The sequence below is a fragment of the Protomyctophum bolini genome (genome assembly GCF_963924005.1).
Source record: "Protomyctophum bolini genome assembly, chromosome: 6".
Taxonomy (NCBI): Eukaryota; Metazoa; Chordata; class Actinopteri; order Myctophiformes; family Myctophidae; genus Protomyctophum; species Protomyctophum bolini.
Genome location: NC_137867.1, coordinates 47084980 through 47157068, shown reverse-complemented (window position 1 = coordinate 47157068; position 72089 = coordinate 47084980). Strand labels below are relative to the sequence as shown.

Sequence of the window (72089 nt, the reverse complement as noted above, 5' to 3'; positions counted from 1 at the left end):
ATACTCTAAGGGTGAAACACATCTGTAGGCAGCGGTGGCCGAACGGTTTGCTTAGTGGTCTTGATATCGGAAGGTCGCTGGTTCCTATCCCCAGACCGGCATGTTAAAATTACCACCGCTGAAGACTAAGTGCCCTTGGACAAGGCATTGAACCCCTACCATGAAATGTTCTATGAGCAGGGCCTGGCTGTAAACAAGTTATTGAGCTTAGTCCCAGTTACCCTGGGTAAACATGGTACCTTCTTACCTTGTCATCAGGATGTGTTTCACCAATAGCATAGTAGTATATATGTATAGTTTATATGTATAGTTTCATTATATAGATATTCCACTGTTACTTTCTTAGCCTACGCATGTTTCATGATAAATGCTTTTATGTGATGTATTCCCATGCTTTTGTTCTTGCTTAATGTAAATCGCTCTGGATTAAGAGCGTCTGCTAAATGCCTAAATTGTAAATTGTACCAAAAATAGGCTAAATGTAGGGACCCCGAGTAACAGTAATGGAAGATCTGTCCATCTGAGATTGCAGCGAGGGTCAAAACAGGTCAGATATGTAGGCTATGGGCAGGTTCAAGGCCATTCAGTGAAAAACAAATAATAAAACTACTATTTAAATCAGCAGTAGAAAGGGCAGTGAGGCCAGACACCGTCCGGGGGGGATGTGGTCATTATCTGTTCCTTGTGAGAACCCATATATAGCTGCAGTATTTTAAGTGTCACAGTGGTAGTAGATAAGATAAGACCTTTTATTGGTCCCACAAGAGGAATTCCGTCGCCAAAGACGGCACAGCAGTTAAAGGGATAGTTCAGATTTATTTTTAACTTATATGCTGTATGAAATACTTGCCATTAATATAGTGGTTGCAACTGTTTTAATTGATTGATTGCCCGAGTCCTGTGGTGGGAGTTCTGCTCTGGTTTTGGTCAATATTAAGTAGTTCCGGTCATTTTGTGGGGGGCACAGGGGCCATGTAGTAAAAGTAAATTAATTTTGTATTGTTGACCTATTTCTAAATTATTAGCGCAACTTTTAGTCAACTTTGACCCCTCTATCACATGGAACTATTGTTTGGGCGTAGTGATATGGACACAAAAAGCATAGTTCTGTGTGATAGAGGGGTCAAAAATGAATGACCGGAACTACTTAATATTGACCAAAACCAGAGCAGAACTCCCACCACGGGACTCAGGCAATCTGTATCCCTTTACTTTAAGATACAGATTACAGGCAAAGAAAAATGTAGGCTATACCGATACAGCAAAGACATCACATTCAAAGCAACGCCATCAATAATTGGCTAACATAATAAATACAATAATATACAACATGCAATATACAGTAACCAGTAAGGACGGATCAACATGGAATGTCAGAACAGGTCAGCTCCATATATGGAAAATTGTAGATCTAAGGGTTTCAGGTCAGATGTATAGAGTTGCTGGTCGGCTCCATATATGGCAGATCTAGGTGATGATCCAGTCTTCTCTGTGTGTTTATCCAGGGTTTGATGAGGTCAGTGTCGTGATCTTCATATATGGAGATGGCCATGATATGGTGGTGTGACGTGTCACGAGGCGTAACCATATATGGAGGCGTGATGTCACGAGGCGTGACCATATATGGAGGCGTGATGTCACAAGGCGTGACCATTATATGGAGCCATGATGTCACAAGGCGTGACCATTATATGGAGGCGTGATGTCACGAGGCGTGACCATATATGGAGGCGTGATGTCACGAGGCGTGACCATATATGGAGGCGTGATGTCACGAGGCATGACCATATATGGAGGCGTGATGTCACGAGGAAATGAATACACCCTCCTGGCATTGCGTGTATTGTGCAAGGCAAAGAACAATACAAGAGAACACACATTAAGCGTGGTTCACGTTCATGTTCACATTCATGTTCACGCTCTACAGACCTGTTGTTTATGCCAACAAGGGGGTATAGCTCAGTGGTAGAGCATTTGACTGCAGATCAAGAGGTCCCTGGTTCAAATCCGGGTGCCCCCTCAGTTATATTATTTAAATATGCCATTTAAATAAAAAGACAGACCCTCGCTATAGGCTATATATAGATCACTGGTTCTCAACGCATTTTGTGACCTTGTAGATTGGCTATTTATGAATATGCAACGTCTATAATAGGGATAAAGTGGTCAAACAGATTGTGATAACCACAGTAGTACCAGAGCCATATAGAAGAGTTAGGACATTGAGGGGGCAGAAAACCGAGCACTGTTCTAATGCAGCCTGAACTGAGACAAGCTGGAGTTGGAAATACATTGTTTTCAACGAGGGTGGCATGTGCCCAACATGTGTGCAACATTATGTTGCTGTACAATGCTGTTTTAAAGTATTGTACAGTAACAACTAATGTCTCTGTACTGTTTATGTTGTACTATTACTACAAAACAATCTAAAATAAAGGGATTTAAGATCATTAAAGCCTTGAGCTTGTAGATCGGCTATCTTTTCCCCAATGCGCGACGCCGTCGTGCGACGAAGTACAGTATAACCTAACAACCACCAGTCCCACCCATATAGGTCCCACCACCCCTCCACCCCCACCACCCCCACAAACATTGTGAAAACATTTTTTCACTGTGTCTTACTGTCTGCACTCTGCAGACCCATCCTGCACCTGGCGATTAAAAAAACCCCACACAACAACGACAGACTCTAAATCTGAATAATATCAATCAATCATGTGGATATTCAAGAGGAAGAAAAGAAAGCGCAAAGAAAATTCCATTTGGGACAAGTCGATGTCCGTGTCTCAGCCCAACCTCCTCCTCTCCTCCAATGCATTTCTGCCTACGTCCGGTCCAGGACTTGACCCAGTTGGTTGTGCCCATTCTCAATAGAAGTGTATGTAGGAGAGCCTCCATTGGACTGAAAGCCCCATGACGTGAACGCAGTTTGCGTAACTCTGTCTATAGACCGATTCACAGAGGGGTGCCCTGGGCGCGGCCATTACTGAGGTGTTAATTCATGGAGCAGGTGCTCCGTAGGCCAGGTGTGGCTAATCAGTGCTGTTGCGCTTATAATGGTACACCTCAGTAATGGCCGCACCCAGGAGGAAACCCTCTGTGAATCGGTCTCTATATCTAAGACTCTGCGCAGTATACCACAGTCAATGACGTAATGTAAACACCTGTCCAATCAGCTGTGACAGTAAAGGGCTCATATATATAAACCTGTCCGGGCGCTCGTCTGAACCCATAAATCAGTGTCGGAACCAGAGTGACACACAGGACACAAGACGTGGGAATTATTAACAACAGCGTAATGTTTAACTTCATCAGCATCTACATCTACATAGACGCTGTGGCGTTGGCGGCGCTGGTCACCCTGGCCACCTACCTGTGCTCCAAGAACGCCGACTGGTGGTGGCAGCAGCACGTGCGCGTCTCCGGCTGCTCCACCTACATCTCCACGTGCATCACGGAGCGCGTGGGCTGGGCTGGCACCACCTCCTCCGGCCCGCATGCTGTCGCGGCGAAGGAAGACAGAGGAAGAGGAGGAGGAGGACGGATGGCCATGAAGGACCTGCAGAGAGGAGGAGAGGGGGGCATGAAGACCAGGAGCCCCAGCCCCTTCTACACGGAGAAGATGATCATGCAGCAGCAGCAGCATGTGGTGATGGCGGCGGCGGGCGCGGCGACCCCCGAGAGGTCGTCCACGCCCCGGGACACCTTCAAGGCGCTGTTCGCCAAGCCCATGACGCCCGAGAGCCGGCCCATGACGCCCCGGGCCATCACGCCCAGGCCCACCACGCCGGGCGGCAGCAACGTCCTGTCCATGGTCAAGAGGATGGAGGGGAAACCCTGAGGAAGAAGACAGGATATTTATTATATTATATTGTCCTTTTTTTCATGACAATAATAATAATATACTGTAGGCAGGAGGAAGTAATAGCGCATAAAGCATGCAGTGATTCTCAAGGACCCCCAGTATTAGCCACAGGGGGGACGGCGCGCATTAGTCCCACATTCCGTTAGTCCGAGTTATGGTTTGGGATAGGGGTTAGTATTGGGTCGGAACAATGACAACATTACCTATAGCCACAGAACCCCAATCTTCACCGTTAAGATCTTGTGTTAAGTTAACTCTTGTGAGTTACAGACCGGTCCGGTATGGGTCCACTTTGGTTCCTTTCTGTCAATCCTTTTTAGCTGGGGACCCCCTTCAATTAAGGACCCCTTGGGGGTTCGCGCTGAGAACCGGTGAGGTGGAGACACACGGAATGAGGAGACATTGATTACAGTCAGATATGGAGAAGATGTGATCTGCAGAGCATGTACTGTAAGAATGGAGACACATGAACAACGACAGTCAGATATGGAGAAGATGTGATCTGCAGAGCATGTACTGTAAGAATGGAGACACATGAACAACGACAGTCACAAGACAGTCACAGACTTGATCTTCGTCTTCTCGGAAGAAGAGCTGCAGCTTGACATGCACTCCAAAACCTGAATCCACTGAAGTGATCTTCTGCCTCTATTGACAGGTTGAAAGTAGACTTGACAGGGAATGGGGAGAGAGAGATGGGGGAAAGGCCGTCGTGGATCGGGAGTCGCACCCACGGCACGCCGTCAGGCTGGCTTAGAAGCCTAGATGCCCAGACAGTTGAGCTAACTGTCCAGGCTGACACATCCCTCCTTTTGAGGGCCACTAGCCCCTCCTATGCCCAGCTTTCCAGGTTTGTGTAAATCAGCTTCAAATGAGCTTGATCAGATTGGATGATCAAGATAAAAGTGAGGCCATACAAATGAGGACGCAAATTGTGATTGGCCAGAATGAGATGATGATGTATGATGATAAGAGCGCTCCTCACTTCACACGGGTGTGATTATTTTTTGTTTTCACAGTGAAGTGACCTTCCGCCCCAAAATTGGACACAGGAGTGTATGTCCATTTGGCGAAACAATATATTTTTTGGCAGCAATGCAAAATTGCAAATGCATCAATTTGGTCGCTCGACACACCCTACAGTGTATAAATAGAATGTCAGCAAAGTGATCTTATTTTTTGCCAGCAAAGCCCCGTGTGGGTAGAAGAGAATCAAGAGATCCCCTTTTTTGTCAGCAAAGCAGACCCTATAGCCACATCGACAGCGGAGTGCCTTGACACATTTCGGGGAACCCCTTTTTTTGTAAAGTGCTCAAGCACACTGTACTGTAGGCTAACCCCACATGTACTGTAGGCTAACCACTGTACTGTAGGCTATAACCCCACGTACTGTAGGCCACTGTTACGAAGGCTCTCCATATATAGGGACCGACCTTCGAGACTACATTACCTGAATAGTACCATATATGGGCAAACCAACACTGACATCATCACTTGGATCTTCAGATAGTAATGACGACACGTCACTCAGTCTCTGACATGATGACATCACTCTGACATCAGCAGACTTACACCGTATAAAATGACAGCTCTCAGCTTCCAAACCTCAGATGCCAAGCCAACGCACGCGGTATCACCGACCATCCTAAATATCCAGTCTACTGAACTCAAGCAAGACACAAGGTACAGAACACAAGATTATTATATTCTATTCTATCACAGCGAACGTTTTTAACTCAAATCTTAACATATTTTCAGATGGGGGGTCGGCGGCCAATTACATATAATTTTTGGGGTCCTTGACATGAAATATTGAGCACCACTGATATAGAAACATAGTTATTTCACTGTCAGGATTTAGAAGACCTTTTTTAATTTCGACGTCGGGCCTAAATGGGTTAAAGAGAGTAAAGAAGGTAAAAACATATTGTACACTGTAGCCCCAAAAAAGCACAGTCAATATTTGCAAACAACTTCACAGAAAAACAAGTCCAAACTAAGTCGCCGTAATTCATAAATGTAGGCATAATGTGGCTCACAACTAAAAGTCTAACATCTTCCCCCAAATGAGAGGGAGTTCCCTGTGGCTTAGTGGTTAAGATGTTGGCTCTCCACGCGGGAGACCCGGGTTCAAGTCCCATGGGTTAAATGAGAAAATGATGCAGATCCCCGTGTGAGGTCAAAAGGGTGGGTGAGTGTAGCAGAGTGCCTCACAACCTCATCCTGATGGCCTGAGAGTCCAACATCTCCCCCGAGTCACAGGGAATTCCCTTTGGCTTACTGTTTAAAAGGGTTAGTTCAGATATCGTGAAAATGTGGCCAAAAGGTTTGAGTATATTCTTTCACAGCGAACGTTTTTAACTCAAATCTTTGCTTCTGAGGGGTTCCTGAAACAACACATTTTCAGATGGGGCTCCGCAGCCAATTACATATATTTTTGGGAGTCCTTGACATGAAATTGTTTGAGAACAACTGACTTAGAAACATTAGGGTTTTTCAGAAAACGTTATCAGGATTTAGAAGACATTTATAGAATGGAACTTATGTCTAAATGGGTTAATATATGTATTATAGAGTCTGGTCACCGTCACCGGCCCCCTAGTGGCGAAAAATAAGACTTCTGGGAACTCAGAATAACTCAGGGACCACACAAGTTAGGAACAATGCAAACTGGTAATGCACGGCCCACTCGTGTATACTATACAATACTGGTGCTACTTGTTAAATATCTGAGTACCCAGTGTGGTATCTCAGTACCAACTAGAAGAAATGCACTCTGTCGTGGTGCCAACTTGCGCCTTGCACACAAGTAGGCCATACATGGGCCTACTTGTGTTTAAGACGCAAGTTGGCACTTGGTTCCATGCAGTTCCAGGGCAGGGAACCCCATTATAATGATTTATAGAGTTAACCAAAGGGACACTTTAATGTTTGCAACTCTGACAGTGTACATTTTCTGAATTATTTTTAAACAGACGAAAGTAAAACAGGGCTTAATAAGTGTTGTTAATTAAGCTGTTCCTTCTTCATTTTGATGGTGACCCCCTTCCAGGACCCCACTTTTAGAACCAACGCTAGTAGCCATTGCCAAACAACCAAAATAAAAACAACTTTTTAAAAGTACTTACAAGTATGGTTACACCTAGCTGTTTCTTCTAATACTTTAGTCGATTTGTTGTATTCTTTCTTCCACACCATCACTCCAGTCCAATTGGTGGCGGCAAAGAACCTCTACAAAAATAAGAGATAGGTTAAAATAGCCGATCTACAGGATTTAGAAGACATTTTTTTAATTTCGACGTCGGGCCCAAACGGGTTAAAGAGAGTAAAAAAGGTAAAAACATATTGTACACTTTAGCCCCAAAAAAGCACAGTCAATATTTGCAAGCAACTTTGACACAGAAAAACAAGTCCAAACTAAGTCGCCATAATTCATAAATGTAGCAGTGTGTGGCTCACAACTAAAAGTCTAACATCTTCCCCCAAATGAGAGGGAGTTCCCTTTGGCTTAGTGGTTAAGATGTTGGCTCTCCACACGGGAGACCTGGGTTCAAGTCCCATGGGTTAAATGACAAAATGAGGAGGATCCCCGTGTGAGGTCAAAAGGGTGAGTGATTGTAGCAGAGTGCCTCACAACCTCATCCTGATGACCTGAGAGTCCAACATCTCCCCCGAGTCACAGGGAATTCCCTTTAGCTTACTGTTTAAAAGGGTTAGTTCAGATATCGTGAAAATGTGGCCAAAATGTTTGAGTATATTCTTTCACAGCGAACGTTTTTAACTCAAATCTTTGCTTCTGAGGGGTTCCTGACACAACAAATGTTCAGATGGGGCTCCGCAGCCAATTACATATATTTTTGGGAGTCCTTGACATGAAATTGTTTGAGAACAACTGACTTAGAAACATTAGGGTTTTTCAGAAAACGTTATCAGGATTAAGAAGACATTTATAGAATGGAACTTATGTCTAAATGGGTTAATAGATGTATTATAGAGTCTGGTCACTGTCACCGGCCCCTTAGTGGCGAAAAAATTAAACTTCTGGGAACTCAGAATAACTCAGGGACCACACAAGTTAGGAACAATGCAAACTGGTAATGCACGGCCCACTCGTGTATACAATACTGGTGCTACTTGTTAAATATCTGAGTACCCAGTGTGGTATCTCAGTACCAACTAGAAGAAATGCACTCTGTCGTGGTGCCAACTTGCGCCTTGCACACAAGTAGGCCATACATGGGCCTACTTTTGTGCAAGGCGCAAGTTGGCACTTGGGTTCCATGCAGTTCCAGGGCAGGGAACCCCATTATAATGATTTATAGAGTTAACCAAATGGACACTTTAATGTTTGCAACTCTGACAGTGTACATTTTCTGAATTATTTTTAAACAGACGAAAGTAAAACAGGGCTTAAGTTAAGTGTTGTTAATTAAGCTGTTCCTTCTTCATTTTGATGGTGACCCCCCCCTTCCAGGACCCCACTTTTAGAACCAATGCTAGTAGCCATTGCCAAACAACCAAAATAAAAACAACTTTTTAAAAGTACTTACAAGTATGGTTACACCTAGCTGTTTCTTCTAATACTTTAGTCGATTTGTTGTATTCTTTCTTCCACACCATCACTCCAGTCCAATTGGTGGCGGCAAAGAACCCCTACAAAAATAAGAGATAGGTTAAAATAGCCGATCTACAGGATTTAGAAGACATTTTTTTAATTCCGACGTCGGGCCTAAATGGGTTAAAGAGAGTAAAGAAGGTAAAAACATATTGTACACTTTAGCCCCCAAAAAGCAGTCAATATTTGCAAGCAACTTTGACACAGAAAAACAAGTCCAAACTAAGTCGCCATAATTCATAAATGTAGCAGTGTGTGGCTCACAACTAAAAGTCTAACATCTTCCCCCAAATGAGAGGGAGTTCCCTTTGGCTTAGTGGTTAAGATGTTGGCTCTCCACGCGGGAGACCCGGGTTCAAGTCCCATGGGTTAAATGAGAAAATGATGCAGATCCCCGTGTGAGGTCAAAAGGGTGAGTGAGTGTAGCAGAGTGCCTCACAACCTCATCCTGATGACCTGAGAGTCCAACATCTCCCCCGAGTCACAGGGAATTCCCTTTAGCTTACTGTTTAAAAGGGTTAGTTCAGATATCGTGAAAATGTGGCCAAAATGTTTGAGTATATTCTTTCACAGCGAACGTTTTTAACTCAAATCTTTGCTTCTGAGGGGTTCCTGACACAACAAATGTTCAGATGGGGCTCCGCAGCCAATTACATATATTTTTGGGAGTCCTTGACATGAAATAGTTTGAGAACGACTGACTTAGAATTGAAACATAGGGTTTTTCAGAAAACGTCGTCAGGATTTAGAATACATTTATAGAATGGAGCTTATGTCTAAATGGGTTAATATATGTATTATAGAGTCTGGTCACCGTCACCGGCCCCCTAGTGGCGAAAGATAAAACTTCTGGGAACTCAGATTAACTCAGGGACCACACAAGTTAGGAACAATGCAAGCTGGTAATGCACGGCCCACTCGTGTATACAATACTGGTGCTACTTGTTAAATATCTGAGTACCCAGTGTGGTATCTCAGTACCAACTAGAAGAAATGCACTCTGTCGTGGTGCCAACTTGCGCCTTGCACACAAGTAGGCCATACATGGGCCTACTTTGTGTGCAAGGCGCAAGTTGGCACTTGGGTTCCATGCAGTTCCAGGGCAGGGAACCCCATTATAATGATTTATAGGGTTAACCAAATGGACACTTTAATGTTTGCAACTCTGACAGTGTACATTTTCTGAATTATTTTTAAACAGACGAAAGTAAAACAGGGCTTAAGTTAAGTGTTGTTAATGAAGCTGTTCCTTCTTCATTTTGATGGTGACCCCCCCCCCCTTCCAGGACCCCACTTTTAGAACCAACGCTAGTAGCCATTGCCAAACAACCAAAATAAAAACAACTTTTTAAAAGTACTTACAAGTATGGTTACACCTAGCTGTTTCTTCTAATACTTTAGTCGATTTGTTGTATTCTTTCTTCCACACCATCACTCCAGTCCAATTGGTGGCGGCAAAGAACCTCTACAAAAATAAGAGATAGGTTAAAATAGCCGATCTACAGGATTTAGAAGACATTTTTTTAATTCCGACGTCAGGCCTAAACGGGTTAAAGAGAGTAAAGAAGGTAAAAACATATTGTACACTTTAGCCCCCAAAAAGCACAGTCAATATTTGCAAGCAACTTTGACACAGAAAAACAAGTCCAAACTAAGTCGCCATAATTCATAAATGTAGCAGTGTGTGGCTCACAACTAAAAGTCTAACATCTTCCCCCAAATGAGAGGGAGTTCCCTTTGGCTTAGTGGTTAAGATGTTGGCTCTCCACGCGGGAGACCCGGGTTCAAGTCCCATGGGTTAAATGTGGTTGGGGATGATACCCTGTGTGAGGTCAAAAGGGTGAGTGAGTGTAGCAAGAGTGCCTCACAACCTCATCCTGATGACCTGAGAGTCCAACATCTCCCCCGAGTCACAGGGAATTCCCTTTGGCTTACTGTTTAAAAGGGTTAGTTCAGATATCGTGAAAATGTGGCCAAAATGTTTGAGTATATTCTTTCACAGCGAACGTTTTTAACTCAAATCTTTGCTTCTGAGGGGTTCCTGACACAACAAATGTTCAGATGGGGCTCCGCAGCCAATTACATATATTTTTGGGAGTCCTTGACATGAAATTGTTTGAGAACGACTGACTTAGAAACATGTCTAAATGGTTTAATATATGTATTATACAGTCTGGTCACCGTCACCGGCCCCCTAGTGGCGAAAAATAGAACTTCTGGGAACTCAGGGACCACACAAGTTAGGAACAATGCAAACTGGTAAATTGTAACGCACGGCCCACTCGTGTATACAATACTGGTGCTACGTGTTAAATATCTGAGTACCCAGTGTGGTATCTCAGTACCAACTAGAAGAAATGCACTCTGTCGTGGTGCCAACTTGCGCCTTGCACACAAGTAGGCCATACATGGGCCTACTTGTGTTTAAGACGCAAGTTGGCACTTGGTTCCATGCAGTTCCAGGGCAGGGAACCCCATTATAATGATTTATAGAGTTAACCAAATGGACACTTTAATGTTTGCAACTCTGACAGTGTACATTTTCTGAATTATTTTTAAACAGACGAAAGTAAAACAGGGCTTAATAAGTGTTGTTAATTAAGCTGTTCCTTCTTCATTTTGATGGTGACCCCCTTCCAGGACCCCACTTTTAGAACCAATGCTAGTAGCCATTGCCAAACAACCAAAATAAAAACAACTTTTTAAAAGTACTTACAAGTATGGTTACACCTAGCTGTTTCTTCTAATACTTTAGTCGATTTGTTGTATTCTTTCTTCCACACCATCACTCCAGTCCAATTGGTGGCGGCAAAGAACCTCTACAAAAATAAGAGATAGGTTAAAATAGCCGATCTACAGGATTTAGAAGAATTTTTTTTAATTTCGACGTCGGGCCTAAATGGGTTAAAGAGAGTAAAAAAGGTAAAAACATATTGTACACTTTAGCCCCCAAAAAGCACAGTCAATATTTGTAAGCAACTTCACAGAAAAACAAGTCCAAACTAAGTCGCCATAATTCATAAATGTAGCAGTGTGTGGCTCACAACTAAAAGTCTAACATCTCCCCCCAAATCAGAGGGAGTTCCCTGTGGCTTAGTGGTTAAGATGTTGGCTCTCCATGCGGGAGACCCGGGTTCAAGTCCCATGGGTTAAAAGACAAAATGAGCCAGAGAGAAAAATGAGAGATCCCCGTGTGAGGTCAAAAGGATGGGTGAGTGTAGCAGTGTGCCTCACAACCTCATCCTGATGACCTGAGAGTCCAACATCTCCCCCGAGTCACAGGGAATTCCCTTTGGCTTACTGTTTAAAAGGGTTAGTTCAGATATCGTGAAAATGTGGCCAAAATGTTTGAGTATATTCTTTCACAGCGAACGTTTTTAACTCAAATCTTTGCTTCTGAGGGGTTCCTGACACAACAAATGTTCAGATGGGGCTCCGCAGCCAATTACATATATTTTTGGGAGTCCTTGACATGAAATTGTTTGAGAACGACTGACTTAGAAACATTAGGGTTTTTCAGAAAACGTTATCAGGATTTAGAAGACATTTATAGAATGGAGCTTATGTCTAAATGGGTTAATACTAGATGTATTATACAGTCTGGTCACCGTCACCGGCCCCCTAGTGGCGAAAGATAAAACTTCTGGGAACTCAGATTAACTCAGGGACCACACAAGTTAGGAACAATGCAAGCTGGTAATGCACGGCCCACTCGTGTATACAATACTGGTGCTACTTGTTAAATATCTGAGTACCCAGTGTGGTATCTCAGTACCAACTAGAAGAAATGCACTCTGTCGTGGTGCCAACTTGCGCCTTGCACACAAGTAGGCCATACATGGGCCTACTTTGTGTGCAAGGCGCAAGTTGGCACTTGGGTTCCATGCAGTTCCAGGGTAGGGAACCCCATTATAATGATTTATAGAGTTAACCAAATGGACACTTTAATGTTTGCAACTCTGACAGTGTACATTTTCTGAATTATTTTTAAACAGACGAAAGTAAAACAGGGCTTAAGTTAAGTGCTGTTAATGAAGCTGTTCCTTCTTCATTTTGATGGTGACCCCCCCCTTCCAGGACCCCACTTTTAGAACCAATGCTAGTAGCCATTGCCAAACAACCAAAATAAAAACAACTTTTTAAAAGTACTTACAAGTATGGTTACACCTAGCTGTTTCTTCTAATACTTTAGTCGATTTGTTGTATTCTTTCTTCCACACCATCACTCCAGTCCAATTGGTGGCGGCAAAGAACCCCTACAAAAATAAGAGATAGGTTAAAATAGCCGATCTACAGGATTTAGAAGACATTTTTTTAATTTCGACGTCGGGCCCAAACGGGTTAAAGAGAGTAAAGAAGGTAAAAACATATTGTACACTTTAGCCCCCAAAAAGCACAGTCAATATTTGTAAGCAACTTTGACACAGAAAAACAAGTCCAAACTAAGTCGCCATAATTCATAAATGTAGCAGTGTGTGGCTCACAACTAAAAGTCTAACATCTTCCCCCAAATGAGAGGGAGTTCCCTTTGGCTTAGTGGTTAAGATGTTGGCTCTCCACGCGGGAGACCCGGGTTCAAGTCCCATGGGTTAAATGAGAAAATGATGCAGATCCCTGTGTGAGGTCAAATGGGTGGGTGAGTGTAGCAGAGTGCCTCACAACCTCATCCTGATGACCTGAGAGTCCAACATCTCCCCCGAGTCACAGGGAATTCCCTTTGGCTTACTGTTTAAAAGGGTTAGTTCAGATATCGTGAAAATGTGGCCAAAAGGTTTGAGTATATTCTTTCACAGCGAACGTTTTTAACTCAAATCTTTGCTTCTGAGGGGTTCCTGACACAACACATTTTCAGAAGGGGCTCCGCAGCCAATTACATATATTTTTGGGAGTCCTTGACATGAAATAGTTTGAGAACGACTGACTTAGAATTGAAACATAGGGTTTTTCAGAAAACGTCGTCAGGATTTAGAATACATTTATAGAATGGAGCTTATGTCTAAATGGGTTAATATATGTATTATAGAGTCTGGTCACCGTCACCGGCCCCCTAGTGGCGAAAAATAAGACTTCTGGGAACTCAGAATAACTCAGGGACCACACAAGTTAGGAACAATGCAAACTGGTAATGCACGGCCCACTCGTGTATACAATACTGGTGCTACTTGTTAAATATCTAAGTACCCAGTGTGGTATCTCAGTACCAACTAGAAGAAATGCACTCTGTCGTGGTGCCAACTTGCGCCTTGCACACAAGTAGGCCATACATGGGCCTACTTGTGTTTAAGACGCAAGTTGGCACTTGGTTCCATGCAGTTCCAGGGCAGGGAACCCCATTATAATGATTTATAGAGTTAACCAAATGGACACTTTAATGTTTGCAACTCTGACAGTGTACATTTTCTGAATTATTTTTAAACAGACGAAAGTAAGACAGGGCTTAAGTTAAGTGTTGTTAATTAAGCTGTTCCTTCTTCATTTTGATGGTGACCCCCTTCCAGGACCCCACTTTTAGAACCAATGCTAGTAGTAGCCATTGCCAAACAACCAAAATAAAAACAACTTTTTAAAAGTACTTACAAGTATGGTTACACCGTGACCTAGCTGTTTCTTCTAATACTTATAGTACTACTTCTAATACTAATAGTCGATTTGTATTCTTTCTTCCGCACCATCGCGCCTCCACTCCAGTCCAATTGGTGGCGGCAAAGAACCTCTACAAAAATAAGAGATAGGTTAAACTAGCCGATCTACAAGCTCACAGCACGTCGGCACCGCGGCCCAACCTGAGCTTGAAGATCTGCTATTGCCGTCGCGAGACCGTCCCCCCGGAACACTCGCGAGAGCCGCGGCGGAAAACAATATCATGTCCCGGCATGCACTTGCGCTTCCTCTTTCTTTCCGCGGCCTGGAGAATTAGGTGAGCCTCTGCTTCCCGACGTGCAGAAATAAACATTTAAATCTGTTAAATATCTATCGCATCTCACCGCATTAATGTCTCCGTGATGTACGTTATCTTAACACACGACGAGACGTTTCGAACAATGTGATTATTAAAGGATTTTCACTGGAATGGTTACGTTTAATTTGTTTTTGAAAAAAGCCAGGCTGGCTGTCACTGTGTCTGTGCCTGAGGAGGCTTCCATCTTTGAACAGAATTTTCCTGAAATTGTCTCGTGTGTCGCTAACTAACCACATGATTATGGTTTAGTTTGACTTGTTTAGATGCCTTTTATTAGCTTTATTATCCACGTATTTTAACGCTTTAAACCTGCGTTGTGTCGCTGTTTAATGAGAGAGCCTGCGCGGTTGTACTAAACTTAAACTAAACGCGTCCCGTGTTTTGTGTTTCATTGCTGCTGTAGGTCTCAACATGGTCCGCTACTCGCTCGACCCCGAGAACCCGACCAAATGTAAGTAATATCAATCATTTTCCCTGTTTTATAAGGCTTTGGTTTTTAAATCTGCTGTTTTACGACACTGTCGTACAGCGATGCACGATGTACTGCAGTCAGTGGTTCTCAAACTCGGGTCCGGCGACCCCCGTGGTGTACTTTAGGGCGTTTCAGGTTGGGCCCCCAGCTAAATAAATTATAGTTGGTGGTACTAAATGAACCCTGCACAAGTCTGTAACCAATGTGGGTCCATTTGGTTCAATTTAGACCTCAAATGGACCCCTTATCATGGGTCCATTTGTGTGCTCTGTTATGGGGGGTCTAATTGATACCAAACCTGGTAATTGACATTCTAGAAGGGTTTGAGAACCACTGATGTGCTTACTGACTGTATGAGTCAATGTACTCTGCATGGTTTCAATGATGACATCTTAGGACACCTTTCGATTACCCATGAAAACAAACACTAAACAAACTGAGCTACCATGTATTGTATTTAATATTTTGTCATGGTGTTGCCGGTGCTGCCTTTTTGTTCAAATGTGTGTTTTTTTTCTACCCCCTCCTTAGCATGCAAGTCCAGGGGCTCCAACCTGCGTGTTCACTTCAAGGTACAGTGGAAATACTTGTTTTTTTCTTTTTGTATGCATTCCAACTCTCAGAGTCATCTTACTCATTTGCATAGATATTGTAGCATTATTTTCCTCAGCAGAATTCTCAAAATGTGTGTTATGTATGTATGTATGTGTAAGATTCTTTGTTAACCCATTCTGACCGGGCACCCATTTTGGTGTTGGCATCATGTTATGCTTTAGCTATTGAAAAATAGCAGATCTACAAGCTCATATCGCGCCACCGAGTGGCGCGCTACGAGCTTGTAGGTCTGCTATTTTTTGAAAAATCGAAGAACGACTGACATTTTCAGAATCTGCTCTCAGGTCAGAATGGATTAATCAGACCAGTGTGTGTCCTAGTGGAAACCTCGTATGAATCTGATCTCAGGTCTGGGTTAATGAAAATGTTACTGATTTCATTTCGGTAGGGATGTAAATGTAGTCAGATTTATAATTTGACTTTACTTCCGTGAATACCTTTAGCAGCAGCATTATTTTTTTCCTGCAGGTTTGATCAATTGCGATGATGACAATTTAGGACACCTTTGTAGTTTGTAACAATGAAAACAAATCACGTCTGAGCAATTTGTTAGACTGTAGCCTTATTTGACTATGGCCAAGAAAACAACCACTTTTACTATTGTTTGTAGGTATTGAGGCTTAACGGTTGCCTGTGCAGAAACCCTGCCTTCAGTCAAGCGTTGACATGCATTATATTGCATTATTATACATGCATTATAATAAAAGTATTTGTATTTCTTTCTCTACGAACAGAACACCCGTGAGACAGCCCAGGCCATCAAGGGCATGCACATCCGCAAGGCCAACAAGTACCTGAGGGACGTCTGTGTCAAGAAGCAGTGTGTCCCATTCCGTCGCTACAACGGTGGCGTCGGACGCTGTGCCCAGGTCAGTGCTTAAACAGTGTGTCCCATTCCGTCGCTACAACGGTGGCGTCGGACGCTGTGCCCAGGTCAGTGCTTAAACAGTGTGTCCCCTTCCGTCGCTACAACGGTGGTGTTGGACGCTGTGCCCAGGTCAGTGCTTAAACAGTGTGTTCCGTTCCGTCGCTACAACGGTGGCGTCGGACACTGTGCCCAGGTCAGTGCTTAAACAGTGTGTCCCGTTCCGTCGCTACGACGGTGGCGTTGGACGCTGTGCCCAGGTCAGTGCTTAAACAGTGCGTCCCGTTCCGTCGCTACAACGGTGGCGTTGGACGCTGTGCCCAGGTCAGTGCTTAAACAGTGTGTCCCGTTCCGTCGCTACAACGGTGGCGTTGGACGCTGTGCCCAGGTCAGTGCTTGTGCCACCGACCTGATGGAACAATGTTCCCAACCTGATATCAGATTGCCACTCGGTGCCGCGCTATGAGCTTGTCGATCTGCTATCTTTCAATAGCTAAAGTATAACATAATGCTTGAAACACCAAAAGGGTCTCAATTTGACGATTTTGTTCCTGTAATTCGCCTTTAATTTTTTTTTTAAACACTTTAACCCCATTTTGAACTTAGTCGAATGACTGTAAATGGTGAAAAGAAATGTCTGATCTACAAGTTGACGCATTACTGCGTTGGCTTTGAGAGAGCTGCTGTGTTTTTGAAGGTTTGCCTTTAATATGCCCCAAATAGGCTTGCCAGGTTGAAAGAAGTTAACATTGGGTGGAGAAATCAACATTGTACAATATTCTTGATTTGATTTTGCAATCTCTGAAGTGAGAGCTGGTACTGGGCAATACTCATTTCAAATGAAGTTTCACTACATGTGGCACACAAACGCTTAAAGGACCACTTCACCACTTTTCAACCTATCTTCATATAATAGGTCCTCACTAATAATCATGATAACATGGCACGATTTTTTTCTACTCAGTCTGTGTCTCATAGGAGGGCTGTGGGCAGTTTAGAAACCGTCCTCCAGTGACATCATCATTAGGCAGATTATTTTTAAACAAGCTTTTTTTTACAAAAATGTTTAGATTTTCATTATCGTGAGAACGATGGCTTCCATGTTCGCATTGCAACTTTTCAGGACTAGAAAGCCTGCAGTTTTTATTAGCTTGTATTCCCCATCGATGATGTCACTGGAAGACGGTTTCTGATCTGCCCACGGCCCTCCTATGAGACACAGACAGAGTAGAACACAATTGCGCCATTTTTTCATGATTATTAGTGAGGACCTTCAAGATAGGTTGAAAAGTGGTGAAGTGGTCCTTTAAATTAAATGTAGTGCTAGATGGTTTCTGCTGTTGCAATTGGTCAGCAATGTTTATGCTGAAAATGAGATCCAAGGAGGTGTGCTAGGTTTCATGTGGGTAACGGATGCTCTCATGGAACAAGTTACCTGTGGTGCTGAAAGTCTGTTGGTCATATTTTCTTAAAGTGTTTTGAATATTCTAACCTGTCTTGTGTAGCCATTCCATTTTAGCAGCATGGACTAGTGACTAACATAATACAGGTTGATTGCGATGATGACAATTTAGGACACCTTTGTATTAACTATGAAAACAAATCATGTCTGAGCAATTTTATTATTTGGCTAAAGTCAAAACAAGTTCAATGTACTTATTAGTCCACTGTCGTGGACTGTAGTTTAACACCGGTTACACAGTAGAGCTTTGATTGTGGTTTTGTGACTTTTCATTTAATTCCCATTTGTACCTTTTTCTCCAGGCCAAGCAGTTTGACTGGACACAGGGACGTTGGCCCAAGAAGAGTGCGGAGTTCCTCCTTCACATGCTCAAGAACGCCGAGAGCAACGCTGAGCTGAAGGTACGAGGACAAACCGCCAAACATTTATATTTTTGCTCGACAGCCATCAGCTTATTGGGAATATGTTTTGCATTATTATTATTACTAAACACCGATTCTGAATACCAGAGTTGACTAGTAATGCTACATAATATACGTGAATGAAATTGCGATGATTACAATTTAGGACACCTTTGTATAAACCATGAAAACAAATCGATGTCTGAGCAATTTCTAAGCTTTATTTGACTTTACTATTATGGTCAAAACAACCAGCTTTTCAATAAACTGCTGTACCATTTTGGTGTTAGCATTATGATATGCTAAATAGCAGATCTACAAGCTCATAGCGCGTGCTATTTTTGAAGAACCACTGACATAGAAACATAGCTTATTCAGAAAACTGTCAGGATGTAGAAGACATTTTTTAGAATCTGATCTCCGGGTCAGAATGGGTTCAGTACCATTTCATTCACTCGTGGTTTTAATGTTTCCCTGCAGGGCTTGGATGTGGACTCCTTGGTGATCGAGCACATCCAGGTGAACAAGGCCCCCAAGATGCGCCGACGCACGTACCGTGCTCACGGCCGCATCAACCCCTACATGAGCTCTCCCTGCCACATCGAGATGATCCTGACCGAGAAGGAGCAGATCGTCCCCAAGCCAGAGGAGGAGGTCACCCAGAAGAAAAAGGTAACCTATATTATGTTGTCCGGTTAAAGTTTTAAGGCTTGTCTTTTATAGAGCTTCGCATTCCCGCCACCCTCCCGAGGACCAGAAGTGAATTCCCTGTTCATTTTCCTCATAGACTTTTCAAAAAGTATTTATATAAAGGCGTTTACACCGTGGACAAAGCCAACGACAAATGACAGTAAACTCAATGTTTTGGGCCGATCAAATAATTTCTAAGAAGAGAAATTATCAGCACAATAAACATTGTGTTTATTGTCATGTCACAACTCAAGTTGGCTTTGTCCGCGGCGTAATCATCTTTAAATTAATACTATTTGAATAGTCTGAGGAAAATGAATGAGGAATTCACTTCTGGTTCTAGCGTCGTCATGAAAGGGGGTGAGACTGCAACGCTCTATAGCCACACATAACTTACCTTCTGAATGCCATTTTTAAGCATCATTGGCTCTAGTGGTCCTACGTAATACAGGTTGATTTAAATTGCGATGATGACAATTTAGGACACCTTTGTATTAACCATGAAAACAAATCATGTCTGAGCAATTTATTATCCTTATTTGATTATGGGCAAAACTATACTTGTACTACTATTGTAGACTTTAAGTGTACCAGTAGTTTAACTTTAACATCAGGTTGATGGCACTGGCTACCTATAGAACAGTAGAGCTTTAATCGCTAAGAAAATAGTTGATGGTTCCAGCCCAAATGGATGACACAAATACTAATGTAATGATAGGGCTGTTGCGGTGCTGTGAATCTATTCTAACCCGTGTTCATTCTGTTTTTTGCAGGTTTCACAGAAGAAGCTCAAGAAGCAGAAACTCATGTCAAGGGAGTAAAATCAATAAACCAGACCTTTTGCTTGTACATACTCTGTGTTGTACTTTAAATGTTGTTGACAAAAAAATAAATGCCGGTTCTGCTTCAAGCACTAGATGTTAATCAACACTACCCCTAGTGACGGTGTTAGTTTGGGGCTCAGGTTCATGTGGATACAGGTGTGCTGTAGTTTTATATATTACAACAGCAAAGGGATTGTCACCAGAGTAATGGTTGAAAACTTTTTGAAATCTCAATAATGCCCGTGACCTTTTCTCTCTTACCACTGAACTTGATTAGAATTGGGATAGCATAAAGGGGTACCCAGGGTGTAATGCCCCACAAAAGGTAGTGCAGTCAGCTGTGACTTGAAAGTTATGGCTTTGCTGAAATGGTGCTACAAAGTCTTTCATGTTCTTAAAAAAATGTGTGCGCCCATTCTCAAATTGTATAAATTTGAGTTTATCGTGAAGACATGATTTGAGGGTTTATGCATGTGAAACTGTTCCTGGACAACAGTTACGATATTTACTAAGCTGGGTCGAAGGTTTATGGTACATTGTGTTACTTTGTCCCTGGATTATATCTTTAAGGAATCAAATCGACTATAATCGCATCACACCCCAACAGCCTACGATGGTTTTGCAGCACACACACACACACACGAGTCAAGTGTAAATTGTGTGGTGGTTTTGTCTACACTGGCTATTTCAGATCATGATCGCCAGTTCGGCATGTCTCAATGGTGTATTCTATACAACAGTATAATAGATTCCTGACTTGATTAGTGTTTTATGTGACTGAAATGTTGAAACAACGTTCTGAAGATGGGACTTGGCTACTAAGAAACGCAGCAATCCAAACCCCACTCGGGATGAAGACAGTTGGGACTGCAGAGTTCATGGGACAGCCTGCGAGGGGACCAAGACAACGGCCACAGTTTCCTCATAAAAACAAGTTTACACCCAAGTTTATACAGTGTAGGTTTACTCTGTGTTTATAGTATAGCAGAGATTCTCGTGTGCTTTCCCATTTAAGCTAATTCATCAGTTACGATTGGAAAATGCAACACTTAAATGTTATGCAGCAAGCAACTAGTTGGCCTGCAGTATAGATTTGTCCACTTGATGGAGACCATAGACTTAAAATGGTCGTGTTATATTATAGTTCATTTGCAGAACATGGCCTTGATTCCATCAGCGTTTGGAAGCACTCGTTTTCCGTAAAGCAATGTCCTGCCTCCTGCATTATGTGCTAATTCAAAACAGGTGGTACACAGGGAAGGTGACTTGAGTATCTAACCTTCCAAACTCCAGCACTCACCTGCAAGGACACAAAGTAGCTCATAGCATTGTCTACAGTGGATTTTTATGGAACAAACACTGAGGATAGAAAGAGAATATTTCAAGCTTTTCGCACAGCTGCAATGTTGGTGAGTTTGTCGTTTAAGACTTTTCTGTTTGGATGAATGGGCTGGCATTGGAAGTTGCACCTAGGTAGCACTACCTTGCCATTAATTTATGTGGTAAAATGGCAGATGGTCTGCATATGGAGAATACCATTAATTTTCGAAAGGGTAGCATGAGATAATTTAAACTAATTCTTCCTCGACTCATGCTTGTATGAAAAATCTTGAAGTCGTTTCAGTAACGAGCTCTTCTGCTCTTTTCCCCAATAGGACTAAAAGTTGTAGGCCTGATATTACTTATGCATTGTTGCACGCAGCACATAGCCAATCACCACGGCGGGCGGACAGAAAAAGGAAAAAAATAGTTTAAATTGTTTATATATTGTAGAAACTAGTTCCATTATGCGCCATTTATTTAATGTATTTATTGACTACTTCCACTTGTATGTATTAAGTTTGTCCACATGAGGGCGACAGACCGTTGAATACAAACAGTCAGCAGTGTCGCAAGGACTTGATGGAAATTCTGGTGACGCGAGGTTATTACAAGACAGACAGTGTATTGTAGGCTTTACCGTTTACAATTACATAATCTATCATTTAAACTATCAGTTCAATGGATTTAGATTTAGATGAATGTTAACTGTGTTTTTGCCCCATGCTGTTAGTAGATTAGTGGCAGAACGCATAATGGGATATCTTTATGCAAATGTTTGTAGCATTCATTAGCCTGAAGGCTGAGGCTGAGCTAAAAAGTGTTCACATAGATCCCGGTGCTCATTTTTCTTGGCAGAAAAAAAGGCTTGATTTTCTGGACATTCAGAGTAGACAGTTGTTGAAGTTGCATGAACTGGCATCACTTAAAAGTTGCATGTGTTGCATTCTTGCATGCTGTGTTTTATGAATCTATGGACAGTTGGTAAATTGGATTATGGAGCTGCAAACGACTGCAAAACGCATCTGCTAAAACGTAGTTGTAGTAGCTTGTAGGCTAGTCTACACTGAATGCGGGGGATGACGAGTGACCATGCAAACGTAAACGGAGAATGCAGCCCAACAGAATCTCCTGCAGAAATGAAATCTCCCCCTCAAAAACCTAGTTGGCTTCCAGTCAGTTCTTCTCAACTATAATGTACTAGTTCACGGAGTTCCCTGGCAGCACGCAGTGGCAGGTTGCCCTTTAAACACCGCTATGTTTAAACGCAGTCAGCGTGCACGTTTTTTATGCGCAATCCTCTGATAGGAAGGAAGGAAACGTCTCTGGTGGGAGGAGGCGTGTTGGTTTGGTTGGTGGTAGTCGTAGAGAGAGAGAGAGAGAGAGATACTCACTGATAGTGATATGGCTGTAAAAGTTTGTCAGAAGAAGTTTTAAAAACCAAGCCAAACCCGTTACCCGACTGACTGACTTCTAAATTTAATCCAACCCCAAAACCAGGACCTCTTCGCTCAGGACAATGCTTGACAAGTCGATTTACAGGTGAGGTAGTTTTCCTTCCACAGCTGTTGCGTTTGTTTTGTTGTGGCATATTGATCCTGAACTGAACTATAGAGGCTATACTTAGCGGATACAGGATAGCTAGCCAGCCATAGACATTTAATGGTTCTGATATACATTTCGTGTAGCCTATACATGAAATGTATCTATGTGTAATATGACAGCCAATATAGGGCTAGCACTTACGTTTGCCTACTCGGAAGGAAGGAACTACAGTGTGCAGTCACTCTCTCACATCATGTACGTTTATAGTTAATGATTGAAACAAAAAATATGAAGATGTTCTCTCATGCCTTATTTCTTGTCTTTCCCCCCTTAATGTCCTTGTTGTTGTGTAGATAATGCTATGATCGCAGTTCTCCACAGTAGTAGCCTGGTGCTAGTAGCGGTGGATGTCTGACACTAGAGCCGACATGGACGGGTGGTGGGAGGTGGCTGTGCTGCTGCTCCAGCTGTGGATGTCGGGGGTGTTTTGTCTCATCATGCTGCCCGCGATGTTCGGCTGCTCCCTGGGCGTCACCGGCGTGTACATCAAATTCCTGGTCAAAATATTAAAGGTACAACAGACAGTCACACTGTATACTCGTTTCATACTTTGTGTTTGTTAGCTTTATAGGGTGCAAACCTTTTGTTGATGTCATGATAGGAACCTCCAAAAGTCTGAGAGTTACAGACCTGTATGTGCATGTCCATTTCCAACCACCCCAAAGAGTCCATGCAGTCTCCCTGGTCTACCTGCTGTTTTGAGTACCACTGTTTATTTATTTATTTGACAGGGACAAAGCTCATTAATCAACATGTCAGTTTTCACATCAATGTAAATGGGCCAGAGTTAGCCAAAGCTAAATTTCATCTGTAGTCCCTGGGCAGGCTCTTAAAAAATGAATGATAAAAGAAAGACAGAGTGTAGTGTGCCTGCACACAACACCATGCGTTGATGCCATGTGTGCATATGTGCAGGCACCCATCAATGTATGTTAGAGCACAATCAACTGATTGTGAACCAGGGACCACCACTCTGATTAAGAATCAATCTGGGGACCACTGTTGTGTTGGGTGGGGATGTATAGGCTAAGATTAGTTCATTCTTTTGGGGAGGGCGGGTGGTAACGCATTATGCATCCCACTGTTTCTCAACCAATAGTCCACACCACGTACTTGCACCAGACAGTGGCCTTGTGGTTGGAGTGTCCGCCCTGAAACTGGGAGGTCGGGGGTTCGATCCCCGCCCCAGGTCATACCAAAGAGACTGTAAAAATGGGACCCAGTGAGTGCCTCCCTGCTTGGCACTCAGCATCAAAGGGTCGGATTGGGGGGGTCAAATCAACTAATCAAATGATTCCCGAGCGCGGCACGGCTGCAGCTCACCGCTCCTTGGCTGCGGCTCACCGCTCCAAGAGATGGGTCAAATGCGGAGAACAAATTTCACTGCGGTGACGTGTGTGACGAATCGTACGACTTTGACTACTCCATCGTATAATTGTATAAAATCCATGTTATAATTACGTCTGCAGTTGGTCTGTGGGGGAAATGTTTCAAAATACCTTTTGTTAAATGTGTTTAAATACGTTTAAATAAGCTTGAAAACGAGTAATTTGTGTACTACTACTACGCGCAACAAATGATATCAACTCCTTATCGGTCATTAGAAATATGTCAGTGGTCCCGAGCTCCAAAAAGATAAGAGCGAACTCCCCTTTTCTGTGGAATGTCTTCCCCTCCAACTCCCAGTGAATCTGAACGTTGATGCGTCATCATAGGTCACCACCAGGCTGGTTAGTTTCTCAACAACTATTCACTTTTCTATGTTTCTAAATACAGTGGTTTCAACCCGTTTCATTTTAAGGCCCACTATTCATTCAGCTTTTGAGCCACAGACCACCATTTGATGCACGTTTGGCCTCTCAGACACACAACTAAATATTTTGTTTTTGTTCTTCTACAGTTCCGTTTTTCTAACGTTGCTCAAAATAACAATTCTTCTACATTCTCTTAAGTGTATAGACTTCTTGAAGTAATGCAGATGTTTAACAGTAATTTAACTGTAATGTAACTCGGTAATGTAACGCAAGAGTTAACCGAGTTATCAGCTGGTGGTCCCCGGACCACCAGTTGAAAACCTCCAGTTCTAGAGCATAGCCTTCAGCAGTGCAGGTTCTCAGACGTTTTATTTTCAATGAACCCCCATTACTATGAGCGCGTACAAATACAGGTCCATTTGGTTCCATGTGTACGCTCTCAGGCACCCGTTTTCCTCCATGTCATAACCATGTTTATTGAAATGATAGCTGTCATACATTTACACCGATCGCCCCATCAGCTCTCTTATGCTGTGTGATGTGTTGGCATGCTCTGAATGAAGAAATAACACTAATACCATATGTCATATTATTGCGAACACAGTGAGCACTTACTATGAGACCTAGCAGATCATGTCTGTGTGTGTGTCCGTGTGTCCGTCCCCCCTTTGTGCCCATATATGGAGCTGAGTGATTTGTTTGTCATTGATGCAACACACTCCATATTTGGACGTATAGCTGCTTTGGGGACTCCTTATATGGTTATGGCTGAGTCATGGTGAATTGTTATTGCAATTTACGATCTGCGTTCGCTTCCCGCGTTTGCGCGTCTTACTCGTTAAGCATGTTTATTAAAACGGTTTTAGAATAACACAGATTGCTCCAGCACACCTTCCTCTTTCCACTGCTGATCATGTCCAGTGCATGTCTAAAGAATTAAGCAATATCGGCAAGTTAGCTGACATGCGACGGGGTGTTTAAAAAAGTGTTTCTGTTTGACACGCTGCTGCATAGACATGTTACCATGGGAACCAATGTCGCCGACGGCTGTTTGCTTAACGATTTTGACAGCTACGGCGATTGCGTCATAGCAGCCGCCGTATACTTCCGCGTAGCGGAGCTGTCCTGAGAACAGTCGTTGCTTAAAGTCCCTATTGAACCAGTGTCAGAGTGTTTAAAGTCCCTATTGAACCAGTGTCAGAGTGAAAGCGCCAAAGGTTCCAAGAATCCCGAATGGAACCATTTCTAGATCTAGAACCAAATGTTCTTTTGTTGGAAAAGGAAAAGGGGCCTCAGAGTGAAGGCCTATTCATAGTCTGGATTTCCGGTGGTGAGGTGACCACCGCTCCGGTGGTGAGGTGACCACCGCTCTGGTGGTGAGGTGACCACCGCTCCGGTGGTCACTGAAATAACGTTGAGCGGTGGTGAGTAAAAACAGAGAAGGGCTGGAGCGGTGGCGGTGGTTTGCTCTTCACCGCGGCTCGTGACGCCATGTTGTAGTTCGGTGGTCACCTAACCACCGAAAATCCAGACTATGTATGAGCCTTTACCCTTTACACACCCGTAAGGGTCCCTGGACCCCACTTTGAGAACCAATGGCCGAGTTGTCTTGCGTTGCCAGACTGTTGTTGCCTCTCGCAATTTCCAAATGCTTCCGTCATACAACAGAAACAGAGCAACAGAACTTCAGATTTCAGATTTTTATTGAAGGGACATGCCCCTTGAGATGCAGCATCTCATTTACAAGAGGGACCCATAAACAAACAAAATACAGAAAAGCATACTGTACAGTACACAAATACACAAAACGTGCAGTACACAGATACATGCATATATACACAAATGGCTTGCTCACCCTCTGTTCCACCTACACCACCACCAACCACCACATAATACACAGTAGAGATAAGGTCACAGTGCAAATATTTCAGGGTCATAAATGGTTACAGTCAGGTTAGAAGCAAAGACAAGTTGAGTCTAGATGTGAATGTAAGGAAGGTCCTGAAGCTACTATGTGATGAGATATAGAGGGAGGTTGTTCCAATCGAATGGGGCTTTGTAGCAGAAAGACCTCCGCCCAACCACATTGGAGATTCTGGGGATTTTAACTTTAATCTCTGATCATGAGTAAAATTAATATAAAGCAGAAGTTGAGACTCCTCGCCCACTTCCGTTTCGTCTTTACAGTCACGCACATTCATCCTAATGTAAATAAAAAATCATCTAAACATAATATATAGCTTGCTGCTTAGCAGAATTGGCAATGGAAAAAATAAGCTCTAAAGATATTATATTTTTGTGAACGGGAAATGGCAGCTTCCTTACTTCGGGATTTCGGGAGGTGTAGTTTCAGACTCTATAATAATAGCATTTGGAGATTGTGGAATATAGTTGTCTGACTATACGGATACGCAAGACCCCCATAAAATCTGAATCCCCCCCACCGGCCCCCAAAACAAACAAAAAACCAAAAACCTTAAAGATTATCTAGTACACAGCAAGCTAAAATAAATCAACACACCAGCACGCCAGGGACCAGAATACTTCAAACCCAAACAATTAGTCAAAAATAGAATTACAAAACGCGTCTTAGAGATTAAACAACAAATAACAGCCGGAACCAGCAACTGCATTTATTTAATCACATGTGAAAAATGTGGTTTACAATATGTCGGAGAAACGGGTAAAACAATAGGTACAAGGCTGGGACAACACAGATGCAATATTAACAATGCTAAAAAGACAACCACAAGATTTGTGCAACATTTCATGGCCCACGGCATTGAAGCCCTAAAATGCGCTTCCCTTTTTTACCTCCTTTATGATGTTCTGTTCTTTAACTATATATAGAAGTGTCTATTTGTACGTCTCTAAATGTTTTGATGAATTGAACATGGTGGACCCTCTTGTAAACAAGTGTAATGCTTAATTGGGTCGTCCATCCACTCACAGTTAACAGTCTTTGTATTGAGTTTGTGCTGGAAATGTACTGTAATTCTGCGAACTGTTAATACATACTGGCCTAGTAGCATGCCATGTACTGTAAAAACAGAATCCTGGCAAGTGAGAGTGATTTCAGCACACTGTCCTGTCCGTGCTCTTACAACATGGTAAAGGTCAGAGGTTATCTGAACATAAGTTGTTGTCTTTGACAGTGGGCCACGCTCCGGATCCAGAGAGGCACGGCCCGCCCCCTCCCCCGCCCCAACGGTGAGCAAATCATGATTTAAGTTGTTTTTGGCGGCACATTTTGATTTTAGTTTTAGTCCATATACTTGAATAGCTTTCATTTAGTTTTTTGTCACATTTTAGTCACCTGGAATGTTTTAGTGTTTTAGTCTAGTTTTAGTCGACTAAATCTACAGTTGATTTGACTGATCATGACTGAAATGTATTTTGGCGGGCCTTGATGCCGTCGTAATGACTGATTTTACACTTGCTGAAATTAGCCGATCTACAAGCTACAAGCAAGTGAAAAAAGGTAGTTGACGAACATTTTTGTCTTAGTTTTAGTGGACGAAAACAACACTGTGTGTGTGTGTGTGTGTGTGTGTGTGTGCACAAACAGATGTCATTGACAATGAATGGACAATTTTTTGAGTGCTTGTGTAAAAACGCAAACATTGCGTAACACAAACATTGAAGACAAAAGTGAGGATGCAACTTGTGATTGGCCGGTATGAGATGCCATATGATGACGGGTGTGATGTTTTTTCTTATCTTTGATTAATAAAATGGTGCAGTTATATAGCGCCTTTATCCAAGGCGCTTTACATATATTGTGCATTACATTCACACATTCACACACCGATGGCGGCGGAAACCATGCCTGCACATCAGGAGCAATTAGGGGTTCAGTGTCTTGCTCAAGGACACTTCAACCCCAACTCTGGGGGAGCCCACAGGGTTCGAACTGGCAACCTTACGGTTACCATCCAGTCACTCTACCCCTGAGCCACCGCCGCCCCTATAACAACACGTTTAGCTGAATATAACTTAAGACTATATACAGTATGCAGTATGTGTTAAATTCAATGCTCAATTTAACACCTCCTCCTCCACCACCTTTTACATTGTAATCTGAAGCCCTGTACTGACTGATATGTTCCTCTCTGTCGGGTGGGAAACCTCATCATACGTCCAAAACGGTTACACTTTTCACTTCAGGATTCAAGTTTTAAAACGGTGAAAGTACTGCAGCAGATCCACATGTTTTCAAGTTAAAAAAACAACAGCAAAAGTAGCTCAAAATGTTCAAAAAGCTCAAAATGCATAGTTGCTTCTTTCGCACAACCGCAACACAGCTGGAGATGAGAGGTTTCCTCCCCGACAGCAACGATATTAAAGACATTAGATCCTTTAAGGGAAATAAATACGACTATATGGATATTTGGTTACAGAAAGAGGCCAGACCACATTCTTGCTTTTCCTGCACGGCAGAACATTGTGTCCCGTCGTACGAAGGAGTTTGAATCAGCTGTTAAAGAACTGACTCCACTCATGTGACTGTGTGTGTGTGTGTGTGTGTGTGTGTGTGTGCGCACGTGCGTGCGCAGCCAGATGGACACACACACACACACAGTCACACACACAACTGTCTCAGGGTGATGCAACAACAGATTACATAACTTAAGGCAAGCAGCAACTTGTGCTGCTTCTGCTGTGTGAAATATTCTGCTTGCTGCTGTGAGCAGTGGTGCAGCAACGCTACTTAGTTATACAAGTAGCATAGATACTCCTTTAACCAGTAGTTAGGCCTACTATTATAACTACAATGCCCAGTAGTTAGTCCTACTATTTTTAACTACAATGTCCAGTAGTTATAGGCCTACTATTTTCAAATAATTAGTTGAGTTATTTGTCTTTGTCGAATATTTGCGTACGTTGGACCAAAGTCAAACCTAAACTCTCTAAAGCAGTGGTTTTTTTCAACCAGTGGTCCTTGAGGGGACCACCAGTGGTCCTTGAGGGGGTCCCAGGTGGTCCCCCAGCTAATCATGAGGTCATATCTTCCCTTCTTCTCTGGAGTCCTGCCTCAAAGCAGACCAGAGCAGACACCTCAGTAGGCTAGGATCTACTGTATTTTCATTTGTGTACGTTTTTGTTTTTTGTGTGTATTATTTTAAATTATTTCCTTTGAATGGGGGGGTGGGGAGGGTTTGTGTGTATATATATGTGTATGTGATGTGAATGTTTGTACAGTCGGCTATGTCTTGTCTTTAAACCTGAAAATGTATAAATCAAATTGTAAAAAGAAAAAAAAGGACAGGGAAGTCTGACGTGGCATTGTGAAATCCATGATCTCGACCGTGGTCCAGAAAATTATGATTGACTACTACTTACTGCTAATACTACTATACTATTGTGTGTGTGTGTGTGTGTGTGTGTGTGTGTGTGTGTGTGTGTCCTCAGCACGTCATGGGCATGTCTCATGTTAGGCTGACACCACTCAATAACATGCAATACAGATTTCAAAGAAATAACAACATAATGTACCTGGTAAATACACAGACGTATCTGGTCAGTTTCTGTCTGTGTAACACACCCAATCCTCAGCACGTCATAATAGAATTAACAGTGTGACCAAGAGCATGTTTTTATAAAGAGTTTACAGTTTAGTATGTCAAAATAATGAATTGAAAACATGTACAAAACATCGCCACTTCCATGTTGGTACATTTAGCATGTTTAGAACAACTAATATTCATCACAGTAAACATACAGACTCTTGTTTAAAATATAGTGTGCTGAGGAACACATCTTACCATGGGGCATGTCTCATGTTAGACTGACACCACTCTAAACGTGGACGCCAGTGTTATTCAATGGGTGCCGCCCACTAACCAATAAGAAATGTCCTTACTGATGGAGCAAGTGGAACCCACTAAACTCTGTTCCTTTTGCTGTCCAGGAATCATCGCCAGGGAGGGCGGCTCCATGGAGCAGGAGGTGGTGGCCATCCGGCGCTCTCGGACCCGGACCATCGAGGGGAGGCAGTTCGCCGTCAGCGACGCCTTCTACTTCTACAAGAAGGGCCTGGAGAGCATCGTGGACGACCAGGTGACCCAGCGCTTCTCCTCCGAGGAGCTGGCCTCCTGGAACCTGCTGACGCGCACCAACCAGAACTTCTACTACGTCAGCCTGCGCCTCACCGTCATCTGGGGCCTCGGGGTGTTCGTGCGCTACGGCCTCCTCGCCCCTTTCAGGTCAGTCAGTAACAGCTTCTATCCCACAGCGGTATAGTTGCACTCAATGCTGCTAAAAAATGATCTGTTGCTGCGACACATTTTAGTATCTTAAGTGCAATAAGGGTTTGTTGTGCGATAACAGCTAAAATTACATGTTTGTGCATTAGTGCTGCTGGGGTTGTGCAATAACAAGAAGTCATGTGTGTTTTGTTTTAGCTTGTGTGTTGTTTTGTGATATGACGCACTGATTGGTTGGCACTTTTAATTTCGTTGTACACGTTGCAATGACAAATAAAGATCTATCTATCTATCTATCTATCTATCTGGTCTGGCGTCTTGTCGAGCAAAACGGGGATAATTGTTTTGTCATATACGTAACTGTCTTCCAAATGCTACATAGCAGTGGTTCTGAAATAGTGGGGACCAGGGACCCCCACAAAGGGATCCTTGTATTGAGGTGGTTCCAGTTGGGGTTCTGCTGCAAAATTAGTTGATATAGCCTCAACATCAGTTTAAATATTATATAATATAGCCTCAACATCAGTTTAAAGACTATGGGCTCCATTTTCGTCACCGCTTCTTTGCCTTTTTTTACTATTTTTCTTTTACTATAGTTAAATTGGCATAGTTTGTAGACTGGCCATTTTAACTGTTCGTCAGTTCTGTTGAATCCGTTCATGAAAATAGTTTGTATGTTGTATTTGAAAATGTATATATTTTTTTAAATTTCCAACAAGCTAGCTGGGGTTTCGCCTAATTTGATTTAACAGTAATATTTATTTACGTGACTGCGAGAACAGAGGAAGGAAGTGAGGGGGAGGCGGGTGGACTCCGGCACACTTTCAGGCCTTTGTTGCAAACTGTGTTTTCTGTCTGTCTGTGTCTGTCTGTCTGTCTGTGAGCCAACAGTCTGTCTCTCCAGAGACTAGTAGTCAGTCTGACAATGAAACTCTTCACCCCCTCACCCCCCCCTCACCCCAGGGGCATGCTGGATTGGACAATGACCATTAATGGCTACTGGCCAGCAGCGTGTTTTGCAAGAGGAATAGTACAACAGTATGTACAACTAAAGATGTTTATCAACCCCTTGCATGTGTTCTAGGATCACCCTGGCAATCATTGGCTTGGTTTGGCTGGTGTTTGGAACGGCGCTGGTTGGATTCCTGCCCAATAGCAGGTAGGTAGATTATTGTCACAACTGATCTGTCTAATACTTCCAAATGAGGGGGGGCTTTTGATACGTTTTCCTTTAAACCGGTGGTGATGATGATGTAGACTTCTTGTATTAAAATTAACAATAATGTAACTCTTGAGAACATAAAATGCAAATTGCATAAAATGCTTATTTGGTTTCATTTTGTTAAGATCTAACAAGGGTCGGTTTGGTTACCAACTCTCCATCATTTTGCTGGAGACCACCTGGAACCCCCTCAGGGACCACTGGTTGAAAACCTCAGCTTTAAACTGCTGCTGTGTTTAAGTTAAGCAATATTACACGAGAGGGTGTTGTTTAACGTGATTATTGCCACGACAGTGATGTGGTCAGGAACGAGACGTAGTCGAGTTCCACAAGCATCACTGAAGCCACCGAGTTTGCTAGCGCACTGGGAAAACAAAGCGGCTGAATTCTTTGTTTTGATTAGGTGGTGAACGGTGCTGGTTTGATCCACGGCTAGAAACCGTTTTAACCAATCAGATTGCTTCCTCGAAACGACCTGTTGTAGAATTTAAGTTTGATGATATTATAATTATTTTCTGATAATGGTCCATATTATTATTATTACTTCTATGTATACATGTATGTAACCATCAAAAGCCAGTTATATCCCGTTATTGATGCATATCTTCATTACGTCACACTCTAAATCAATACCACTCACTGTTTTACAGACAGGCTGAGATTTTAAAGTTCGTAGCGGTCGACAGTAGGGTTGGGATTCGGAACCGGGTCCATTTCAGACCCGGTTCCGACATTGTGGATCCGGAGCCGGTTCCATCGTTTTCGTATTAACGGTTCCCCAAACGGTTCTCATCAGTCGTCATTTAGCTCCGCTGTGTCTGTGCATGCATGCAAGCAGAGCCTGTGGTGACGTCACCCCACCTACATGAGAGAGTGGGGTCGGGGAGGATACGCCCACTGTTCTGTGCATTCAGCGACCGCTCACCGCCGCGGAGCGAGTGGAGTGGGACAGTATGTCGAAGAGATCTCCATAGTGTGGTTAACAGAGAGGGAAATGACTGAGGCTGAGCACGCAACGTGCAATAAATGCTATATGCTATAGTTCGCTGCAAAGGTTGTTGCAACTTGTAGGCTACCAGTTGCACCACGTCCACGAGTTCTCAAAATCAATATGTCTACACGAGTCCACAACTCACGAGAATAATCTACAGTAGGCTGCAGGCACATCGCGTTTGAGAGCCATGCGGAAAGCCGTGCCTGCACTCCCCGCAGCTCCACCACAGCCGGCGGGGGACGAGGATGATGCAAGGCTCGTTCACTTTCCCCAGGCTAGTAACGTAATAGAAAATAAAAACTACTAAACTTCTACAGAGCTTTTCATTAGGCGTGTTGTAGCCTACAACTGTTGTTAATGGTGTTAATTTAGACCGCCAATGACTCGACGTCCTTCTGTCTGATATTATATGAATCACGTTAAATATCACTATCAATGCTTTTGATTTGTCTCTAAATTAATCGCGTGACTGTTGAGCCCAGCGTTTAGGTGCATATACCTCCATAGATTGATTACTTTATAAAGAGTTTGCAGAAAAAAGCACAGGAACGTAGCCTACAGTTCAATTTTTATAATCCAAGAAAGCACTATTTTTTTCCATTAGGGTAAGGGCCCAGGGGTCCTTCATATTAAATGAATCTGAACATTAAAGACAACATTTGTCACCACAACAATATCATTATTGCAATGTGTATGTACTGTATATTTACTATACAGTACAAATTGCAATATACAGTACAAATTGCAACAATGATATTGTTGTGGTGGCTAGCTGGTGGTGGTGAAATTAAAATAATAGTGCCACCTCATAATTGTAAAGAGCATTTTCAATAATTGAATTAATGAATTTGTGTTTATTATGTAGCCTACTTGGTTAGGTTAGTTATAATATAAGCATAATCTATGTCAGAAAAAAAGGGGAAAAAATAATATTGGGATCCGTTAAGGGAACCGTTAGGAACCGGAACCGTTAAGAGGGATCCGGGAAGGATTCGGAACCGTTAAAATCCTAACGAATCCCAACCCTAGTCGACAGTACTTGCGCGCTCTGCTTGTGTGCAAAGCGCAAGTAGGCACTCGACAGAGTGCAGTTATAGTTTTTTTCTTTCTGTGTGTCGTAGTGCAAAGAGCTGGTTGAGTGAGCTGGTCCATATTATAATGTTCTGTGTGTTCTGTTCTTAGTGCAAAGAGCTGGTTGAGTGAGCTGGTCCATATTATAATTATGTTCTGTGTGTCTCTGTAGTGCAAAGAGCTGGTTGAGTGAGCTGGTCCATATTATAATTATTTTCTGTGTGTCTCTGTAGTGCAAAGAGCTGGTTGAGTGAGCTGGTCCATATTATAATTATGTTCTGTGTGTCTCTGTAGTGCAAAGAGCTGGTTGAGTGAGCTGGTCCATATTATAATTATTTTCTGTGTGTCTCTGTAGTGCAAAGAGCTGGTTGAGTGAGCTGGTCCATATTATAATTATTTTCTGTGTGTCTCTGTAGTGCAAAGAGCTGGCTGAGTGAGCTGGTCCATATTATAATTATTTTCTGTGTGTCTCTGTAGTGCAAAGAGCTGGCTGAGTGAGCTGGTCCATGTTATAATGTTCTGTGTTTTTCTGTTCGTAGTGCAAAGAGCTGGCTGAGTGAGCTGGTCCATATTATAATGTTCTGTGTGTTCTGTTCGTAGTGCAAAGAGCTGGCTGAGTGAGCTGGTCCATATTATAATAATGTTCTGTGTTTTTCTGTTCGTAGTGCAAAGAGCTGGCTGAGTGAGCTGGTCCATATTATAATGTTCTGTGTTTTTCTGTTCTTAGTGCAAAGAGCTGGTTGAGTGAGCGGGTCCATATTATAATGTTCTGTGTTTTTCTGTTCTTAGTGCAAAGAGCTGGCTGAGTGAGCTGGTCCATATTATAATGTTCTGTGTGTTCTGTTCTTAGTGCAAAGAGCTGGCTGAGTGAGCTGGTCCATATTATAATGTTCTGTGTGTCTCTGTAGTGCAAAGAGCTGGCTGAGTGAGCTGGTCCATATTATAATAATGTTCTGTGTTTTTCTGTTCGTAGTGCAAAGAGCTGGTTGAGTGAGCGGGTCCATATTATAATGTTCTGTGTTTTTCTGTTCTTAGTGCAAAGAGCTGGCTGAGTGAGCGGGTCCATATTATAATGTTCTGTGTTTTTCTGTTCGTAGTGCAAAGAGCTGGTTGAGTGAGCTGGTCCATGTGACGTGCTGGAGGATCTGTGCCAGAGGTCTCTCTGCCACCGTCCGTTACCACAACAAGTCAGTAGGGGGCAGTGTTTTCATCAGTGTTGCTGTGTGCTGCTAGATTTGCCTAAAAAAATCAAGTTGTAGTGAGTGAGAAAGATTTGCTAAACCGCATCATGCACATGTTGCTTCTTACTGTTGTAAACCATGCACATGTTGCTTCTTACTGTTGTAAACCATGCACATGTTGCTTCTTACTGTTGTAAACCATGCACATGTTGCTTCTTACTGTCGTAAACCATGCACATGTTGCTTCTTATTTGTAGGGAGAACCGTCCGAAGAAAGGAGGGATATGTGTAGCGAACCACACCTCACCTATTGACGTCGTCATCTTGTCTAGCGATCGATGTTATGCAATGGTGGGTATGATGGAAAACACATCACTGAGATTTGATGGGTAGTGTGAGGGATATGTCTTGGTTAACCCATTTAGTCCTGTGGCCGATTCTTTAAAAAAATCAGTTTTAAATAACCGTTTTCTGAAAAACGTATGTTATATTATATCTGCCCTTCTTCTCTGGAGTCCTGCCTCAAAGCAGACCAGAGGTAGAAAACTGTCGTTCCCTGATGTCATCGCTAGGGACACATGCAGTACATCAGTAAGCAGGAACTGGGGGTGGCAATGAAGGACCGGGAAGTCTGGCGTGGCGTTGTGAAATCCACGAAAAATGACGATGATGATGATGAGTGTTGTTCAGAACCCTAAATGTTCTCCCCAGGTGGGCCAGGTCCACGGGGGTCTGATGGGGGTCCTCCAGAGGTCCATGGTCAAGTCCTGTCCCCACGTGTGGTTCGAGAGGTCCGAGATGAAGGACCGCCTGGCCGTGCTCAACCGGTGAGACTACAGTAGCAGTACAGTAACACACATTTACTGAGGTTTATTACACGGCTTGGTTGAATGCTCGATTCTGATTGGTCATTCGCCAAATTCAGTGGGGTCTTGATAATGACCGCTCCGCTCTATTACGGACCCGATTGGCTAATCAACGCCAGCTTTGATCAAAGCCTGCCTCAGAGCACTCGGCTCGTATTAATCCACACTTTTATTTCCCCTTAGCTGCTGCTCTGTGGCTTTGTAGGGCAGTATAAACATCAGTGCTTTGTCTCTGCCAAGGCCGGGGACAAGAGGGAGATGATGTGTCTGTGTGTGTCTGTATGTGTCTGTTTGTGCCTGTGTCTGTGACTCTGTGTCTGTATGTCTATGTGCCTGTGTCTGTATTTGCATGTGTCTTGTGTGTCATTAAAATGTTTCCGTCTCATTCACAGACTGACAAATCATGTTGCGGCGAAGAACAAACTGCCCATCCTGATCTTCCCTGAAGGTAATCTGAAATTAACTCGCCTCTCACTTCTCTTCCACCTAATAGGCCAGAGTCAAGCTAAGCTAAAAAGTAATAGTGATGCACCGAATATTCGGCCGCAGAAAATGGCTAAAAAAGCATTTTCGGCTTATTCGGTTTCGTCCCAGAATAGGCAGAAAATATATCACCGAATAGTGTATGCAATCAATGCATTTAAAAGAGCTGAATAAATGTTTTATGGACCCATAATAGTGATGACCTTGTGAGCCTGTAGATCGGCTATTTTCAGCATGCAACCAAGTGTAAAATGACTTATACTGGATCTCTTGTCCACTATAGTCCCTTCCTAACATTTTAGTCTAGTTTTTATTTGTCGACAAAATTGTCAGTATATTTAGTCTTAGTCCTAGTCATCATAGCTTAGTTTTCATTTAGTTTCCATTTAGTTTTCGTCAGTGGAAACTGGAAACAGGTAGTCGATGAACATTTTTCGTCATAGTTTTAGTCGACGAAATCAACACTGATTATTTTGATGGATGTTGCTTAAAATAAGTGTTTGATGATGCCTACATTGTATAATCTCTCTCTCTCTCTCTCTCACACACACACACACACACACACACACACACACACACACACACACACACACACACACACACACACACACACACACACACACACACACACACACACACACACACACACACAGGGACGTGCATCAACAACACATCCGTCATGATGTTTAAGAAGGGGTGTTTTGAAATCGAAGGAACAATATATCCAGTTGCTATCAAGGTATGATCGTCTTAATTACTTTATGATACATTTGTGTCATTATTGTGATAATGTTGTTCTGGTTTCAATATGAATACATTGGATATAGGTGTTACTATGTTTTAAAGCTGCAAAGATAAAAAAAAACATGCAGTAATCCTGGTCACTAAACTGCCTCCCCCTGGCCAGCCGGGGTGCCTGATGGAGGGGAAAGGAACTGGTTGGAATAACGTGTTCCTTCCACACGCTGTTGGGTGAAAAGAAGCAGCTTGGAATCCTCATGCATTGAAGGAAGCATGAGGTCATATTTTTATGAGGGGGGCAAGATATTTCACTTTGGAATGTCATGCAATACCTCTTGTCAACCAGTAGGTGGTCCTCCCTGACCACAATATGTAGATACCAGAGTAGGCAGACGGTCTCCAACCAAACATATTGGTAGTTTTATTGTAACTGTCCAAAAATATGTGACAAGGAAAATAAAACCTTTTCAGAGGTGTGTTAGCTTTTCTTTGACTAACACAAATGTGCTTTCTCTCTCTCTCCCCCCCCCCCCCCCCCCCCCCAGTATGATGCCCGTTTTGGAGATGCCTTCTGGAACAGTGCCAAATACAACATGGTCAGCTATCTGCTCCGGATGATGACCAGCTGGGCTATCGTGGTCAACGTGTGGTACCTCCCACCAATGAGGAGACAGGTTAGTAGTCCCACCAATGAGGAGACAGGTTAGTAGTCAGTGTGGTACCTCCCACCAATGAGGAGACAGGTTAGTAGTCCCACCAATGAGGAGACAGGTTAGTAGTCAGTGTGGTACCTCCCACCAATGAGGAGACAGGTTAGTAGTCAGTGTGGTACCTCCCACCAATGAGGAGACAGGTTAGTAGTCAGTGTGGTACCTCCCACCAATGAGGAGACAGGTTAGTAGTCAGTGTGGTACCTCCCACCAATGAGGAGACAGGTTAGTAGTCAGTGTGGTACCTCCCACCAATGAGGAGACAGGTTAGTAGTCAGTGTGGTACCTCCCACCAATGAGGAGACAGGTTAGTAGTCAGTGTGGTACCTCCCACCAATGAGGAGACAGGTTAGTAGTCCCACCAATGAGGAGACAGGTTAGTAGTCAGTGTGGTACCTCCCACCAATGAGGAGACAGGTTAGTAGTCAGTGTGGTACCTCCCACCAATGAGGAGACAGGTTAGTAGTCAGTGTGGTACCTCCCACCAATGAGGAGACAGGTTAGTAGTCAGTGTGGTACCTCCCACCAATGAGGAGACAGGTTAGTAGTCAGTGTGGTACCTCCCACCAATGAGGAGACAGGTTAGTAGTCAGTGTGGTACCTCCCACCAATGAGGAGACAGGTTAGTGGTCAGTGTGGTACCTCCCACCAATGAGGAGACAGGTTAGTAGTCAGTGTGGTACCTCCCTCCAATGAGGAGACAGGTTAGTAGTCAGTGTGGTACCTCCCACCAATGAGGTGACAGGTTAGTGGTCAGTGTGGTACCTCCCACCAATGAGGAGACAGGTTAGTAGTCAGTGTGGTACCTCCCTCCAATGAGGAGACAGGTTAGTGGTCAGTGTGGTACCTCCCACCAATGAGGAGACAGGTTAGTAGTCAGTGTGGTACCTCCCTCCAATGAGGAGACCGGTACTGAGTCAATGGCCCTTTCTGAAACCAGTCCCTTGACTTGAAGTGCTCTTGGGAGGTTCCCTCCCCCCTTTCTGAAACCAGCTCCTCGACACTCGCCCTACACACTTGCCCTCGATATGCGCGTTCACGCGAGGCTGCGCCATATTAAGTGTCGTCCGAAACCAAGCAGCCTTGAGTGGAAGTGGCATATGAAGCCCTCAAGAGCGAGTCTGTGCCGATCTAGACTCCATTGCCTTGTGCAGCCCTGCTCTCTGTCCGCATGGAAACCGTGACCTACAAATGTAAGTACCACCACAAATAAATGATAAATAAACTGCTCCTAAACAATCTTCATCTGATGCAGAATAGACAACGCTCCAACTGATGTTCACAAGGGCTCTTTATTTACCCCACCGTGAAAAACTATAAATGAAATCACACAAACAAAAAAACTTTTAACAATGATTTATGAACACCATGGATGTATATGACATGTCATTTTTGACAGTCACGCTGTATTTCCTTTTTCCATATTAATGAAATCCACATGTCACACAAACATACACGATGCAACGCAATATAACTACAAACTAAATAACAGGTAACGCAATTGCATGATGGTAACCATGCCAACGAATGGTGTCTGTTTCCTGTTTCTGCAGGGCGAGTGTATTTCCAAACAGTTTTTTATACCCAGCACCCTAATCAAGGGAACTTGATTCAGCTGAAGGGGCACTTCCTGACGAGGGAACCTCCCGAGAGCACTTCAAGTCAAGGGACTGGTTTCAGGAAGGGCCCTTGTCAGGAAGTGCCCCTCCAGCTGAATCAAGTTCAAGTTGAAACATGCTACCTTTGAGTAATTATTTCTTATTGTTGTGTCCATAGGATGGAGAGGATGCAGTAATTCTGTCTCATTGTGTTCATAGGATGGAGAGGATGCAGTAATTCTGTCTCATTGTGTCCATAGGATGGAGAGGATGCAGTAATTCTGTCTCATTGTGTTCATAGGATGGAGAGGATGCAGTAATTCTGTCTCATTGTGTTCATAGGATGGAGAGGATGCAGTAATTCTGTCTCATTGTGTCCATAGGATGGGGAGGATGCAGTCATTCTGTCTCATTGTGTCCATAGGATGGAGAGGATGCAGTAATTCTGTCTCATTGTGTTCATAGGATGGAGAGGATGCAGTAATTCTGTCTCATTGTGTCCATAGGATGGAGAGGATGCAGTAATTCTGTCTCATTGTGTTCATAGGATGGAGAGGATGCAGTAATTCTGTCTCATTGTGTCCATAGGATGGAGAGGATGCAGTAATTCTGTCTCATTGTGTCCTATAGGATGGAGAGGATGCAGTAATTCTGTCTCATTGTGTCCTTAGGATGGAGAGGATGCAGTAATTCTGTCTCATTGTGTCCATAGGATGGAGAGGATGCAGTAATTCTGTCTCATTGTGTCCATAGGATGGAGAGGATGCAGTAATCCTGTCTCATTGTGTTCATAGGATGGAGAGGATGCAGTAATTCTGTCTCATTGTGTTCATAGGATGGAGAGGATGCAGTAATTCTGTCTCATTGTGTCCATAGGATGGAGAGGATGCAGTAATTCTGTCTCATTGTGTCCATAGGATGGAGAGGATGCAGTAATCCTGTCTCATTGTGTTCATAGGATGGAGAGGATGCAGTAATTCTGTCTCATTGTGTTCATAGGATGGAGAGGATGCAGCCCATTTTGCCAACAGAGTGAAGTCTGTCATCGCTCGACGGGGTGGACTGCTGGACCTGGCTTGGTAATGAACCATTAAATAGTACAATATAATATTTGATATAATCTTTCACTGGTATATTTTAATAACAATACTCCAATAACCAGACAACGTACCTAAACACTATTAAATACTATGTTTATGTGCGAGTGTATGCCTCGACACTCGCACAAAATGATGCAGGAACCGGAAACATATGTATTTTTTGAGTGTTGCTGCAGCGCTTCCCACACTCTTTTGACTTGAGAGCTACTTTCTAATCTAAATGACAACAAGATCTATCCACCCCGGAAATATTATCCCATTGCTGAGAATAGCAGCACTGGCATTACATAATATGAGACAAATGTATACTTGTATACTAGCCTAGATACAACTTTGTAAATGCTACTGATTGAAACGAATGAGTGCATTACTGCATTGTGTTTGAGCTGACAGTACCTTTTTTTTTAATGTCAATCAATCTAACTTTTAATTTAATTCAAGCTAAAATAGTTTTCTATAATGATATATTTATTATATATATTATAGGGGCATGTCATGTGGTCTACCTTGAAAGCCTTTGTGATCTACTGTTGGATCGCGATCTACCTTTTGGCCACCCCTGCCTCTCCTATATAATCAGCTATTAGTGTAGATTTCCGTCCTACACAAACCTCCCATTGACAATGACATTGTATGTCATACTGTGTCTGAGCAAATAGGCATAGTGTCTATTCTTAGTCATGATGTTGTACGATGATAAGAACACCCCTCAGCCTTCACTTCACACGGGTGTGAAGTGAAGATATTCTTTAGCGCTCGGATCTACACGTATAAAGTATCAAACCGGGCATTACAACGCCATCACAGCGTGCCAAAATAAATTTTAATCAACTAAATCAACATTTCAGATGACTAAAATATGACAAAAACTAAAATGGAATTGTACACAAAAGACTAAGGATGAAAAGAGTGTTTGAAGTGATCAAACTAGCAGTAGAATACAAGTTTAGAAGCATCTTCCAGAAACGTGAATGGTCTCAGAAATGTCATGATTTCTTCAGCTGCTCGGTCTACTCTAAAGCCCAAACCACACCAAAGGGCCGCGTTGCGAGGAGTTGCATGGCGACCCGTTGGTGTGGTTCTGGGCCATTAGAATTGATCCAGTTGAATCACGTGGGTCGACGTCGTCCAACAGGACACACGTATCACAGCACTGGAACGAACGCTAAAAGTGGTTTGGGCTTAAAACATCACCTTTCCAGTCTTATTTTAGCTTCATTCCATGTGGTTGGTTCTGTGCAGCGGTGGCCGAACGGTTTGCGGAGCGGTCTTGATATCGGAAGCTCGCTAGTTCGTATCCCCGGACCGGCACGTTAAAATTACCACCGCTGAAGTGCCCTTGAGCAAGGGCATTGAACCTCTACCATGAAATGTTCTATGAGCAGGGCCTGGCTGTAAACAAGTTCTTGAGCTTAGTCCAGTTACCCTGGGTAAACATAGTACCTTTCCTTTCCTTAGTCCAGTTACCCTGGGTAAACATAGTACCTTTCCTTTCCTTAGTCCAGTTACCCTGGGTAAACATGGTACCTTTCCTTTCCTTAGTCCAGTTACCCTGGGTAAACATAGTACCTTTCCTTTCCTTAGTCCAGTTACCCTGGGTAAACATAGTACCTTTCCTTTCCTTAGTCCAGTTACCCTGGGTAAACATAGTACCTTTCCTTTCCTTAGTCCAGTTACCCTGGGTAAACATAGTACCTTTCCTTTCCTTAGTCCAGTTACCCTGGGTAAACATAGTACCTTTCCTTTCCTTAGTCCAGTTACCCTGGGTAAACATAGTACCTTTCCTTTCCTTAGTCCAGTTACCCTGGGTAAACATAGTACCTTTCCTTTCCTTAGTCCAGTTACCCTGGGTAAACATAGTACCTTTCCTTTCCTTAGTCCAGTTACCCTGGGTAAACATAGTACCTTTTCTTTCCTTTGCAGGGACGGAGGGCTGAAGAGAGAGAAGGTGAAGGAGTCGATGAAACAGGAGCAGCAGAAACTCTACAGCAACATGGTGGGAGCTCCCAGGCACAACGGCACCCTATGACAGCAGTCCTTACCCAGGCACAACGGTACCCTATGACACCAGTCCTTTATCCAGGCACAACGGTACCCTATGACACCAGTCCTTTATCCAGGCACAACGGTACCCTATGACACCAGTCCTTTATCCAGGCACAACGGTACCCTATGACACCAGTCCTTATCCAGCCCACCACAAACCTTATCAAGCCGGGTTCTTATCGAGCGAGTGTAGGCATACTTTAGGAATACCTGGTGGATCCGAGGTTGTCGGATCAGACCTGGGGCGATCGGAGTGTTCTGGGGTCCAGGGGACGAGCGTGTTTTGGGGCCAGGGGGGGGGGGGGGGGGGGCGAGTGTTCTTGTACTCCTTCGTCATGCTACTGGAAACATGTACATTTTCTAGAGCAAAAGGTGAATGCTGTGCCCACCAACGTTCTCTCGTTGGTGAAGGACAATTTATTCGGTTACAAAAATCAAAAGGTAAAAAAATGCGTGCTGGTCCAACAACTTTATGAAAAGTCTGACTGATTGTTGTGCAGGTCTTTTCTCTCTGATGTCATACATTTTCTATTTATTTATTTGTTTGAACTGGTATTCAAGGTGTTCTAGTCTAGACTATGACTAAAAACAACAGCAGTCATGGTGTGATCAATGTCTAGAGCCCACAGGCAGAGCCCTACGTTCCATAGGTTACGTTCAGTTTGTAGGCAGAGCTCTACGTTCCATATGTCACGTTCAGTTTGTAGGCAGAGCCCTACGTTCCATATGTCACGTTCAGTTTGTAGGCAGAGCCCTACGTCTCATAGGTTACGTTCAGCCCTCAGGCAGAGCCCTACGTCTCATATGTCACGTTCAGTTTGTAGGCAGAGCCCTACGTTCCATAGGTTACCTTCAGTTTGTAGGCAGAGCCCTACGTCTCATAGGTTACGTTCAGCCCTCAGGCAGAGCCCTACGTCTCATATGTCACGTTCAGTTTGTAGGCAGAGCCCTACGTTCCATAGGTTACCTTCAGTTTGTAGGCAGAGCCCTACGTCTCATAGGTTACGTTCAGTTTGTAGGCAGAGCCCTACGTCTCATAGTCACGTTCAGTTTGTAGGCAGAGCCCTACGTTCCATAGGTTACCTTCAGTTTGTAGGCAGAGCCCTACGTCTCATAGTCACGTTCAGTTTGTAGGCAGAGCCCTACGTCTCATAGGTCACGTTCAGTTTGTAGGCAGAGCCCTACGTCTCATAGGTCACGTTCAGTTTGTGCCTTTCTTTTTTCCCCCTTTTTCTGAAATGTTATTTGTCATTCCAGTGTTCTTCTGTTGGCGTAGGGACCTATTTTGAACACTGGGAGGCAGTGTTTGATAACATTCTAACAAGACCATAGTAGTATTGTAGCAGTATTATTATTAATAATAGTAATAGAAAGTAATAATAATTATAATTAATAAATAATAATAATAACGATACACTCACATCCACCAAATCCATTAAACAAATATATGTGTTATGAACAGTGTCAATGTACAGCCGTACAATGTATGAAATGTGTTTGACTGACAATGATGATGTTTGACTGACTATATCATACGTACGTGCTTAATGTATGTGCTTAATAACACAGATATTTGCTATTTTATAATTATCGTATATCGGTGATATGACACCAATTAAAGTTTATAAATATGCAATAATTGTGATCCAAATTTATATATTGAACTGCTTTTTATACGTATGAATCTGTAATTGTAGTGAAAATGTCGTGACCGCTACAATCTTGACCTCACTGTATATAGTCGTTTTAACCCATTCTGACCTGAGATCAGATTCATACGAGGTTTCCACTGGACAACACACTGGTCTGATTAACCCATTCTGACCTGAGATCAGATTCATACGAGGTTTCCACGGGACACACACTGGTCTGATTAACCCATTCTGACCTGAGATCAGATTCTAAAAAATGTCAGTCGTTCTTCGATTTTTCTAAAATAGCAGACCTACAAGCTCGTAGCGCGCCACTCGGTGGCGCGCTACGAGCTTGTAGATCTGCTATTTTTCAATAGCTAAAGCATAACATGATGCTGACACCAAAATGGGTTCCCGTTCAGAATGGGTTAATATATCTTCAAACTCGGATAATAATTATGCATCACATGGTCTTATTTATACTGCACAATATACAGTATTAATGCTTAAATACAGCAGTTGGTTTTCAACCCTTTTCATATCAAGGTCCATTATTCTTTCGTCATTTGAGCCACGGAACCACCGTTTGATGACATTTAGCCTCTCGGAACCAAATCTAAAGAATATATTTACTTTTGTCGTTGGATAAGATTTTGTCCAACAGTTCCATGCTGTATTGATGTTGGTACCATTTAGGAGAGATAACAGGCCAACAGTTCTTCCACATTCTCTAATTGTGTAGACTTCTTGTAAATTAACGAATTGAGTAATGCAGATGTTTAAACAATAATGTAACTCTTGACAGTGGTCCATTTGGTTTAATGTTACACTCAATTCAATTCAATTCAATTCAAAGGGCTTTATTGGCATGAGAAAACATACGTTTACATTGCCAAAGCAGAAAGAACAATACAACAATACAGCAATACAATCAAAACAAAAATTATGTACTTTGAAGGTCAGAATCTTCAATAGATCAACTTCTGTGTACCACTGTGTACACTCAAGAGTTAAAGAGCTATCGGGGTCCATTTGGTTACCAACTCTCCATCATTTAGCTATAGAGGGACCCCCTGGAACACCCTCTCTCAAGGACCACTGGTGGGTGGGTGGGTGGTCCCCAGACCTCTGGTTGAAAACCACTGCTGTATCACTTTGATTAACAGACCAACTTAACTGTGCCCGCAACACACAGGGCATATCTATTCCATAATATGCCACCATTATATTAATGCTGTATTATGCCTTTTACATTATTGTATGTAGGATGTAGGATGAATCTGTTACTGTTACGTTTTGATTATAATAACTGATGGAATTGTCGTGACATTATATTATTAACCCATTTCGACCTGAGAACAGTTTTATGAAAAAAAAAACGTATTTCTGTCAGTGGTTCTCTAAGTTTTTCATGTCAAGGACCCCCAGAATTATACGTATTTGGCCGCAGACCCCCATCTCAAAATATGTTGTTCCATGGACCCCCCCCCCCCCCCCACCTCCCCCCACCCCAGAAGCAAAGATTTGAGTTAAAACATGTTCGCTGTGAAAGAATATTTAATCAAAGATTTTCAATTTTTCCAACAAGTAGCACAGATCTACAAGCTCATAGCGCGGCTCCGAGTGCCGCGCTATGAGCTTGTAGATCTGCTATTTTTCAACAACTTATAAGGTTTAAAATAATGGTTTTCATCGAGTGGTTTAAAAGCTATAAGCGCGACCTCAGGTCTAAATGGGTTATAATAAAATATAAACTAAATGGTTACAGTTTGAGGAGGGCAGTCATGTCCCCCACCTCGACTCTTTAAGATTCCTGTTTTGTTTTTTGTTGTTGTAAAAAGCAGAAAGATGCACGCATGGGCCTAGTGGAGGAGAGAGAGAGAGAGAGAGAGAGATGTTGAAGTGAGAGAAATAGTGAGGCATGCGGTGGTGTGTCAAATATAAATCCCTCCACATGTTTACTGTGACGAGCGCTTTAATAAAGAAAAGCAGAAGACTGTGAAATAGCCTTTGAGTTATTCTTACGCACACAGCCCAGCTTAAGCCATTCTGACCCGAGATCAGATTCTAAAAAAATGTCTTCTACACATCCTGACAGTTTTCTGAAAAAAGCTACGTTTCTATGTCAGTCGTTCTTCGATTCTTTTCAAAAATAGCAGATCTACAAGCTCGTAGCGCGCCACCGAGTGGCGCGCTACGAGCTTGTAGGTCTGCTATTTTCCAATAGCTAAAGCATAACGTAATGCCAACACTAAAAAAGGGGTTCCCGCCAACAATGGGTTAAGCCCGGGCTTAAGACTCTTCTATAGTAGTCTTATACGGCCGACGCGTATATATAGCTGATCTGCAAGCCCACGACGCGCTGCGACCGCGCCACGTTGTGAGCTTGTAGATCGGCTATTTTCCGTAAGGCTTGGCGGTGGCGCGAGAAAAAGCATCAACAATTTGCAGCCCCCCCCCCCCCTCTCTCTGTCTGTCTGTGTCTCTCACACACACACACACACACACACACACACGAGCGCGAGCGAGCAGAGATCCCAGACCAATTCAAGTGCCCCCTCCCTTTAATAACACAAGCAACAAATCCTTGCAAACTGGAATCGCTCGAACGAGAGAAATGTTTGTTCTTTCCTTAACAAGATTATGAATTATTAATGGGATCCCAAAGCCGATTTTATAACCTTATTTCTGGGGAGGTGGGATTGTGGGGTGGGGGGGGTTGTGGTGGGTGGGTGGACCGCCCCACCCCACACCACACCACCGGCCCGTGTGTGATGTATGTGTCCCCACATCTTTGAGATCCAATTTAACCCGTCTAGGACTGACTGGAGACTCAGATTCTATACACAAAATGTTTTCTGAAAAACCTTATTTTTATGTTCCAGAATTATATGTATTTTGCCGCGGAACCTCCCCCCCCCCCCCCCCCCCCATCTGAAAAGATATTGTTCCAGAAACCCCCTCCCCCCCAGAAGCAAAGATACAACTTAAAAAAACGTTCACCGTGAAAGAATATATATTCAAAGATTTGCGTCAACATTATTCACGATTTTTTTTCAAAAATAAATAGCAGATCTATACAAGCTGCCGCGCTACGAGCTTGTAGATCTTGCTATTTATTTTCCCCCAACAGCTATATACAGTTTAAAATAACTGGTTAAAGTGGTTAATAAACGTTATAAAATCGCGCCACACAGATGCGTTTCCCGGTCCTGAGTGGGTTAAAGTGATTCAGATAGATTTCGAAGGGACATCATAAAAGGCATGCCGTTGACCCCTTTGATACTACCCCCCCCCCCCTCGGCCCCCCCACCCCACCCCAGAGGTCCAGCCCACTCCATACTATACTCAAACATGTTGATTAGATTAAAGCTCAATTTCACTTTTTTATTCTTTATCTTATACTATAATACAGAGTGTGATCCATACAAATGCAATGCAGGTACACTCACTAAATATGAATATTATTCTATACCAAATCGAATCATTCTGTTTGCAGGCAGAGAATGTTTAGTTCATGGAGGACATCATTTTAACCTATTCTGAACGGGAACCCCCTGTTGGTGTTTTTTTTTTTTTTTTTTTTTTTTTTTCACTTAATTTTTTATTGAAGGTAGAACAGACACGAACAAAAACAAAAACAAACAAGACAATACAGAAAAGAAAAAAGACAAAAAGTTAAAGAAAAAAAGGCTGCATTTTTCATATTACAATAAAACATTCAATGAAATTCTGTTGCAATATCACTAGGCTGAGAGAAGAGATTCCACTTTTCCCATTTTTTATAGAATTTATCCTCTTGTAGTCTCAGTATGAATGTTAGTTTTTCCATAGAGTACAGTTCCTCAATAATGTCCATCCATTGATCTTTCGTTGGTGGGTCCTGTTGGTACCAGCGTCGTGTGATTGCTTTTTTACTTGCTGCTAAGAGGATCTTGATTAAATATTTATCATGTGCTAGAAAGTCTACAGGGATATTTCCCAACAGTAGAAAAGAAACAGACAGAGGTATCTCAAAACACAGAATGGTCTCCAAAGTGGAGTGAATATCCTGCCAGTATTTCTGAATTTTAGGACAAGACCAGAAGATGTGAGCGTGGCCCGCTTCCTTGTGGCCACATTGTCTCCAGCAAGGCTGTTCTGTTTTCAGTTGTCTTGCTTTAATTTTGGGAGTAATAAAAAATCTCGTTAAGTTCTTCCAACAGAATTCTCTCCACATTCTTGAGTTGGTGGATGTAATTTGTGTTTTGCACATGTTTGCCCATTCTTCTGATGTGATGGTAATCTCCAACTCTTTTTCCCAATTAGTTTTAATGTACTCTGTGGAGTTAGACCTAGCTGAAACCAGGGCATTATATATACTGGACACTACTCTTTTGGACTCATGTTTATATGCCTGAATAAAAACCTGTATGAGATCGTTTGAGGCCACCGGCTCGGATGCCTTCACCTCCCCCATGAAGTACTCTCGTATTTGGAGGTATCTAAAAAAGTCCTTGTTATCTATGCACATACACATATTTTTCAATTGTTCAAAGTTTAATAACACATTGCCTTTCATGGCAGTACTGTAAGAGGAAAAACCATACCGAGCCCATCGCCTGAAAGTTTGATCATACACACCAGGCTTAAAATCTGGATCATAAGCGGGCCCCTGTTGGTGTTTTAAAGCGTTTTATGTTATACTTTAGCTGTTCAAAAATAGCAGATCTACAACTTATACAGTGCGGCACAGAGTGTCGCGCTACGAGCTTGTAGATCTGCTATTTATTTATTTTTTATCGTGAAACTGCAGCCTCAATATATGTGCCTATACTGTGCCTTTGAATATATATATTCTTTCAGAGCAAACTTTTGTTTTACTCAAATATTTGCTTCTGGGGAGGGGGTCCCTGGATCGAACTACATATTTTCAGATGGGGGTCCACGGCCAAATACAGATAATTCTGGGGGTCCTTGACATGAAAAAGGTTGAGCACCACTGACTTAGAAACAGGTTTTTCAGAAACTGTTTAGGATTTAGAAGATTTTTCTTTTTAGAATCGATCTCCGTCAAAATAGGGTTAAATCACGCGTTGCTGCTTTGCTGGGAACGGCAGAGCCAGGTTTGAACAAGTCATGAGGAGGAAAAATGAAGAAAAGACTAAAAATAAATAAAAATGACCTGCCATTAGTTAGAGAGCTGTGGTTATTTATTCAGCATTTGAGCCACGGAACCACCAGTTGATTACATTTAGCCTCGCAGACCCAAAACTTAGAATACTTAGGATATACGTTTTCGTAATCCCATGCTGTATTGATGTTGGTATACCATTATTAGGAGAGATATAACAGGCCAAACGTTGATCAAAATAACAATTCTTCTAAATTATCTAATTGTGTAAGACTTCTTGTAAATTAATTAAGTAATGCCAGATGTTTAACAATAATTTAACTCTTCAGAGCGTGAAATGAAACCGTAGTCATGGGTCCTTTTTGTTTCATTTTAACACTCTCAACAGTTAAAGATCTACAAGGGGTCCATTTGGTTACCAACTCTCTCCGTCATTTAGCTGAATGGGGACCACCTGGGAACCTCCTCAAGGACCACCAGTGGTCCCCGGACCACTGTTGAGCTTCACACTGTGCACAGCTGCATGCTGGGAAGCTGAGTTTTTAGAAGCCATTATGTGATTTTGGGTGTGACAGTACAGTACAGTTACAGTACAGTACAGTGACCCCCTGGGGACCCACGCACGGTAACTCTCGACCATTTCGGCCGGACCGGCACCCTGGGCGAGTTCCTATGTGGATCTGGACCCCCCAGGGACCCCCACACGGAGTTGCACCACTTGCAGTTCACACGGGTGTGATTTTTCTTAACACGCTGTGTGTGTGTGTGTGTGTGTGTGTGTGTGTGTGTGTGTGTGTGTGTGTGTGTGTGTGTGTGTGTGTGTGTGTGTGTGTGTGTGTGTGTGTGTGTGTGTGTGTGTGTGTGTGTGTGTGTGTGTGTGTGTGTGTGTGTGTGTGTGTGTGTGTGTGTGTGTGTGTGTGTGTGTGTGTGTGTGTGTGTGTGTGTGTGTGTGTGTGTGTGTGTGTGTGTGTGTGTGTGTGTGTGTGTGTGTGTGTGTGTGTGTGTGTGTGTGTGTGTGTGTGTGTACCAAATATGTCTTTAGGACTGAAATTTAAAAATGGCAAATTTAAGCAGATCCGCAAAAAAAAGTGTCAATGTGTGTTTTTGAGCTTGTAGATCTGCTACTCTGGATGCTTCCGTGTGGCGCTGTAGTTTGATCAATTATGGCATTAATTAAAGGCATCGCTACATTATTATTATTATTAATTTTCTTATAGGTTTTCTGAGCTCAATTGCACCCAACAAACTTTTATACATTCAGTAGATTTTTTTTAGAGTCCACAAATCCCATACAATTTACAATTTAGACATTTATCAGACGCTCTTAATCCAGAGCGACTTACATTAAGCAAGAACAGAAAGCATGGCAATACATGCATACATAAAGAGTAGTTATCAAGAAACATGTGTAAGCTAAGAACGTAACAGTGGAGTATCTATATAATTAAACTATACATACTATACTATTCATATATACTACAAAGAGCTATGACTACATAAAATGCAATTCCAGTGCCGTCTATACGTAACATTCTATAAGTCTTTATAAAATGCTATCTAAGTCTACGTAAACTGCTATCTAAGGGGCTAGCACCATATATGACATAAGGATTTGCCAGCAGAGAAGAGAGAGACAGGGTAATATTGTGTATATTCAGAGAAGAGAGACAGACTGGGTATAATATTGTGTATATTCAGAGAAGAGAGACAGACAGACTGGGTATAATATTGTATATATTATATTCAGAGAAGACAGACAGACAGACTGGGTATAAATATTGTATATATTATATTCAGAGATGAGAGACAGACAGACTGGGTATAAATATTGTGTATATTTGCGGCCAGAAGGGGGAAATAAAAGACCAATTCTATCAAAGCAAATCGCCCTCATTTGCATACACTAATGAAAGAGGCTATAATTGCTCAGAATTGATTCCCCCCCCCCCCCCCCCCCCCCCCCCCCCTTTTTTTTTCTCCCTGTTTTTGATTGAGCTACAATTGAGTTGGAAGTTCTTCAAGCAGAGCGCGCTGATTGATCCGCGGTTAAATTCAAGTTTATTTAGTTTAGGAAATAATTATGCTCTTTATGGAGTTTTTAGAACCCGTTGATGATGAAGCATCGGCACCTTGTTGTGGGATCTTTATCTTCATCTAAACGTTCGATCTGATATCCCCAGATATCGTTATTATGAGTCGAATATCGACGTGGCAGCCGATGTGTGTCGATCTTTTAAAACCCATTTAGCCCTGAGACCTGCAGATTCTACAAATGTCTTCTGATAAATCATGACAGTTTTCTGGAAAAGAAAACCCATGTTTCTATTTATGTCAGTGGTTCTCAAACTTGTTCATGTCAAGGAACTCCAAAAATGATATGCAAACAAGCCGCAGAAAATATGAAAATATGTTGTTTCAGGGTCGTCGTCCCCCCCTCGTCGTCCCCCCCTCCCAGAAGCAAAGATTTGAGTAAAAAGTGTTCACTGGGAAAGAATATCATATTCAAAGATTTTGTGCCACATTTTCACGATTTTTCAAAAATAGCAGATCTATAAGCTCGTAGTGTGTCTGTGCCACGCTATATGAGCTTGTAGATCTGCTATTTTACGGTTTGTAAACTGCCCACAGCCGTCCTATGAGACACAGACTGAGTAGAAAAGAATCGTGCCATTTTTTTCATGATTATTATTAGTGAGGACCTATTATATGAAGATAGGTTGAAAAGTGGTCAAGTGGTCTTTTAATTAAGTTCAATGAAGTGAATGAGCTTGTAGATCTGCTATTTTTGAACATCCAAAATAACTCTAAAAACGACTCCGGGGATGGGTTCTAACGGGCTCGGGGACGGAGTCCGACTCTCCAGAAATCAGGATGGGTGACGTCGTCTCCCCAAAAAGATCCTCCCCATCTGTCTTATGCAACACACGACTACAGGTATCTATTAACGGCCTGACCTCCCTCCGCCCGACAACATTCTGAAGTCCTGTTTTTTCCTGAGCAACAGACAGACAGTAAAGTGGGGGAGCTGTATGAAAAAATGTCCTTGGCTGGAGGTCCATGAATATGGTGTAATTGCAGACCACTCTTCACCCCCGGTGGCCTGTGCCTCACAAGGTATTTCTTGCCTTTATTGACAGAGTGGCAGAATCGCACCTTGATTCCGTTGGTGGCGGCGTGGGGGGGGGGGGGGGAGGGGGAGGGGGGGGGGGGGGGGGGGGGCTGGCCCCGGCTGATCTCGCATCTTCCTGTCGCTGATTGCTTTTCTTTGCCAGGTTTTCTCGCCTCTCCGTTTCGCTGTTGTCTGTCTGTGTATATGAACGCAGCTCCCCCCCCACACCCCACCACCCCGTTTCTAAGGACTTGTTGTGTCTCTATATGAAGACGTCTCCACATTGGTGTGTGTGTGTGTGTGTGTGTGTGTGTCCAGTGTTTCTCAACCTGTGGTGCCGGCCCCCCGTGGCGGCTCCACACTGGTTTGCTATGAGGTTGATTGATTTGATTTTCGATTCATTGTTTATTTATTTTCGTGTCATGCACACCTTGTGCCCAACCCTCATGGGTTTATAAGACACCATTTCACATTTGCAATTACAGCATGTTTTACAATACATAATTTATGCATTTTATAGCATGTTTACATTACACAATTCATTATATTACACCTCAGATGTATACAGAGTACTCTGTCTTCTTTCCCAAGCTTGACAAATAAAATCTGCTACAACGTTAGAAAGTCCCTTTTGGCAAAACATATCTCCATTTTTACATAGTCATTTAAATCTATACGAAATCCCCACATATAGAAGACATCTTATTAACCAAAATATCCCTTAAGTCATCGTATTTAGAGCAGTAAAACATTGTAAGTGGACCCCCCTCCTCCCCCTAACTGGCAAAGCCAAATCCATTGAGGCCGAATCTACAAATGCCTTCTAAATCGGTTCTATAGTTCCCGTACTTTGAAGATCTGTTGAAAGTGTTCAAAAACAAAATCACAGATGTATATATACAGTGCATGCTCGACGTGGCACGAAGCGGTTCGCTGTGAGCTTGTAGATCTGCTCTTTTTGAGTTGCCAACGCATGCAGAGCTCTAAAATGACACGGATTCTGTTCCCGGTTTTAACGGTTTTAACGTAATAAAACGTGTGTATAGTTTTGAGGGGCGGTCCCACGTGATCGGGACATCCCTATAGTATCAATATTATATCCATGGCATGATATTAGACTGGATATTGTCTGTGGTTTTTGATATTGTACTATTTGTGTTCAATAAAAATGTATTTATTCGGATCGGAGGAAAAAAACGATATCTGCAGATACTCACAATCAAATGATCGGAATAGGATCGCGAGCAAAACAAAAAATGGTGATCAGGACATCCCTCTAGTCTGTAGTGTTGCTAACGGAGCAGAGCTCCTGATGGAAATGTAGCCCACATAATAACAAAACATAACCGAAACAATAAAAACGTCTCACTTTTCACGCTTAATGGGCGACAGGAATCTGCCCGGTGAATCTCAGCGGAGTGGAAGACACACTGCGTTGATCTCTAGTCCATCAATGAATAATCAAATAAACGCATTGGTTCATTAAGCCCTTTAGACCTGACTATAGATTCTATAAATGTCCTCTAAAGTTTTCTGGAAAAAACCCCATGTTTTCTATATCGGTCCTTCTCAACCATTTTCATGTCAAGGACCCCCAAAGATTATCTGTAATTGGCCGCCGACCCCCATCTGAAAATATGTTGTTCGAATTAAGGACCCCCTCCAGAAGCAAAGATTTGAGTTAAAAACGTTCGCTCTGAAAGAAAATATATATATTCAAAGATTTGCGCCACATTTTCACGATTTTCAAAAATTGCAGACCTACAAGCTCATAGCGCGGCACTCGGTGCCGCGCTATGAGCTTGTAGATCTGCTATTTTTCAACAGCCAAAGCATAACACAATGCTTAAAACACCGAAAGGGGTTTCCCGTCCAAAATGGGTTAATACGAAATTATCTCAGGCCTCGAAGATTAATTGCATTTAACTTATGAAAGTGTGTTTTTGTATGATCTGAAGCTGGGGCGGGGGGGTGGTGGGGGGTGGGGGGGCGTGCGGGGGGGGGGGGGGGGGGGGGGGGATGATGGATGGTGAGGATGGAGAGCGTGATGAATGAAGAAAGCAATGGAACTAAATTGAAAGTGTACTCATCCGTTCTCTTCCATCGTGACTAATGATAAATTGAGCATGTCACGTTGAACAATACAAGTTCAGGTTTAAACATCATCTCCTCTCTGCACAGCAGTAATGTGGGGGCCTGTCAAGTATCTGCGTCTAATGGAACTCTTCGCGTCTCGTGCACGGACCGGCCCGTGGCATGGAGGCAGGAGGCAGAGGGGCTGCTGTTGTTGTTGTTATTGAGCTTTTTTTTTACTTAAGCTGCGACCATGCGACTGATATCAGCGTCTCTGTTGCAGCTAATATCAGCTAATATCTGTGCAGCTAATCTATGCAGCGGTGTCTTATTGATGAGAGGAGCATAACGTTGTCGTCGATATACTCTTATCCCCCTAATCTAACCTTTTAGTGTTGTCGAGGTCACGCTAGCTAGCCCCTCCTATATTCAGCTATTAGTGTAGATTTCCAGTCTTATACGCAAACATTACATTGAACCAAATGGTAGAGGCAAGGAAGCTCAGGAGGTGTGCAGGTATATACAAAAATATAAAGATAGTAAAAAGGTGCTCCTGGCTGGGATCCATCGGGATAACATAATCTATAGAACAAAGCAGAGATCGGGCACACTTAAAGGTTAAAAGGATGAAAACTTTATTGAACGGACCATGTTTCGACCTATAGCCTACCGTCTTCATCAGGGCTGATGAAGACCGTATAGGTCGAAACATGTCGGTTCAATAAAGTTTTTTAATTATTAAGTGTGCCCGGATGGATCTCCGCTAAACAAAACGGTTTTGGACACGTAAGGTTTCCACTGCTCCCAACAGAGACGATATCTGCAAATAACACTTTATTGCTATAGTGAAAATGGCAGATCTATAAGCTCACAATGTGTCTACTGTATTATAGCTCACTATTTTCGATCCCACGACACTGGGTGGAGCAACTAAGCCACTATTATACGGTCTGTCTGTCTGCTTGTTTGAGTAGCAGCTGTCAGTGTGAATCATGCATTAGTTTATAAACATTAAAGGGTATATAGATAAGTCAGATATGATTTTGTTGAAACTGCATTTAATTTAATGTCATATATATAGCTCTGCATTCATTCATGGTACAGTAAAGCACCGCCATAGACTACCACTATCGACGCCACTAAAGCATGCAGTAAATTAATCCGGCTTCCAAGATCAATACCGTTAAATGTATATTATTTTTTATATAAATATAAATGACTGTGTTGTGCTGTGGGGAGGCAGAGAGTGGACCTGGAGGATTGTCTGGAATATTATCCCATTCGGGGCGGGAACCCCTTTTGGTGTTTTTTTAATAAGCATTATGTTATGCTTTTATAGCTGTTGAAAAATAGCAGATCTACAAGCTCATAGCGCGGCACCGAGTGCCACGCTATGAACTTGTATAGGTCTGCTATTTTTGGAAAAAATCGTGAAAATGTGGCGCAAATCTTTGAATATATATATTCTTTCAGAGTGAACGTTTTTAGCTCAAATCTTTGCTTCTGGGGAGGGGGGGGTCCCTGGAACAACATATTTTCAGATGGGGGTCGACTGCGGCCAAACACGGATAATTCTGGGGGTCCTTGACGTGGAAAAAGGGTTGAGCACCGACTGACACATAGAAACATCACATTAAACTCTTTAGGATTTAAGAATAATAATTCTTTCAGAACCCTCCCCGGGGGGGGGGGTCTAAATGGGTTATGCCCGCGTGGTGTGGTGGATCAGTGGGGTAATGGGAGGGGAGGGTCTCATCCAGGCACTCATTGTTTGGCCGGCTCTGAAGGATTCACCTATAAATAATGGATGCACACAATCTATTGACAGCTATAGTATCGCTCTGCGCCGCAGTGCTATTAACCCATTCTGAACGGGAACCCCTTTTGGTGTTATAGCATCATGTCGTGCTTTAGCTATTGGAAAAATAGCAGATCTGGTGGCGCGCTACGAGCTTGTAGGTCTGCTATTTTTTGAAAAATCGAAGAACGACTGACATTTTTTAGAATCTGATCTCAGGTCAGAATGGGTTAATCAGACCCCAGTGTGTGTCCAGTGGAAACCTCGTATGAATCTGATCTCTGGTCAGAATGGGTTAAGTGAGCAGCTCGGGCTATGGGAGATGAAAAGCACACAATGGCGGAGCGGAGAGGGTTAAATGACATCCTCACACAAACGTTTGTCCTCTCTGTTCAGTGTCGGGACGTTTTAATAAAACACAGAATGGATATATACTTGTATTCAAAACTCACCTTAAAGGGAGGGTGAGTGATATGTGTTTTTTGGTGATGAGAAGCAGACATCGCAGAGGGGTTTTATCCCTCAATTATACACCCACACACAACCTGAACGTGGAACATTCAGTGGAGTTTCTGTGGTCCTGGGGTTTTCTCTGTGTCTTTTTGAGCTGCAATGAAAATTGGCAAAAATCCCTCGACAGTGACATCTGCTGGAAAATTGTTATGTCATGTATGGGGATGTGTGGACTCTTACACAGTCGCAGTCCACAGGAAAATCAGAACACAGAAAATCTAATGAATGTTAAAAGTTCAGGTTTTTTGGGTGCAATTGAGCTCAGAAAAAAAAAAAACTTAAAAGGTTAAAGTTCTACAGGCATATTCTCATCGTTATCATTGTGATGGTGTGTTCAGTAACGGGATGTCTTTCTCCATCTCTTTAATAAAAAGGACTCCTAGTCCTGCTCCTACACTCATTAAGGGTACAGAAATTGAAATTGTAGTTTAAGTAAAGAGATCTACACATACTTGGGTGTAGTCGTCAATGGGTCTGTGTGTGTGTGTGTGTGTGTGTGTGTGTGTGTGTGTTAAGGGCCTTTCAAACGTGAAGCGATAAAACTAGCCTATAGTTAATTTTCAATGAGACCTGCGTTTTTGCTCTGTCGCGGTAACGCAAGCGTATATATTTACGTGAATGCGGTCCAGTGAATTTGTTGCGAGCGTGCTCGTTACGGGCACACGCCACCCCGCGACTCACCAGACCTGGATTCTGTTTAGCTTATTTTTTGTTACACTTGCGTTGTCGCGCCTCCTCTGGAGCAGACCTGGAGGAGACCTGTCGTTGATCCAGACAACTAGCAGACCTACAAGCTAGTACAGTACAGAGCCGTGGGGGGACTCCGCTCAGCGACATACAGTACAGTACAGGGTTCAAGTGGTTAATCAATGGAATGTTTAGCGGTATTCATATCATATTACTGGCCTTTTAAACAATAACGGTGACAACAATTGTGAAGAGCGACCTCCGCTCCGCTGTGATAATAATGATGGCTGAACGCGACCACCTGTCTTTGTTCTGTGTGTGTGTGTGTGTGTGTGTGTGTGTACCATCTGAATGTAGCATGGTGAACCCATCCCCAGTCTGCGTCGGGGGGTCATAACACCTCGATTGTTCCAAACTAGTGCCTCGTGCGTCGCTTTGCGGGGCGGGGTCATTTCTGGGGGCGCTTAACAAAGCGGCAGCGTGGGGGTGGGGGTGGCGGGTGGCGGGTGGGGGTGGGGTGGGGGGGGGGGGGGGGGGGGCTGTACCATTAGAACGATCCAGACTTCCACATTCAGTGCAATTTAGCGGGGGTAATAGATGGGGGTCACGGCGGGTCACTTTCAATTTCCACTCTCGCGGGAGAAAAATGGAAACAACTCATTTGCACAAATTTGAATAATTTTCTCACTCAAGGATAAGAAGAGGGACGGGTTAGAAATGAGAATGCCAGAGAGAGGAGGGAAGAGGAGAGGAGACGAGGGAAGAGGAGAGGAGAGAGGGAAGAGGATAAAGGCAGTCTGTTGCTCCCCATCCTGCATGCCTTGCACTATAAACCACTACCACCTGAGGCCACCTTCTATAGAAAGAATACAATCTAAATACAAACTGTGTGTTCTCAAACAGTATCATGTCAAGGGACATTTGTTTCAGGGACCCCCAGAAGCAAAGATTTGAGTTTAAAAATGTTACCTTTTTGGGTCTTGGGTATACCTAGGCTGGCTAATCCTCTAGCGTGACGGTTCAAATCCCGATCCCGACGGTTCAAATCCCGATCCCGACAGTTCAAGTCCCGATCCCGGCGGTTCAAATCCCGATCCCGACGAACTTTGCTGTGTGTCTTCTCCCCGCGTCTCTCTCCCCCTTTCTTGTCAATTGATTGAAATATATATGTATTAACAGTTTGCAGAATTACAGTACATTTCAAACACAACTCAATACAAAGACTGTTAACACATGTGAGTGGACGACCCAATAAAGCATTACACTTGTTTACAACAGGGTCCACCTTGTTCAATTCATCAAAAACATTTAGAGACGTACAAATAGACACTTATATATAGTCAAAAAACAGAACAGGAATTCATCATCATAAAGCTACCGTATCTAACAATAAAGGCAAAAACCCCCCAAAAAATATCTTTAGAAAAAATAGAGAAGTTTGCTTTTTAAATATATATTCAAAGCATTTAAAAAAAAGTTCAACTAGCCGATCCACATCGAGACATTGTGAGCTTGTAGATCGGCTATTTTAACTATTATAAAAATGTTTTTTTAAATAGTAAAAAATGGCATACTAGTTTAGGGATAAGTGTTAAGGGGTGGCGCAAGATATAGCCCTAGGCCTTATCTTCCATTTTTGAAAGACAACAAAATCATCGTCTCTCTAAACTGACACAGATGCCTTCCCGGTTCCAAGGGGATAATGACGAGGCACGGCCAGGCCAGCCCTCTCCGGCTCCTATTGCATAAAAGCTAATGATGAGCCTGACGAGGAGCGGATATGAATCCAGATGTAGGCATAAAAAGAAGATCTCCCCCCCCACACACACACACACCGTCCCCGCCTCCCTTATTTCTAACTGCGTGGTCTCACATGGGGAGGCCGGGGTAGCGCCTTGTGTCTCTAGTGAGCTTTTAAACTTATCATAAATGTATTAAGATTGCACCGGGCCATGAAACAGCTGTAGACAATTAATCTTGCGAGAATCTTATCCGAGGAATTGGTTTTCCTGCAAAGCAACATCTGTGGCGACGGCGGTGATTATTCATGGAACGATGCGCCCCCCCCCACACACACCCCCCCCCACCCCCCCACCCCGCCACGTTTATGCATAGGGGCGCCATCATTGCCAATGAAGTAAAAATTTATAGTTTTCCCTGTTCAGTAGAAATAACATTCACTAACATTAACCCGTTATGGGCGGGAACGAACACCCCCTGTTTTATTAAGCATTATGTTATGCTTTGTAGCTGTTGGAAAAAATAGCAAATCTACAAGCTCGTATTTTTTGAAAAATCGCGGAAAATGTGGCGCAAATCTTTTAAGACATGCTTTCACAGAGAAAGTTTTTAACTAAAATGTTTGCTTCTGGGTGGAGGGGGGTCCCTGGAACAACATATTTTCAGATGGGGGTCGGTGGCCAATTACATATATTTTTGGGGGTCCTTGACATGAAAACGTTTGAGAACCATGAGGTTGTTTCAGAAAACTGTCAGGATTTGGAAGACATAATTTAGTAGAACGGTCCTCTGGTCCAAATGGGTTAACCCATTCTGGGCGGGAACCCCTTTTGGTGTTAGCATCATGTCGTGCTTTAGCTATTTTTTGAAAAATCGAAGAGCGACTGACATAGAAGACATTTTTAGAATCTGATCTCAGGTCAGAATGGAAAACTGTCAGGATGCATAGAAGACATTTTTAGAATCTGATCTCAGGTCAGAATGGAAAACTGTCAGGATGTATAGAAGACATTTTTAGAATATGATCTCAGGTCAGAATGGAAAACTGTCAGGATGTATAGAAGACATTTTTAGAATCTGATCTCGGGTCAGAATGGAAAACTGTCAGGATGTATAGAAGACATTTTTAGAATCTGATCTCAGGTCAGAATGGGTTAAAACATCATCCATCTACATTGTCCCGGGGCCGGGGGGGGCTCTGCATGCTGCCGGATCCTTCCAGGCAGAGAAATTAAAAAAGTATTCATTTTCTTTTTTGCTCCAGAAGTTGTAAAGTGTTCCTATAACGGCTCCACTGAACTGATGTCTTATTTCCTTTTCTTTTCTTTATTTCTTTCTTTCTTTCTTTCTTGTGAAGCTGGTGAGAATGAAATGTTGGAACCAGAGCCGTTTGGGGCGTTTTGCTTTGCTTCGTATGGTGGAAGAATGAGAGACGTTTTTTTTTATCCTTTTTCTCCTTTGTGGGGCACAAACATTTTGTTGATGACATGTAGTATTGTGTTAATTTTGTATTATGCTTTGTTGATGAATACATACAGTATTCATCAACGTATACAGACCACAATGGAAACAAACAAGTCCCAGGCCAGGACCTTTTTTTTGCCTTAATGTCTGCCTAATGAAGTATTCAATCAATCATTCAATCAACCAATCAATCAATCAATCAAAAATAATAATAACCTGTGATTCTAATAACCTGTCAAATATCTATTATTTTGTCATGAGAAAACATACGTATTCATTGCCAAAGCACATCACAGACTTCGTCTTTATCCATCCATCTTCAACCGCTTATCCGTAGTCGGGTCGCGGGGGGCAACAGCTGCACCAGAGAGCTCCAGACTTCCTCCTGGGGGATCCCGATGCGTTCCAAGGCCTGTGAGTCGATACGTTCCAACTGTGCCTTGGTCTAGCCCGGGGTCTACATGGTATATTTCATAGGGTATTCTTTTTTAAACAAATGGCAGCAATTGCAGTCACTTTGGGACAAATAATAGCAGCATTTGTTTCCTCAAACTATTTAAATAGTATACAAAACAATAATTCTATGTCAAGGACCCCCAGAGGGGCCCTCTGGAGCGAGTGTGGAACTATAGTGGCCCTCTGGAGCGAGTGTGGAACTATAGTGGCCCTCTGGAGTGAGTGTGGAACTATAGTGGCCCTCTGGAGTGAGTGTGGAACTATAGTGGCCCTCTGGAGTGAGTGTGGAACTATAGTGGCCCTCTGGAGTGAGTGTGGAACTATAGTGGCCCTCTGGAGTGAGTGTGGAACTATAGTGGCCCTCTGGAGTGAGTGTGGAACTATAGTGGCCCTCTGGAGCGAGTGTGGAACTATAGTGGCCCTCTGGAGTGAGTGTGGAACTATATAGTGGCCCTCTGGAGTGAGTGTGGAACTACAGTGACCCTCTGGAGTGAGTGTGGAACTATAGTGGCCCTCTGGAGTGAGTGTGGAACTATAGTGGCCCTCTGGAGTGAGTGTGGAACTATAGTGGCCCTCTGGAGTGAGTGTGGAACTATAGTGGCCCTCTGGAGTGAGTGTGGAACTATAGTGGCCCTCTGGAGTGAGTGTGGAACTATAGTGGTCCTCTGGAGAGAGTGTGGAACTATAGTGGCCCTCTGGAGCGAGAGTGGAACTATAGTGGCCCTCTGGAGCGAGAGTGGAACTATAGTGACCCTCTGGAGTGAGTGTGGAACTATAGTGGTCCCTCTGGAGTGAGTGTGGAACTATAGTGGCCCTCTGGAGTGAGTGTGGAACTATAGTGGCCCTCTGGAGTGAGTGTGGAACTATAGTGGTCCTCTGGAGTGAGTGTGGAACTATAGTGGTCCTCTGGAGTGAGAGTGGAACTATAGTGGCCCTCTGGACTGAGTGTGGAACTATAGTGGCCCTCTGGACTGAGTGTGGAACTATAGTGGCCCTCTGGAGTGAGTGTGGAACTATAGTGGCCCTCTGGAGTGAGTGTGGAACTATAGTGGCCCTCTGGAGTGAGTGTGGAACTATAGTGGCCCTCTGGAGTGAGTGTGGAACTATAGTGGCCCTCTGGAGTGAGTGTGGAACTATAGTGGCCCTCTGGAGTGAGTGTGGAACTATAGTGACCCTCTGGAGTGAGTGTGGAACTATAGTGGCCCTCTGGAGTGAGTGTGGAACTATAGTGGCCCTCTGGAGTGAGTGTGGAACTATAGTGGCCCTCTGGAGTGAGTGTGGAACTATAGTGGCCCTCTGGAGTGAGTGTGGAACTATAGTGGCCCTCTGGAGTGAGTGTGGAACTATAGTGGCCCTCTGGAGTGAGTGTGGAACTATAGTGGCCCTCTGGAGTGAGTGTGGAACTATAGTGGCCCTCTGGAGTGAGTGTGGAACTATAGTGGCCCTCTGGAGTGAGTGTGGAACTATAGTGGCCCTCTGGAGTGAGTGTGGAACTATAGTGGCTCTCTGGAGTGAGTGTTGAACTATAGTCCCTGCTCTATAGACTATATTATCGTTGGATTGATAAAGAAACCGAGGCAGCGTAGCGTCTTCAGTTTGTTAACATTCATTCCTGTGACTGCTTGTGTTGCTTCTTCCAACTGTCACAACTCACAAGCTGCACAGATGGCATAATTATTTATAATATACTGTATATCCAGGACAGATCCACCCGCTACAGCAGGGAGTTGATCATCTGCAATTTTGTTTGGCTGCCTGTTATTTTTATCGTAATATTTAGAAACAAAGAAACAAATCAATATTTGAGCCGATTCACTCTCGCTGACATTTTCATTAAAGAATTCTAAAAGGTCAAGTGGAAACAGTAGTGGAGACTGCAGATGCCATTATTGTTATAATATTTCACAAAAAGAAATACACTTTTGATTTACTTCTAGTGTCTGGTATCGTCGGCAGTAGATCGGGAGTCCTGTATTAACCACTCAATTCAACTCAGACTTTATTCATAGAACACATATTATTACAACCACCAATGGCTGACCACAGTGCTGCATTTCTTGTTATTCTTTGAAAACGGGGAAAAATCTGTCCTATGTTCCCTCAACTCTATGTTCCCTCAGCCCTATTTTCCCTCATCCCTATGTTCCCTCAGCCCTATAGAGTTGAGGGAACATAATATATGTTCCCTCAACTCTATAGGGCTGAGGGAACATAGGGACATATTATGTCCCTCAGCCCTATGTTCCCTCAGCGCTATGTTCCCTCAGCCCTATGTTCCCTCAGCCCTATGTTCCCTCAGCGCTATGTTCCCTCAGCCCTATGTTCCCTCAGCCCTATGTTCCCTCAGCGCTATGTTCCCTCAGCCCTATGTTCCCTCAGCCCTATGTTCCCTCAGCCCTATGTTCCCTCAGCCCTATGTTCCCTCAGCCCTATGTTCCCTCAGCCCTATGTTCCATCAGCCCTATGTTCCCTCAGCCCTATGTTCCCTCAGCCCTATGTTCCCTCAGCCCTATGTTCCCTCAGCCCTATGTTCCCTCAGCCCTATGTTCCCTCAGCCCTATGTTCCATCAGCCCTATGTTCCCTCAGCCCTATGTTCCCTCAGCCCTATGTTCCCTCAGCCCTATGTTCCCTCAGCCCTATGTTCCCTCAGCCCTATGTTCCATCAGCCCTATGTTCCCTCAGCCCTATGTTCCCTCAGCCCTATGTTCCCTCAGCCCTATGTTCCATCAGCCCTATGTTCCCTCAGCCCTATGTTCCCTCAGCCCTATGTTCCCTCAGCCCTATGTTCCCTCAGCCCTATGTTCCATCAGCCCTATGTTCCCTCAGCCCTATGTTCCCTCAGCCCTATGTTCCCTCAGCCCTATGTTCCCTCAGCCCTATGTTCCCTCAGCCCTATGTTCCATCAGCCCTATGTTCCCTCAGCCCTATGTTCCCTCAGCCCTATGTTCCCTCAGCCCTATGTTCCCTCAGCCCTATGTTCCCTCAGCCCTATGTTCCATCAGCCCTATGTTCCCTCAGCCCTATGTTCCCTCAGCCCTATGTTCCCTCAGCCCTATGTTCCATCAGCCCTATGTTCCCTCAGCCCTATGTTCCCTCAGCCCTATGTTCCCTCAGCCCTATGTTCCCTCAGCCCTATGTTCCATCAGCCCTATGTTCCCTCAGCCCTATGTTCCCTCAGCCCTATGTTCCCTCAGCCCTATGTTCCCTCAGCCCTATGTTCCCTCAGCCCTATGTTCCATCAGCCCTATGTTCCATCAGCCCTATGTTCCCTCAGCGCTATGTTCCCTCAGCCCTATGTTCCCTCAGCCCTATGTTCCATCAGCCCTATGTTCCATCAGCCCTATGTTCCCTCAGCCCTATGTTCCATCAGCCCTATGTTCCCTCAGCGCTATGTTCCCTCAGCCCTATGTTCCCTCAGCGCTATGTTCCATCAGCCCTATGTTCCATCAGCCCTATGTTCCCTCAGCCCTATGTTCCCTCAGCCCTATGTTCCCTCAGCCCTATGTTCCCTTCCTAAACAGCAACACATATTGGACAAGATGTGTATGGTTGTGGTTAGTGCTAGTTTTGACTGAGGGAACATATTCATCTTTCTCTGTAAAGCTTCCATATGCATGTTGTGAGAGAGGCTGTCATTAGCAGGCAGGTATTTATTGGTCATAAATAATCCCAGCTCATCACTATTATACTATCATCATCCATACTGTATACAGTAGCTTTTTACCTCATGCCGGTTGACAACTCACACATTAACCCATTTAGCCCTGACGTCAAAATGTCTTCTAAATTCTGACAGTTTTCTGAAATACCTATATGTTTCTGTATCTGTGGTGCTCCATACTTCATGTCAAGGACCCCAAAAAATATATGTAATTGGCCGCGACCCCCATCTGAAAATATGTCGTTCCAGTGACCCCTCAGACGCAAAGATTTGAGTTAAAAACACTCTCTCTGAAAGAATATATATTCAAAGATTTGCAACACATTTTCAAGATTTTTCAAAAATAGCAGATCTACAAGCTCATAGCGCAGCACTCGGTGCCACGCTATGAGCTTGTAGATCTGCTATTTTTCAATAGCTAAAGTATAAAATAATGCTTAAAACACCAAAAGCGGTTCCTGTACAGAATGGGTTAAACATGACATGATATGCTGCCATGAAACCAAAACCTGCACTTCATCAATTTGCATGATTTATAATGTACGAGAGGACATACACTTATATAGATTTAATTTAGCGCAATAAATATGCAACAACATGAAAGCACTTAAAAAAGTGAATAATCTCCGTTTAATCTCGTGCGATGGTCGGGGACTTAATTACTAATTGGTTCCCTCTTTGTTTCTCTGCTATTTGCTCATTATGGGACGAAGATAATGAGAGTTAATGAACTTATAGCGTTGTGCAACTTTTATATCAATAACACACACGCGTGTTGCTATTCGGAGGTGAACGTAATATAAAGCCTGCTGAACAAAAAAGAGCATACATTCTTAACCCATTCTGACCTGAGATCAGATTCATACGAGGTTTCCACTGGACACACACTGGTCTGATTAACCCATTCTGACCTGAGATCAGATTCATACGAGGTTTCCACTGGACACGCACTGGTCTGATTAACCCATTCTGACCTGAGATGATGAGATCAGATTCTAAAAATGTCAGTTGCTCTTCGATTTAAAAAAAATAGCAGACCTACAAGCTGGCGCGCGCTACGAGCTTGTAGATCGGGTGGGTAGAGCGGGTGGGGAAAAATAGACCCAGTCAAAACTATATCTTCACTGCAGAATCCTTCTGTATCTCCACATTTATTATTTGTTTCATAAATTAATTCCCTATTTTGCAGGGAGGTCGAAAGTGGTTAAGTCTGTCTGAGTGTGGTTTACAGCATTGGTACACAACTGTTTAAAAAAATATATATATACAGTAGTACTTTTTTAATGGTAATTTTAGGCCTTTCGGTGCATGGGCAGGACATTAATATTATATATCCATATCATGACATTGGACTGGATATTGTGATTTGGGATATATTGTGATATGGTGATATAAGTGTATTTAAATATCGGATCGGGACAAATCGGTATCGGCAGATCATACAAATCTAATGATCGGAAACTGATCGGTTATAGCAAAAAAAGAACTAAACGTGATCGGACTCTCATCGTGTGCCAATGAGACATTTTGGCCGATATCGATATCCGATATAATTACTGTTATTGCTGTTATTTGCCCAAATGTATATGGTAATATAGATATATTCTGTATTGGAAAAATTATAATAAGGATATCTGCACTGCAGTCTTTAAGGCAAGTCAGATTTAACTTGAATACCTTTTATATTTAATATTGTGAGCTTGTAGATCTGTTCAAGCTGTTTACTTATGGCTTGTTTTTCTGTAAAGACAGACCGATTAATCGGTCTGATTGATTCATCGAACCGATTGCCGATTAATCAAAAAATAACTCAAATCGTCCGATACCGAGGTGTTTGCAGATTAATCTCCCATCAATTTGTCACATCCTCATTCGACTGCATCTCCTTTTTTATTCTTGTACACATTCCTATAATAGTGCATCATTTGTATACCAGACACTACACTGTCTGTAGCCTGTATTTATTCTTGTACACATTCCTCTAATAGTGCATCATTTGTATACCAGACACTACACTGTCTGTAGCCTGTATTTATTCTTGTACACATTCCTCTAATAGTGCATCATTTGTATACCAGACACTACACTGTCTGTAGCCTGTATTTATTCTTGTACACATTCCTATAATAGTACATCATTTGTATACCAGACACTACACTGTCTGTAGCCTGTATTTATTCTTGTACACATTCCTCTAATAGTGCATCATTTGTATACCAGACACTACACTGTCTGTAACCTGCTGTGTGTGGAGAATATAGGCTTCTATATATCCCCCTCATTCTGGCTGGATTATTTACTTTTAACCTATTTAGACCTGACATGGAAATGTAAAATTAATGAAAAAATCTGAAATTCCTATGTTTCTATATCAGTGGTGCTCAATATGTCATGTCAATGACCCCCAGAATCATCTGTATTTGGGCCGCGGACCCCCATGTTGTTCCAGGGACCCCCCCCAGAAGCAACAATTTGAGTAAAAACATTCGCTCTGAAAGAATATATATTCAAAGATTTGTGCCACATTTTCACGATTTTTTCAAAAATAGCAGACCTACAAGCTCGTAGCGCGGCACTCGGTGCCGCGCTATGAGCTTGTAGATCTGCTATTTTTCAATAGCTGTATATAAAGTAGAACAGAATTCTACTTATATAAAACACCAAAAGGGGGTTCCCGGCCGAAAGGACTTAATGGGCGGAGAGGGGATGGAGAGAAAAGCACTTAATATGTGTTCACACTAAGACGTGATGCATGGGGTCAGACCCACGCCGGTGGCAGCGCCCTTGGTCGGCCTCTTTTTAAATAAATCTATCAGAGGAGGCTTAAAGAGCTGTTTAAAGAACTGTTCCGCGCGCGGCGGTGTCGCACGGCACAGAACAGCAGACGTACACACATAAGCCCCTACAGGGACGTGCACACAGACACCGACGGGGCCGGGGCTTATTCAGCCCCCTGCCCCCTTTTTACCCCGTCTGTAAAACAACTGCCCTTTTTACCCCGTCTGTAAAACAACTCCCCCTTTTTACCCCGTCTGTAAAACAACTGGCCCTTTTTACCCCGTCTGTAAAACAACTGCCCCTTTTTACCCCGTCTGTAAAACAACTGCCCTTTTTTTTATATATATTTTTTATCCCACGATTTTGTAACCCATTTTTCACCCCTGTGTCAATCATCTAATGTGATCCTGGGCTCTACACACCCTCCACCAACCTAGTCCCCATATATGGGGGACAAGGGGAGAGCAACGGACTTAACTCATGCTTCCTTCATGCCTGAGTGTCCAAGTTGCTCCTTTACACCTGACAGGGGGGAGTTTCCCTGGTTGGACGTCGTAGCGCGTGGAAGGAACACGTTATTCCAACCAGTTCCTTTCCCCTCCATCAGGCGCCCCGGCTGGCCAGGGGGAGGCAGTTTCAACTGCCCTTTTTACCCGTATGTAAAACAACTGCCCCTTTTTACCCGTCTGTAAAACAACTGCCCTTTCCAGACCATGAATGCAGCGTTTACTACATGGTGAAAGAAATGCAAATGAATACCACTTCTTTCCATGCCATTCCAGAAGGCAGCATTCAGGAGAATTAGCTTTATTTCTCCGAAGTCTCCTGAACTTTGAACGCAGCATTTTGCGTTGAACTAATTTGTTTCTATAAATCCATGTCGTTACACATGTACCGCATCTCCAGTAGATAAAGAGTGCTGCATGGGTTGCGCCCTGAAAATAGCTGATCTACAAGCTCACAACGTGTCGCAGCGCGACGCGTTGTGAGCTTGTAGATCTGCTATTTTAGTCCTCTAACACCCTCTGCACGTCCCTGTACAAGCTGAGCTTAGTCATCATGTACGACGGAACACGTCCATTACGTCTTCGCTTCTTTACTGTTTTTAGTTTTACTGTGAGGTTGTGAGGTTTATACTTTTATACGTTTTTTGGCATAGAAAATGCTTCACACTAAAGTCCACTTCTCTTTCCCTATAGATATATATATATCACGTTTTTGATGTGACGTACGTTTTATCGCCGAAGTATGCTAGCCTCTTTGGATGTTGGACGACGGTGGAGAAGTATTATAATTTTTTTTCTTTTTTAACCCGTAATAAATATTCATGATCAATCATGGAGCAACAGGACACCATAGACGGAGCCCAGGAGGTTTTTTATGATAGATATTAATGGCACCCTAACTGCCTGTATAATGACATACCTTTATGCCTCCACCTCTCGTACTGCTGGTAATGACATACCTTTATACTTCTGCCTCTCGTACTATACGGTTCTGAACTCCTTAACACATTTAGGCCTGATAGTACCCCATGTTTCTGTATCAGTGGTGATCAATATTTCATGTCAAGGACCCCCAGAATTATCTGTATTTGGCCACGGAACCCCATCTGAAAATATGTTGTTCCAGGGACCCCCCCAGAAGCAACAATTTGAGTAAAAACGTTTGCTCTGAAAGAATATATTTTCAAAGATTTGTGCCACATTTTCACAATTTTTCAAAAATTGCAGATCTACGAGCTTGTAGATCTGCTATTTTTCAATAGCTAAAGTATAGAACGGTAACACCAAAAGGGGTTCCTGCCCGAAATGGGTTAATGATCAGATGTATTAATTCTCACCGTTTTTTTTCTCCATTATTAATATCCTGGAAAAGGAGATAAAAAAAAGAGAAAAGAAAAGTAATATTAATGTAAGGGCAACATAAGACAGGGTCATTATTTAAGCCCTGTCATCGTTTGTCTCGTCCTAAAAGCCAAAGTGATAACACTTCAATAAAGACACTGGTTTCTCTTTTTCTTTCTCCCCACCCCCCCCCCCCTCCCCCCTCCCCCTCATATACGATAGGAGGTCTAATCGCAGTCATATTTTGTCCGTTAACCCATTCTGACCTGAGATCAGATTCTAATAATGTCTTCTACATCCTGACAGTTTTCATTCTGACCCGAGATCAGATTCTAAAAATGTCTTCTATGTCAGTCGCTCTTCGATTTTTCTAAAAATAGCAGACCTATACAAGCTCGTAGCGCGCCACTCGGTGGCGCACTACGAGCTTGTAGATCTGCTATTTTTAAATAGCTAAAGCATGCGTAATGCTATAACACCAAAACGGGTTCCTGCCCAGAATGGGTTAATTGCGACGTTGCCGCATTCTGTCCTCAGATGATATGAGAGATATGTGGATTCATTCCATATACACGCATCATTGATTATATTCACTTAATCCATTCAGGGCGGGAACCCCTTTTTGGCGTTTTTATAAGGATTTATGTTATACTTTATATAGCTATTGAAAAATAGCAGATCTACAAGCTCGTAGAGTTGCTCGTGCTACGAGCTTGTAGATCTGATATCTTTGAAAAATCGTGAAAACGTGTGAAAATCTTTGACCACACATTATTTCACAGCAAACATTTTTAATTCAAATCTTTGCTTCTGTTGGGGAGGTCCCTGAAACAACATATGTTCAGATGGGGGTCCACGCGGCCAATTACATTTATTTTTTATGGTCCTTGACATGAAATAGTTTGACAACAACTGATTTAAAATAATCCATGATTTGGAAGACTTTTAGAAGAATCTGGTCTAAATGAGTTAGTCTCTCTCTCTCTCTCTCTCTCTCTCTCTCTCTCTCTCTCTCTCTCTCTCTCCCAACCTTAACGTCTCTCTCTCTCTCTCTCTCTCTCTCTCTCTCTCTCTCTCTCCCAACCTTAACGTCTCTCTCTCTCTCTCTCTCTCTCTCTCTCTCTCTCTCTCTCTCTCTCTCTCTCTCTCTCTCTCTCTCTCTCTCTCTCTCTCGCTCGTGTGTTGGCAGACCAAACACAGCTGTTATAATTAAATCGTATAACTCATAGATGTTGTGGAATAAGCGATATATATACTTATGATGGTTTGAAAGTATATTTCCACGAATCCTTAATGGAGTGAGGAGGGCATCATATTTTAAAACACCTTCTGTTGTTTATATAATAATCTGTCAGGTTATTTTTATGTAAAGTGCACCAATAGTGATAAGTGTAATATTAATGATCCCAGCCAAGGTTCTGTGTTCAATGCCAAACCAAAGGTTCTGTGTTCAATGCCAAACCAAAGGTTCTGTGTTCAATGCCAGACCAAAGGTTCTGTGTTCAATGCCAAACCAAAGGTTCTGTGTTCAATGCCAAACCAAAGGTTCTGTGTTCAATGCCCAAACCAAAGGTTCTTTGTTCAATGCCAAACCAAAGGTTCTGTGTTCAATGCCAAACCAAAGGTTCTGTGTTCAATGCCAAACCAAAGGTTCTGTGTTCAATGCCAAACCAAAGGTTCTGTGTTCAATGCCAAACCAAAGGTTCTGTGTTCAATGCCCAAACCAAAGGTTCTGTGTTCAATGCCCAAACCAAAGGTTCTGTGTTCAATGCCAAACCAAAGGTTCTGTGTTCAATGCCAAACCAAAGGTTCTGTGTTCAATGCCAAACCAAAGGTTCTGTGTTCAATGCCAAACCAAAGGTTCTGTGTTCAATGCCCAAACCAAAGGTTCTGTGTTCAATGCCCAAACCAAAGGTTCTGTGTTCAATGCCCAAACCAAAGGTTCTGTGTTCAATGCCAAACCAAAGGTTCTGTGTTCAATGCCAAACCAAAGGTTCTGTGTTCAATGCCAAACCAAAGGTTCTGTGTTCAATGCCAAACCAAAGGTTCTGTGTTCAATGCCAAACCAAAGGTTCTGTGTTCAATGCCCAAACCAAAGGTTCTGTGTTCAATGCCAAACCAAAGGTTCTGTGTTCAATGCCAAACCAAAGGTTCTGTGTTCAATGCCAAACCAAAGGTTCTGTGTTCAATGCCCAAACCAAAGGTTCTGTGTTCAATGCCAAACCAAAGGTTCTGTGTTCAATGCCAAACCAAATCAACAGTGATAAGTGTGCATGTCCATTTCTCTTAGGGACCCCCATAAGAGAAGGTTTTGATGGCTCTAGCAGTGATTCTCAACCCGTTTAATTCTAAGGACCCCCAGTTTGACATGCATATAAGTCTACAGACCCCCCATTTAATGGCATTTATATCTCTGGGACCCCCAGTTTATATTGTAAAATCAATGTTAATGTAACTCTGAGAACAAATAGAACCAAATGGACCCACAAGGGTTCATTTGGTTCCAAACTATATCATTTAGCTGCAGCTGGGGACCCCCTGGAACTCCCT

At 43.0% G+C, this 72089-nt stretch overlaps 2 protein-coding genes across 4 annotated transcripts; both read left to right on the top strand.

The window, feature by feature from the left end:
* The first annotated feature begins 14336 nt into the window (after window positions 1–14336).
* Window positions 14337–19793, top strand: rpl17 (ribosomal protein L17). The gene is made up of 7 exons (XM_080765128.1): window positions 14337–14397; window positions 14843–14890; window positions 15443–15483; window positions 16261–16395; window positions 18156–18254; window positions 18735–18926; window positions 19718–19793. The coding sequence occupies exons 2-7, from the start codon at window positions 14851–14853 to the stop codon at window positions 19763–19765; spliced, it is 555 nt and encodes a 184-aa protein (XP_080621254.1). The 5' UTR covers window positions 14337–14397; window positions 14843–14850; the 3' UTR covers window positions 19766–19793.
* A 2630-nt stretch (window positions 19794–22423) lies between these two features.
* Window positions 22424–43793, top strand: LOC308317101 (glycerol-3-phosphate acyltransferase 3-like). 3 transcript variants are annotated; one of them, XM_080765898.1, is made up of 14 exons: window positions 22460–22630; window positions 22987–23205; window positions 27603–27657; window positions 30359–30653; window positions 31738–31812; window positions 35038–35127; window positions 35379–35472; window positions 35833–35948; window positions 36380–36435; window positions 37124–37209; window positions 37757–37885; window positions 40519–40598; window positions 42543–42689; window positions 42728–42851. In XM_080765898.1, the coding sequence occupies exons 2-13, from the start codon at window positions 23041–23043 to the stop codon at window positions 42646–42648; spliced, it is 1347 nt and encodes a 448-aa protein (XP_080622024.1). In that variant the 5' UTR covers window positions 22460–22630; window positions 22987–23040; the 3' UTR covers window positions 42649–42689; window positions 42728–42851. The 3 variants fall into 3 exon arrangements, with proteins under 3 accessions (XP_080622025.1, XP_080622024.1, XP_080622023.1); XM_080765897.1 differs by having other exon boundaries at window positions 42543–43793; XM_080765899.1 differs by lacking the exons at window positions 40519–40598; window positions 42543–42689; window positions 42728–42851 and adding an exon at window positions 38503–38553 and having other exon boundaries at window positions 22424–22630.
* The last annotated feature ends 28296 nt before the right edge of the window (window positions 43794–72089 follow it).

Bases quoted from the DNA above. Each gene is read 5' to 3' on its own strand.
- LOC308317101 (XM_080765897.1), top strand. From the start codon at position 23,041: ATGTCTGACACTAGAGCCGACATGGACGGGTGGTGGGAGGTGGCTGTG. The intron at 27,658-30,358 runs GTGAGCAAATCA...TTTGCTGTCCAG, and splicing joins CCCCCTCCCCCGCCCCAACG to GAATCATCGCCAGGGAGGGC. The intron at 31,813-35,037 runs GTAGGTAGATTA...TTCTGTTCGTAG, and splicing joins GGATTCCTGCCCAATAGCAG to TGCAAAGAGCTGGTTGAGTG.
- rpl17 (XM_080765128.1), top strand. From the start codon at position 14,851: ATGGTCCGCTACTCGCTCGACCCCGAGAACCCGACCAAAT. The intron at 14,891-15,442 runs GTAAGTAATATC...CCCCCTCCTTAG, and splicing joins CCCCGAGAACCCGACCAAAT to CATGCAAGTCCAGGGGCTCC. The intron at 15,484-16,260 runs GTACAGTGGAAA...CTCTACGAACAG, and splicing joins ACCTGCGTGTTCACTTCAAG to AACACCCGTGAGACAGCCCA.